The following is a 72,089-nucleotide window of genomic DNA, read 5'->3' as shown; positions in this document are numbered from 1 at the left end:
AGGACACCACTGCCAGTCTGCTACCAAATGACCCCAAAGCTGAACACATTACTACAACAAAGATCTCACTTTTTCTCCAAGCAACCGTACCCATGATTGCAACATCAAATAACATGACTGCATACACAAAAACAAACAAAAAAACAACTTCCTTCTATGCTAAATTTCTTAAATTCTTAATGTAATTGTTACGTGGTCAGACGTTCTACTGGCACTTTTACGTAACAGAATTTATTGCCTGCTAGGGAAGGATAATTCCTTCCCAAAATACACTCAGCAATAGCCATACTTACAGAGAACAGGACACAGAAACCCTATTATATGCAAAACAACTTAAAGGTTGGTAAGCATCTATTTACTGCCTAAAGCTGAGAGGTGGTAATTGTTGAGTATTTCAGCATTTCTCTGGCTTAAATACAGGCTAAAAAATTCGTGAGTGCTGAAATATTTTTTTCTTATAAAAGAATTCACACTCTCATTAAATAATGAATCATATTATAATGAAAACATGTTTTCTGCAAATAACTACTGCGCCAGCAAAGTGTAATATTCTCTTTACCTTTCTCTATATTTTGATCATCCTTGGTCTTCTTCACTCAACTTATGCCTTTACTAACACATACCAGGTTTTTCTAGAAAATCAAACTCCTTCTTAAAGACATTAAAGTGTAGGCATTTAAGAGTAGACACTAAGTTCCCCCACTGAAGACAACATACTAAACTTTTAAAATTAAACGTTCACTGATGAAAATCATAAACCTCATCACTGCACTAAAGCACTGTCAGATTTTTTAAGCAATAATATTTGCTTAAAGAAAATGACAATGATCTTACTGTTTACACTTGCTTCAAAAGCTACCCAAGACACCACTTCTATACTCATATTCATTTAAGGCTATGACATTTATTCTAGATCTGTTCATATGTAAATGCAGACCAGTCTGAACAGCTACTGTATAATAAATGCTTCATTCTCAGTTTCTATATGTTTAGTATATCACAGCTCAAATAAAAAACAAACCTTAGTGGTCTCATTACTTTTAGTATTAGCTTTCCTAAGCTAAAAAAGAAAAAGAAACACAGAACAACAAAACTCTCTCCTTTCCCCAAATCTGTTTTTAGGCCTTAGAATGCTTTTTAAACAACAAGCTATCCTACATCAAAAGTTGACTGCAGTTACTCTAAAAATTAGCACCTTCTCTCTTCACAAGGATTAAATGAAAAAGGATACTGTAATAACTAATGGGAATACTACAGCATTCTTAATCCATATATTAAAATAATGAAAATAAATTCTAACTGCATTTAGCTTTAGCACTTAACTACACAAAAATAAAATCATACCACGACAACAACAAAAACACATCATCTGAGGAAAGAGTATTACAAATCTCTGGTTATTTATGGTAATAACCAGAGATCTACAAATAAAAAGAAGGGAGTGAAGCACAACTTACTTGTATTTTGGCTAAGAACAAATCGCTTTTGATCCTATTCTTCACTTCTTCAGGTAATGATGTTTATTTTCCATTTTCAGCACACAATAAACAGTAGGCTCCTCGCTGGACATTTATGTTAACATGAGAAAATTTGAGACTCACCTGGTTATTTTGTGTTCCAAATGCACAAGAAAAGGAAACAAACATTGACTATAAAACAGGGTTGCCCACTTGTCAACTACTAAATGTATGAAACATACATGTATGGTTCTACTCTGAATTTTAAAATAAATACATACATACATACATATTCTGCATTTGGAGTTGGTGTCCCATACTGCACTTGGAAATCTATATACTGCCACATACCTTAACAAGTTGAAGCTAAGATCTAGCCTTTTTGCCATATGTCCATATTTTCTTCCTAGAAATTCTGGAATTTCTTCACAGTCTTGACTAATATAGGACACCTGAGAATTGAAAGCAAAAAGAAAACACAAGTGGATTATTTAGTTCCTTGTCCAGATTCTGTCTCATTGAGACAATGATAACACACAATATTGTAAATATTCATTACAACTTTAAGCCACACCAGTTTTACTGCTATAGAACCTATCACAATTTCCCTTTGATACAATCAGCTGTGCTACACCTAAAACACTAAACTTGTTCTATTCTCTCTGCTGTGTTGTCATAGAAGTCTTTGGCGTGATTTCTTCAAAGAATGTCCACAAAGCCGAATTCAATACATCTATATCGCCTCATCCTCCCAATGTTCAAAATCTCAGCACAAACACTGACATTTCAGATTTTGTGCTAAAGAATTCTTAGTTGCCCTTACATGGCACCTTGCTAGTTAAGTAGATTTCAACACTGTGTTAGACCACTATCTGCAAGATATTGTTACTATCTAAATATTCAATAGACAGTCAATTTCAAGACCACATCCCATTGGTCTAAAAGATGTCAGTTGAAAAATATACAAAAAAAAAAAAAGTCAAATATATTTTTTATAGTATTTAAATTTCTGTTAAAATAGAGACTCCTCTGCACAACAGGCTGACAATACGTACTTTTGCAAGTCATCCCACCCTTACACTCTAAAACTTATTGCAATCTGATAATACTATATTGCATCCCATTTAATTCATTTTGTTCAATAACTTCAACAGATAAAGCTGACAACAGTGAAATAATTTTTACGAGCGGAAAACAGGTAGCTTGAAGCTCAGTTTAACAACTTCTTCCCCTTGTTAATAAATTCTTGCAATAAATTCTGCTACAAAACATACACATGACTTTAACAAATAAGGACAAAGGGGAGAAAGGGAGTAGTCTGGGCAGTTGACATCCTAATGGTTTGGACATAACAAACTGTTTTGCAGAATTTATTGAAATAAGTATGAGGGGAGGGTTCCTCCAGTTTTCATCCAAGACACCTACGATGCACTTCACGACACACATGCAGGTATGCATGCAAGAATAGCTTCATTCTCCACTGAATGACAGGTTTCTTTAATGCTTGCAAATCCTTGGAAAGACACCGCATAAACAGAATAATACTTTGGATTAAGCTTTTAATTCAATGTAACACATTGAAATACAAATTACTATAATGTGATGACTATTAACACCATGAGTGCAAGACCATCTTGAGCAACTAGAAACTCAGCAAGAGAACAGGTCACTACCTAGCTTTTCACACAGGCAGGAGTGATGGAGAAGGAGCAAGAGACTCTGACTTGCAGTCTCAGTGTTTCAGAAACTTACCTGGCCGTAAATATTCTAGCTCCACAAGAAGAGAGGTTGAAGGAAAAAAAAACTCATATGTGTTTTAGAGCACACAGAGGCAAAATAAAGAAAACGTTCAAAAGCCTTTGAACTGCTACAATGTATAAATATATTTGCACATCTGATACAAACACATTATTCACAGGCATATTTGCAGACGAAATATCATTGACATGACCTTTTAATGCTGAGGCCTTGTAAAAGGAATTTTACTTCCACAAAGTCCACTGCAGCACACTAACAGTACAAGCACCTTTTTAATTTAAAACAAAGAGATTCATTTTTCCACAAAATACACCAAGTGCATTCAACTTCAGATCTCTACAATCCACATACATGAAATTGCCTCAGATACACAATAACTCTCTTTACTGGCAGCAACTGACAGCAATGCAATACACAATTAGCCTTTTTGAACAAGTTTTTAAGAGCCATTTCCCCACTCTTCTATTTAATCCTTGATCAATCTGATATAAAACAAGACTTCAATGGTATAGAAGAATAACATTTCTTCATTTTTATTCTTTCAGTTCAAAATAACTTACCCAGAACACAATAAAATGTACATAATTCAGTATTCCTCCTTTTGCATCCATCTCAAATAACCTCAGAATAAGTATGAGCTTTCAAGTACGTATCCAGAGATGTCATCATTGAGAAATGAGAGCAAGCATGCTTTTCCCAAGACTCCTTGGCTCTTTGGGTGCCAGGCACATCAGTAACAGTGATTTCTTAGATTTTTCTATACCAGTCACAGAACATCACATGGGATTAAAAAATGGATGTAGGTGCTTCCATTACCTAATTCAACTCTAATCTGTGACAGGTTGGTCACAGTCAATCATTCTCATTACTGACGCCCTGCTCCCACCAAAATGTTCAGAGAGTTTCCCACAAAACCCAGCATCAGGCTATGGACATCTCAGACATTCTTGCAGACTCTTGAACACACTGTATGTAATTCAGGGAAAAAATAAGTTTCTACAAAGTATTTAAAACATAAAGTTAACCAGTCAATAGCAGCTGCACCTCTCTTCTGCTTTAATTTCAGAGGATATTACTATGTAATCTGTGCAATCATTTTATAATGATATTGTAATTTTAGTAACCCATAAAGTAACATCTTTATTAAAGAGCATCACCAAAAAGGCCATGTATGAACTCTCAATATTGCATAATCCCCTCCACTGAAGGGAATTACATCTGGAGAATATTTCCAGTCAGTTGAGCATTACATTTTTACTATATGCTGTTAGAAGATTGTATTTTAGTCACAAAGCCAAATTAAGAGTTCAAGGCACACTGGTGGGAAGAAGGCAGCATGCTATGCAGTGCCAGTTTCCTGCAGCAACTGCAAAATTAGCCAATCCCCTCCATATCACACACACATTTACCTGAATTGCACACAGAAATAGTGACCAGATTAAATAAGCAGTAAGATAAGCAGCACCCTGCTTTAATAGCAAATCGTTTTCAAAAAGAAAACAAGATTAATTTATTATTGGGGGGTGGGGGGGGAGGAGGGGGAAGGATGAGGGAATATTTTGCTAGTTGTAGCCACAGCTTCAGCAGTAATTACATCAAATTTTAGCCAGATTTTTTTTTCAGTAGCTAAATAAGGATCTGGGTAAAGGCCACCAGGATTTGTTTTGCTTCTCAACTTCTCTCTTTAGTCAAAACGAAACGGACAGTGTTTACTTTCAGCAGAAACAACACACAACATATTTCAGTCTTTCTTCAGTCGATTCCTCCAGCCTACTCAAGCCTGCGAGCGGCAGAGCCCAAGATCAACCGGAGCACGACAGGCTCCTCAGCCCACCCACCCCTACGTCGAACTCCGCCGGTAGCTGAGATGTCGCACGGCAGTGAGCTGCTACAGCAGCCTCAGGAACACGCCTGTCGCACCTGAGCTAGCCACAGGAGTAGAAGCGGCAGAGCAATAACACCGTCGACAAGCACCCGGCTGCTCCTCTACCTCCCCGTTACGACAGGGCACGGCCATGCACATGCACACACACACCCCCACCCGTGCTGCTCTGAGCACACCCCCGGTGAGGGGGCCGCCCCGCCCTCTCCCCCCTCCGCACCGCCCCCCGGCGCTGTGGGGGGCAGGGACGGCTCCGCATGTCGTTCCCTTCGGCGGCCTCGGGACAGCGTGCTCGCGAGAGAGGCGATACCTGAGCAGCGCGCGGGAAACTAAAACTTCCCTGCCCCGTGCGAACCCGCTGCCCCCCCACAGCGCAGAAGCCTCCTCCGGCACCGGCCGAGCGGCGGGAAACCGGCGGGAAGTTGGGCCAGCCGGTACCCGTGCCGGTGCCGGGCCGCCGAGGCAAGGCGGGCTGCTCCGGGCAGGTGGGGCCGCCGTGGCCCGGGCCCTGCGCTCCGCGGCACGCAGACACTTACTTGGGCTCCGCTCACCACGACCCCTGCCATGGCTGCGGGGGGGACGCGCCGGGGCTTCCGCGGGCTCGAGGCTGGGCCGGGGACGGGACTGCCGCCGCTTCCTCACAGCAGTCAGCTGACGCGGGCGGAAGCGCGGCCGGGCCGCGGGCGGGGTGGCGGCAGCGCGGGGCTCCCGCCGCCACCTGCGGCTGGGCTGAGCGCGCCTCCACTGGACCCGGACCCAGCAGCCCCTCAGGGGTCCGGCGGCCGCCTTGGCCCCCCCACCGGTGGTCGGGCCGAGGCCCTGCCGGCTGCGGCTGGACCGATGCGCTCCACTTGTTGGAGGCGACAAGCGGGGGCACGGGGCTGGCGTGCGGAGAGGGTCAGCGGCTCCAGGCCCCGGGCATCCCCGTCCTGCGGCCGCTCCCGGACTCCTGCGACGCCTTACCCGAAGTGGAGTTCCAACCGCCACATACCCGTCTGCCGCCTGTCAGCACTGGGCTGGGACCCAGCCTTGGGTTGCGATGGTGGTGGCATAGGCACCGAGAAGAAGGGACAGAAACAGGAGATAGATGTGACAGAGGCATTGGGGCTTGAATTTCTTTCCCCATAAGGAGCTGCATGACTTGGAGGGTCACCTACACTGGCTTTCACCTACTGCCCCTTAATTCATGGCATAAACCATAGCTTACTGTTGAAGAGATAGATGTATGTCACAGGTAAAGCAACACTCGCAGAAATAATCCCATACTAGCTACAGAAGAGGTCCATATCCCCAGAGCGTTATTTTTTTTGTCTATAGATGGTAGAGTAATTTCTGTGGAAAACAAATACCTTTGGAATTATTAGAAATACCTGCCAAACAAGTCCTTCCGGAGCATAAGAATTTACTAATTAAAATAACAGCGTGATGGTAGGTTATCGCTGGTTAAGCACAGTGGGAAAATTAAAGATTTTCAGCAAGAATTTTATGTGAGACTTTTAAAGATACTTAGGTTTCCCAAGCTTGGATCCTAAATCCTATTAGTCATCTACCTACCTCTTCAGCTGCCTAAGCACCTTTAAAATCCGACAACTCTTTCCCCTTTATTGCTAATATAGCATAACTCACTTTTGCTGAAAGCAGAGGCACATGCTGTGAGGGGAAATAAGTTTCAGGAGGATATGTATTCTACACTGCACACCACTTTCTACAGTTTATTCAGCAACACAGCAGAAACTAATACCGTACTTGCCACTCTGCCTCTTAATATCAGCAGAATAAATTCTTGATGTGTGTGGCACTGCACCTCTAGAGCCATTGCTCCTCTGACTGCTGGACAGGAAACAGCAAATAGCCAAGGAGAAAAAGTGCCACTTTTTCCTCCCTGTTATTTTAATGTATTGTGTTAGAAATAGAAATGGGCCCATGTGTAGAAAAATCCAAACTCAGTCAATGATCAAATCACTGCATTACTTTGCATGGATCCAATTTTCTGTGTATCATGGAAGAGCGAAGAATCAAAACCTTCATCCACAGCAAATGAACTGATCCTACACTGATGAATGAAAGTTCTATTTCTCTAAGTAAGAGTTTTCCATCAAGGCATATTTGCTAGTTCAGGTCATCATTCAGCACGCTTTAAACAATCAGTACCTTTACTTATTTATTAGATTATATAGCAAATGACGTATGCCAAGGAAAACAAGTAGAATGCAAGCTGTAAATTTAAACAAAGCAATGCATTCTCCTCATTCTGTATCTATCTCTTTTTATCTTTCCTTTGGTTACAAGCATGAGGTTCCCATAAGAATGAGTGTATACAGCTTAAGGCACAAAGTGGCCCACTGCTCTAGTTAGCTGTATTTGTCTTGATGGAGCAAACTCAGTTCAATACTCCACTCCTGTGAAATTGGAATAACTATATTGAAAACAATTTAGCACATCATTATCTACATTATCAGTATTAATTTAGTAGAGTGTTAGCTGCCACTTTAGAGATATCTACGAAGAAAAAATCCGTGCCTGAACAGTTTACAAAATAGCATGCACAAATAATAACAAGTCTGGGGTTTTTTTTCCAGCTTCTTACATTGCCAATTGCATTAACCTGCCATTGATCCTCCTACTTACAAGGCAAGACCTTGTCTAGAGGGAAAAGCTGCAGGTGCAGCTCCCTAAACTGTGTGACTTAAATTGACTTTATCATCTCTTCAATCAGTTGAGCTGATTTTTGTAAATTACAAAAACAACTTAAGGAGGTGGCAAACTGTTTTAAGTGCATCTGGCTTATAATCATTCTTTTGAAACCCGTTCAACGTTTTCTTGTACAGACATGGCCTAGATGATTATCTGCCATGGATAAAATAATAGATCCAAATTCCATGGTGTGTAACAAACAGGGAGTGCTACCGACCACAGTGACAAAATGGGCCTATTATACCATACAGGAAGTGAAAAACAAAACGGAGGAGTGGAGAAGAGCAATGACTGTCTTCTTATGATGCTTCTCTAGACTTTGAAAACTTACATCTTGAAAGTCCTCATGCTGCTGCCAGTTTCCTACAGCATGACTGGCAAATTTCTCAGACTTTGTTTTTTTTCCGAGCCTCTTTCATTCCTTAATTTCTAAGCACCCATCACCTGCACATAATATTCAAAAGGAATGAAAACCCACAGCTGCAACTGTCTACCACAAAGGAGTATTTTGTAACATCTAATCTGACACTGTAACAAAGTTATAACATTGTCTCAGATTTCAAACCTATGAGTCAAGGTGCTCATTAGTTTGTTATTATGAAGCCAAAATACATTACAGTGCTATATAAATGTAGGAGGGCTTTTTTAGCTTTTGAGCCTGCTAATCATCAGTGTCACTTTATAGCACAGATTCACAATGACTGTGAGGCTGCCTCTGGTTTTAGAATGTTTTGTACCTCACCATATATACTTACTCTTCTGAGCATCCCAAAACACTACCTCCTTGAGTCCTCTCCCCGCATAACCTCAGTCATGTGAATGCTTTCTTTAGCTTTGACAGAACAGCCTATATGAGTAAAGGTTCGGAGGAATAAGTTTGTACTTGTAGAATATATTTTTATTGTTGGCTCCTTAGAAGCTGAAAATGTTGTGAGGATTTTCTGTAGACTTCAAAATAATTAATATGACAGTGGGGCTTAGCTGGCCTTTGATTGTGTATAGTGTATGTGTACAGAAAATACAAAAAATTCACTTGTTTATTTAAATTATCAGCTTCACTGAACATGTAGAAGCAGGAAGGTGAAATTCAAATATGAATTCCTGAGAAATTTTGACAAAGTCTTGCCAAAACTGCTCCATGTATGGGTAACATACATTATTAAAAAAAAAAAAAAACAAAAAAACAACCTAGACTTCAAAAAAAAAATTCTTTTGTAAAACTACAATGACTTACACCAATATGCTCAGTATATTTTTATATGCATGCATATATGCATTACAAATTGAGCAGACCTATTCCTTGAATACAGCACTGTACGTTCAATTAAGATAATATCTGTAAACCAGCCTCCAAAACACTGGGAAGCAAAGTATTAGAACCATTTTAGATAGCCATCAGATTTACCACTTATTTCCAAGTTCTTCACATAATAACACAGCTTTAAGTCATTTTAGCAGTCATTAGCCTAAAGTGTATACACCACTACAATTATGAAATCTCATTGACCAGCTGATTAAAATAATTAGCTAATACATACCAGTAAATCTGGCAAAGCACCAAGCACCAAATGAATTATATAATTTGATATAAAACCTACGTATACTAGTGCTGTCTTATCTTAAAAGAACCTGGAAGGTTTATAAGAGGAAAAAGTAGCAATCATAAATGTTTTATTAACTGAAAACTGTATTTTTAGATTTCAGACTGAGTTAATCAAAATGGTTTGTTTTCCAGCTCACAGCACACTATGCATGTTTCTGCATGTGCATGAATACAGTTATCTTACATTTCAGAGTACAGAGTAAGTCAAACAAAAAACTATTGTCTCTTAAAAAAACAGGGACTTTTTCTCCTGAGAAAATACTGTGCTTGAACAGAGTTTTTTGGAGGAAAAAATGTCCCAGCAAACCACAGAATTCTTCCAACTTGACCATCAGAAAATTTGGCTCAGAGTTTACCCATATAACTTTTTTTTTTTTAATGCTCACAATAAAAATGCTGTCTAAAAATATTTGTTGATAACTACCCACAGCAATATGATGTTTAATACAAACTGAATCAAGTTAGCTGAAAGCAACTGACTGTAGTATGGACATTTTTGTGCATATTACCACAGGAACATTTTATTCATACACAGCCTCATTTGTATGTGGTTTTAATTGCAAAGTTAAAGATGGTGTTTAATGTCCAAACTAATAACTGCAGACATCTCCCAGGAAATAGCATCACTAGCACTCTCTGCTGTGAAACACACAGGAAAAAAATAAACATGATGGAAAGAAGATAAAACACAATAACGTAGTTTAATCTTATTGACAAAGACAGAAAGAAATACAGTAACAATGACATCATTTGCCATTCCTAAGCTTTACTGCTGGAAATTAGGTTTCTGTTTTCCTATCTCCAACCTATTTCTTATATTCCCACTTAGAAAGACATTTAACAGCCAGTGATAAATAAAGGGATCTGAAAAGCAAGTTATGCATGTACACTCGTTATATTTAGTATACCTTTTCTTGAACTGTATTAGTATGACAGTGTGATGCAGTGCTATAGAACTTGAAGTAACAACATCCAGATGACAGCAAAGTAGGTTGTTCTGGGTGTTTTTTCCCAGAAATATATGCTGATACTTGTGTGTCTGAAATTCTGAGAGAATACAGCCGCTCACCACTCGCCAACCAATACCCAGCCCAACCCAAGCAGTGATCTAACCCTTCTGGTAACTCCCCCAGTTTATATAGTGGGCATGATATGCTGTGGTATGGAATACTTCTTTGGTTAGTTTGGGTCAGGTGTCCTGTCTCTGCTTCCTCCCGGCTTCCCCTCCTCCCTGGCAGAGCATGAGGCTCACAAAGTCCTTGGTCAGACTAAATATTACTGAGCAGTAACTAAAAACATGGGTGTTATCAGCACTGTTCCCAGGCTGAAAGTCAAAAACACAGCACTGCACCAGCTATTAAGAAGGAGAAAAATGACTGCTACTGCTGAACCCAGGACACCCATACTACCATGGCCCGTATCATACCTGTGAGCTTACTTTGCATTTCCTATGCTTAACTAATGGCCTTAATTTTCATATTTCCATTCTTGTGGAGACTCCTACAAGAAAAAGAAAGAAAAAAAAAAGAGGGTTAATATTTTTACTTTCATCTAGAGTTTTGGTGTTTTTTTATCCTTTCCTTCAACACAGAAGCAGAGTATCCAATCTGATGTATTGATGTATTTCCTAAGAAAGCCCCTTGCATTTTGGCTCTTTGATTCCTCCCCTGTCCCCAACCAAAGAAGAATTCTGTCTAAAATCACCCCTGGGATATATTTAATTATTATTTTCCCATTATATGGCAGCAGTGTGGTATGAGCGCAGTGATTGTGAATGAATGCAGCTCCAACATAAGCTCACTCACTGTTTTATTGCAAGGGCACCTTGAAGCTTAGCATTTTCTGATGTCCTGGAAAGCTTCATTTTGTAAAATCTTGTTAGCATTCCTTCAAGGTAAGTTTTTGTATAGGCTTTATAATGCAATATACTATAAGCTAAGAGGTTTTGAAAGCCAAGGGGAAAAAAAAAAAAAAAAAAAAAACAACCCAAAAAACAACCAACACATCCCCAGTTAAAAAGAAAGAAAGCAAAACCAAGCCTTCCTGATTTTTTTTATCCAGTAACCTCATCTGGCTCCCACTAAAGTTAATGATAGCTTTGTTGACCATGGTATAGCTCAAATACAATTAGAAAACAAAAAAAAAAAATTCCCTTATGTTACATTATGTAGCACACTATAGCTATTAGGCTTGAATCACATTTAATAAGCCATGTGCTTGACAACTAAGGCATAGCAACAGTTAATTGTGCAATTCAATTCTGCCTTCTCATAATAAATGTTATTTTAGAGGGGTTTTACAGGTACAGCATTGGTTTTCTTGCTTGTTTTTTGTGTTTGTTTGTTGGGTTTGGTGTTTTCGTCAGACACAGGAGTCTGTTACCATTAGACTACAGAATGAACAGAGCTAAGCAAATTTAACTCAGCCAGGTAAATATCAGACTTCTTCAATGCACTGCATTACCAGAGCACACAGCTTTTTTTAATACATTTATTCTCACTCCATGCCTAAAAAATAGAAAATTTTTCTATTTTTCTTCTACCTATCCTACAGAAAAGGAGCTGAGGCACAGAAAGGCTAAATTATTCGCATAAAAACTTACATTCATTATCTGTAGTCAGCTAGGGAACTGAACCTACTCCTCCCAAGACCTAGGCTGATACCCTAACTGCAGACAATACTCTGTCTTGGGTTTTCCTATTTGGTGTAAATGCACAATAGGTATTATATAATAAAAAAATTATTTCCAGTCAGGAAAAGAAGTAAGCGTAGAACCACCATTTCTTTGCTCCCAGTGGACAATATTTTCAGGCAAAAGGATATTCCCACCTGAAGGGTGTGTCCCACATAGAGTATATAGCACACAGAAGAAAGATGCTGACACTGGGCATCCACAAGCTCTGTAGATTATTGCAGGACTTTGACATGCTGCCAAACCTAAATGTATAGCACAAACCAAAGACAAAAAAGTGGTATTTTTCAATAACTTATAATTCATGCGATCTATATGTTGGTGTTTTTTTCCATAAAGCCAACTAAAAGGATAATCCTCCTGACAAGTTTCAAAGGCCTGCTGCTAAACATGGAGATACAAAACACTTAATAAAAGATCATAAGAATTTTTTAATTTAAAGGAATTCAGTAATCTTTGTGTGAAGGCTGTTGCTACTGCCTCTCCTATAATTATATGTTGCACACATACACAAAGATTGGGTTTTTTCAAAGCCTAAAATGACTGACTCACAACAACCTTGAGGAGCTGTACTTCCCTACCATCCATTACAGATAGGTGAACTTCAGGTTGGCTGCCTGGATTATCGTGGGAAAATTGAAATACAGAAGCAACTGTACATCTTTTTGCATTGATGCTTGCTAGCTCATAGGAATGCAACAATCAGATGGGGGAAAGAAAGTATTAAAGGATGAAGTGTAATTTGAGGCCATTCAACATTGCAGTTCTATTCCAAATAACAGGCTTGAGGTTTCAGAAGTTCAGTGAGGTATTTTCTTGCTCCATGCCTCTGTCACAATATGTGGGGCAGCGACTGTCTGTCGCACAAAGACAAAACAAATTATTGCAGGAAATGCTTGAATACGAAGATCAAACAACAAAGGAAGTGGCTGCAGAGGCCAGAGAAGCTTGTAGCTGACCTGATCTCTCTTGTTCTAGCTTTCTTGGCAGTTCACTGTCGAAAGGAAATACTGGACCAGACAGAAGTCGGTTTGGGTGTTTTGGTTTGGGATTTTTCCAGAAGGAACTATATTCGCCTGGTTAATCCAAGGAGGCACAATCTGCATCTTATTTTGCCAACAACACTGCATAATAAGAAAGACCTATCTACAAGCAGGTGTGTAATATCAAAAATACATGTTGGAAGGGGTCCTATGCTCCTAAACTCCTACACCCCCAAACACACATCTTTACTCTAGCAGAAGATAGTATGATCAGGAAGGAGCTCAGGACAAGGTGTGGGAATACCTGACATTACCAAACAGGTTCCTTCCCTGCTTCTCATGGCCCCAGTTTTTAATCTTACATCTTTGAGCTGGTTATACCAGCAAAGGGTAAAACCACAGCCTTCCACACAGATAACAGATATATGATACTGCTACTGAAAAGAAAGCAGTAAGCAGGTATACAGCCTAATCACAAGTCAACAGTACAATATAAAATAACTTTTGTATTTTAAGGAACAAAAGTTTTAGTTCCCTACTGTTCAGTTCTAAAGCCAGTTGCTATTTTTCATTATACCTTTTAAGTACCAAAGATTCCCACAGAAATGTATGGAAGTTGCTAACAATTTGGATGCCTATGAAAGAACAGAACTCAAACAAAAGCCACCATCCTCTGCAGTTTGTTAAACAGCAACTTTTCCCATTACTCAGTACTTTCATCCACCCATCCTTCTGGGCAAGGAGGGATAAATATAGCTCAGCTAGCATTAATTCTGCATCATCTGGAGACACTGCTAGTAAAAGAACATGCACACACATGATGCAAGACAGAAGAGCCGAAAGCTGAAAGTTACAGAGGTACGGTCTCCACAAGCAATATATTGTCAATAGACGGAAAGATACATAAACCTCACAACTACAGGAAACAGATTTTACACTTCTTGAAAATGGGAGAAAATGCATGAGCTATCAAGGTGGTTTAGTTAAATTTGAATCTTCCTGCTGGTGACTTTAGTATTTTACTCCTCCCTTCCACTCTCCTTTCATGTAAATATATTAATTTAAAAATCATTCAAACAGAGTAACTCATGTAATACCATTTCCTATGAAAGATGAAGCAGTAAGAGTACCTAACTGTAGACTCTAGATTTTATAGTACCTGCTGGTTCTCTTTTGTCCTGCATCTAGCACAATTCAGTCACACAATGTTCAGTTCTTCAAGAACTAAAACAAGAAAATCACACATATGCTAATGGAAGATCAAAGGAGCCCAGTGCAGTTGGCAAGGTATTTTCTGAAGAAACTGCTCTTTAACAAGAAAAAAGGCATTACTGTGAATAGGAAATACAGAGAAAAAACTCCAACTTCTGGGTCAAGCAGTCCTGTGATATTAGGATTAAATTAATTACAACTTTCCAAATACTAGTCCGCTCCTTTCCAAAAAAAATGTTCTTGTAAATGCTTCTCACTATCAAGCAGGAAAGCGAAATGAAGGAAAGAGGCTGAGCCAATGTAATGCTTCTTTCACTGAGAACAGAGTGGTGCTCCATAAGCTGTACGTTGTTTTAGTCTCCAAGCCATCTGTCCAAATAACAAAAAAAAAAAATATTTTGATAAGCTTTCTTTTGGTGAGAAACACAAAAGGAAAAGCAGACTGAAAACAAAGAGACTTCCTGTTTATACTGCAGAGATTATTAGACACAGACCAATGCTAAAATAAGGAAATTCTTGTCTTAATTTTGTAGTCCAACTTTGACTCTATATATCTGGAAATGTGCTGATATTTGGCCATCGTACTTGGGACCTTCTCCATAATCACAAGAGAACAGAGCTTCAGATTAGCATTTGTTGCTCTCAAGTAAAACTGTTAACATTATATAAAAATTTCCTTGTGTGTGTTTCTTGCTGGAATCCCAATCAGAGAAGTAGAGCTACCTATCTGCTATCACTATCAGCTGATGGTGTTGGATAACATATATGATTCATTAGGAACAAAATATTTCAGTTCCAGCAGAGAGAGATGCCCACATTACAAAACAGCACAGGAACAGATAGCACTGTTGGACACACAGAATGAAACCACTTCAAACTCTTGCAAGCTTTGTCTCCAGATCAGAACTGATATAGCATGAGTCATACTGCAGTGGTTTAAGGTCTTCAATTTTGAAGTTGACAGTGTAGCGTATTTCAATACCATTAACTTGCCAAAACAAAAAAAAATACCTAACACTACAGGGTTCTGGTTTGGGATATTTTTTCTAGCAAGGATCATACCAGTTTATCTGAGTGACATAATAGTTCACATAATTATGTAGTGAGTTAGACTACCATACTACATTTAGGTCACGAATTGAAGATCCTGTACCATGTTAAGACAAGGCTGGGTGAATCCTGTAATAAGAAGTGAAGGCTAAAAGAGACCTAGTCACTGATTATGCTCTGCATTTAAAATTCAGTCACAGCAATATTACAAATTAATTCATACCAAGCCAAAGAAAAATGTTCAGGAAGTTTAAAATATTATTCATAAAACTTTTGCAAATTAACTGTTTTCCTCTCTCTGAGAAAAAATTGCCTTTGTTTATTTTTGGTGGAGTAACTGAATTTATGTGACAGAACCCAGCAAAAAGGAAGCTGTCATAACAAATATCACCATGGATATGGGCTACAGGACAGAGGAATAAAACACAGCTTTGCAAATTGAGCTCTTAGAGAACTGGCACTAACCAACAAAAATTACTTTATTCTCAGCTAAAACTCTTAAGAAATAGGCACAGTTAGTTCTCACGATGAAGGGATATGAATATCCAGATAAGCCAGCCAAGTTTCTAGCATTTTTTTCAAGTTTGTCTACTGTCTTAGTTTTTCCTACTAAATCAAGAAAAGAAAAAGAAAGAAACAACCACAGGGCTTTACTTTATAAGAGGGCTCTGTTTGTAAATAGTTTTCAAAGCACTACTAACCAGTAAGAGAATCTGCAAGCTTTTACAGCCCGGGAACCATGTGTTGAAGATGAGATTATGCAGTAGCAGTCACGGGTGGCTACAAAGCAGTATCGGATAGCCTGTTTAATCTTACTTTAATTCATTAACACCCCAGAAAATATTTACTGATAATTTACTAAGCTTTTTAGGAATTAAAACTTTATTTTCTTCTCTTGAGAACATGCACTGTGGTTCACATGCTGCTGACGATACACAGCCAGGAAAGATTTCACCTAACCTTCTGGCTTTCTGGCACCCCAACATTCCAATTGCAAAATGGAGTTTCACACGCAGATTAGGTACAGCAGCCTGGATACAGCTAGTGGAGTCTCTTGTGGAGAATCGTAGCTACCTGGGGCCTAATAGCTAACTTGGATACTTTTCTCCTCTTTCTTTGATCTTACGTTCAGTGAAAGTCCCACTTCAAAAAAATATGTTGGAAAAAGACTAAACTTTTCATGAAGTGAAGAAAAAAACCTCTGGCGAAACAGTCTCAAGATGCAACAGCATGAAGAGTATTTCTGCTTATTTCATATGTTAAATCATATGAAAGAATAGCAAGATACTTAGTTCAGCTCTTTCCTACTGTTCATTTTTCATGAAGAAACAATGTGTGTTTTCATGAAGCTACAGAACTGTCCACACTGTCGCAAACAGAAAGTTCTAATTATAAGATAATCACAGGTGTGAAAAACTTCTGTTACCTGAAAAAAGTTTGAGGGTGTCTTTTTTTATAGCACTAATTAAAAATTGTTCTGCTTAAGCAGAAAAGCAAAACCCAAAACATTCAGCAACAACTAAACAGGCAAGTGTGCAGAAAGCTTTGACAAGTCCACTGAAATATTTCAGAGCTTCTGTTTTAACCTTAAAGACTGCTTACATGAAGATATATATTTTTTTCATCATGTGGGCCCTTAAACTGACATACTGAAAATAATATTTTCAAAGTTTTATCTACAAGGAAATTTTATTAGCGTTCATCTTCTCATTCTAGTGAATGGAAATGCATGTTAATTCCCTTCTACTTTTACTGTTTCAAATCGTATTCACTGTATTGTATTGTAATATGTCCTTCAGTAGAAAGATTATAAGTAAATGTGTTTGCAAAAATTGTTCATAATGATCACTTTTTAGTGCTATTTATACTGGTTATTTTAAAATATAAAGAAAGTCATACCTAACATTTCTAAAGTGTCATTCACCTGCAAATTTCATGACATTTTACATATATTAATCAATTAAGTGCTACTATACCCATCTCAATTAGATATTAATATCCCAATTTTACAGTTAGTTACACTGAAGATAGCTTGAAAGGTTAGCTGTCTTGCTAATACCACTCAGGAATGGGAATAAAACCCAAGAATGACAATTGCTTCTCTATGTGTAATGAAAAATGAAAAGCTTTTTCCTGGTTGTAGAATGGAAAATATAAAAATAAAAGGCAAAATTAATGGACAAAAATTTGGGCTCTTACAGAATTTTTACCTTTTCTTGTCAAACAAACCATTGCTTTACAAACTTCTTGGAGAGAAGTGAATACGTATGATCAAGATTTCTACAAATTCCAGAAGCTGTGGTCCTGTAGACAAAGGAAAATCAGTGGCACAGAAGTATGGTCCATACTAACCTTACTTCTCCCCACCCATACCAGACTGAACATCTTGAACTGAAGAGAACTTCAGCTTTGTACCACTCAGAGATGGGTTTTTTTCAGATGGCTCCCTTAGAGCAGGTCCACACCACTTTATGCTAGTTCGAACAGTAAAAATTAAGTTATCCAACTAACATAACCATATAGTGTTTTATCACATTATTTCTAGTGCCACTAAAAAATAATTTATTTCAATTTTCTATCCTGATTTTAATATGCAGAACTGAGAAAGGTCATCCTGTTTATCCTGTTTCTGAGAGCTATAGTCTGTCACTGATTATAAAATGGTAAACCAATCTGTTTCCAGGTACACATCCTAAATGTAACACATATTGATAACATAACTGCAAAATTTTTCTGTATGCTTGTAGTACTAATATCTAGCATTCAAAATGTACTGTTTTAGAAGGGCATTCTTATTACCTTAAATTATAATTCTTTATTACTTTTAGTCTTCTAACTTTATACAGAAGCCATTACAGATTTCCCATTTTGTATCAGATTTACATGTGTTTTGCGTGGGTGAATTAAAAATAGGCTACCTGGCTATATTGTGCTACCTTAGTTTTATAGTACTACTCCTCTCAGAGGGGTCAGTGACAAATTATGGTCTCTTGGCATTGCTTCTGTTGCAGATTTTGCACCAAGTGAAGCAGGGATTACACAGAGGTGGTAGCATTTGATCTTCATGTTCCATCATTTTTGGGACTGTCATCATGTCCATGAACTAAACAGCAGAACCTAAGGCTGTAGAGGCAACCTCTGTTCTGGCACTCATTTCTTTCTATGCCTGACCTAGCATGCTTAATGTTCTTTTAATTTGGAGTCACTGTGAGCATCACTGAGGTTCTGAGCCAGATACTTAGAGTACATCTGTAATGCCCCTGCATCAGGGAGAAAGACCTAGCTCAAAGTCCTGTTTATGTAGATGGGCTGATCTCCAGACTGGCTCCACAACTGTCCCTTACCAGCTCCAGCCACAGGCCATTATAGTACTCTGCATATATTGTAATCACTTAATCAATGCTTCGTGTTTAACATGACCTCTCAGGTATGCTCTGTAAAAGCAATGTGACCCAATGTACCAGTTAATTAATTAGTGACAGCTCCCAGTGCTTCAGAAAGCTGTTAGAGGACACCTAGAGGGTGACCATAACACTGTGGTATCTGGCAGCTCCAGCTCTTTTGAGTGGGAAAATCAGTATGGCATAGAGGAAGTCTGTAAAATCAGCTTTCTACCCCTGCATAGTCTGTATCAGCTAGAGGTTCCTAAGGTCATGCAGACTGTCATCCAATACGATGCGCCCACCTGACTTTCAATTGCATGAATGAACAGACAACAACCTATGGTCTTGCTGGCCTACAATGATTACTATAGAAGTGGTGAAGAACATGTCCAGTTATATTCAGTTTTACCTTGGGATAGGTGAGTACCCTCTTTTCCCAAGTGAATTTCAACCAAGGAATTCCAATTCTACTGCATCCAGAAAGCTAGAAATGAGGCTGTATTTCATCCAGAAACCACACACCAGGAAAAAGCAATCAGTGTTCTCCTCACATGAGTGAATGGACCATCCATGTTCCTGAAGAGGCTGCAGGAACGTGCTGAGACTTATTCTTTCCAAGTTAGGGTGGCAGCATAAGAAAAGAAACACAATCTTATGCCTTAGTGAGCCAGCAATACGACTGATAACAAAGCTAAGGAGAAAGTATGAAATAGATGTTAGAGAGCTTAATAAACCTGAATCTTTGTGGTTGTCATGTCCAAGAATACATACGAGGAATAGACAACATTTATCTTCCCAGCCTGTAAGGCACCACTTTGAAATGGTTCCATGAAATTTGATACAGATAGGGAAGGTGACAGTGAAACACAAATGTGAACAGCAGCATGCACATAGAGTGAGTTCAAGCTGTGAGCATACTGTGCACTGGTGATGACAGGTGTACCATACTGGTCACTGAGATTGTATGCCCTGCTCTTGGCTGCTAGTGAGCTAAGATGTGTCTCAGTTGGTCTACAGGCATATACAGTAGTCCATACTATGTAAGCAATGAGGCTGGAAAACAGTTAAGGGGGACATTTTTTTCTTACAACTATGGGTAATACAGGATGGGTTCTGGAAGCCATTTCTGGCCTTTGAGCACAAGGTTTCTGCAATGGGGACCTCCTCTTTTTTTGACCACTGCATATAGCATACATTCTCTACAAGTTGTCCATGTTCTTTTTCCTTCCTGAACTTCAAAGAGGTATAATAAAATCAGGGTACCTACCCAAGCTAGTCTCCTGTCTCATCTCACAGGAATTTCTGTGCCACTGATACCCTGGAGATGCAAGATGGGCAGAAAATGACACCTTCTCCTTTTCTCCCTAGAGGACTGTGGAGGCTCAGCTTCTACATTCACCCAGCGTAACACAGAGATCAGGCCCTAAACTGCAAAGTCAAGGAATCCAGATGGCTCTGCATTCGTCTTCAGGTCAGAAATCCAGTGCAACTCAGCATAACACAGATATTTATGCAGAGCTACCCAAGTGGTCTCCTGACATCCTTATCTTTTAACTAGGTAGATTTCAGGGCTTCTCCTTCAAGTTGCTTTTCTCTGTGGTCAGAACCAGCCACGTCAAGATGCCACCAATTCACCTCTTCTTCTGTGCTGCTGAGAAACTTTTTCTCAGCACAGACCTGGGCTACCTCCCGCAGGCCCAATCTCCTCAGGTCCCATTTCTTACCTGTGTGCCCTTACAACATCATAGGTTTGTTTATTCATTGGTTGAAAGAAGTCAGAAGGCTAAAAAAAATAAAGGCTGCATTGCAGTCAAACTGGCATGAGACATAAAATATGTTGTGCATGTCTGATGGCACTAAGGGGACATATGAATCTCCAAGGCCTTCTGGATATAATTGGTATACTTCACAATTAAGTAGAGGAAATTAAACTCAGGGTGGATCTATACTGTCCCAATGCAGTAGCTGATGAAACAAACTGCCTGCTAAGTTGACCCCAAACTTTCTCTTAGCAGGAAGGAAAATATTTGTTCCAGGTGGAAGCCTAAAAGCAAACAGCGTACACAACTTGGACACCAAAGCCTGAGCATATTTTAAACTGACATGGTATGTACAGCCTTTGATAGGCTTGGCACACCTCAAAGTTGTGGTAGAAACTAAAGAAATGCTTTTTACCCACTCCCAGCATGACAGTTCGCCCTCCACTAGAGCAGTCACATGAAGTTCAGCATCACTGCAGCCCACAATGTGCCTGAGCCACGTTCCCTCCTTCACTTAATGTATTTGTTCTCTCCATAAATCTCTGACATTTAAGGATTCCCCATTGTTAGAGGAAACTGTTTAGGGAAGCCAGTTATCAAGGTTCCTTTCCAACTCCTTGGCACCTTACAAGTCACACACAGGGGTGAGGGAAGGGCTTCTTTACTTTGTAACCAAGAAAGATTGTGAACTGTCCTACTATTTGACTTGAAGCAGGCAAAAGAGCTAAACTGGTTTTATACATGTTTCTATAATGCAAGGCACATTCAGTGTTTCAGGTAGAATAAAAGCACTCAAGCTAGTTCACCAATTTGTGTAAGTAAAGTCATTTAAGTTATGCTAAAAAGGTATTATGACCAAAATGTTGTTATTGGAAACCAACACCCTGAAAACACTAACTACTGAAAAATGGTTTTGTCTACTTTTAAATTATCCAAAATGTTGTTCCTCATCCATTACTGACAATAATACTTGAGTGACATGCATTATGCATTAAATATTTTTATAATCATTCAGAACTATGAGTATTAAACAGTGGTAGCAGATATTCAGTTAAGATTTTAAAATGTTAAACTACAGTACATATCAGAATATCATAGATTAGATTATGGTGGATATCTTCAGACAATTTTATTTTATATGGAATGGAAGGGTGGAAGACTAAACATTTTTAATAAAAAAAACTCTGCTCATGATTTGATCTACACTGATAAAAGCTGAGAAGTTCATATCTGAACTTGTCACTTAAATACAAACTAAAAATCTTTATCAGTAAAAAGGGCAAAGAATCTTGAACAGCCACACAGTATGTGCAGAGGTAAAAAAATCAAATAAATTTAGAAAATGAAACATGGAGTCAGTAGCCACTAGCTACTGTATCAAAGTCTGTAGCAAAGATGTTCCCACACACTATCTGTTAGGTAATCCGTGAGATGATTTAGTGGGCATCTCTATCAAAAGTCCAGCCACACAACTGGTATTTTTTTGCAGAATCAACACATGAATGAACTGATCTCTAATTATTCTGGCAAGGCAGAGGACATTCTGCACTTAATTCTCTGGTGTCATCAATTTGATATCTCTATAACTGCTAAATTAATTTTTCTGTGCTTCAGGAGGCTGTTTCATTCTTAATCTGATAAGGATGAAATTCACCCTGCCTTACAAGGTCCTAGACAGTTCCAGTGCAACAGATCCATTGATACTCTAGTGCCCATGCTGAGGACAGATAACTGGAGAAATCTGTGGGTGCTGCAGATCAGTTTGGTTTGTTTGTTTGTTTTTCCTGGCACATTTCATTATATTCCACAAGAAAGCATACCTAGGCCTTCTGGGAAGACATAAGGGCACTACTGATAAACATCTGATCTACCCAGAGACATGCAGCTAAGACTGTATAAAAGATACTGAACCATCTTAAGCCCAACGCTTCTCCAAGAGGTAATGCTTTTTGTGCATGTGTATATACTAGAAACATAAATATACCCTACCCTGGGCTGGGTATTTTTGTATCCCAGGATTATTTACTGTTCACTGTGAAAATGTTACTGCATTCATTACTCCAGAATAAATATACAAATAGAATTACAATCTTGTCACAAGAAAGAACCCTATTTCCTTTCAACTTTCTTCTCTGTTACACCAGGTTGCTCACCCAGAACTTGACTGAACCAAACATGTCCTTCGCTACTGCATATAACAGGGATTTTCATGCCATTCAAGCCACAGAAATTCAAGCCCCAAAAAAATCAAGGTCAACTTATCTCTATATCCACAACTATGCCCCATGGAAACTCTTTCTCATTGTCTTTATTGCACAAATGATTTTAAGAGGCATACTGAGATAAGCAGGCAGTTCTGTCACTTCCACTGTAAAGGGCCTGTTACAGATCCATGGCTACTTATATGAGTGCTATAATTAGGAATATAACTTTAAAAAAAATCCTAGCTACTTTATGTAGTTCTCATGATGAATAATGAAAAATAACATCAGATTCCTATTTTTCTCCTTATGCTTATTAATATTTATTATTATTAATAATAACAGATGTAAATGGATACCAACAATCCAGAGAAGGTGAAGCACCTTTTTCAGCTGGGTTGTAAAGTTTATTGTTTTTCTTAGATGTTAGAATTTGGGTTCAACCATTCCTCTTTCTTAATAACATACTTTGATACTAAATACCCATAATACATATGAAGGCATCCGACTTAAATTTGGTTTTTCCCACTGAAATAATGATAAAAACATGGGAATGAGACAATAAGTGATTATTGAACCAAAACAGCTGCTTACGACAGTCCAATTATGTCCATATAGAAGTAAATGAGAAAATTTTGCCTTTCAGTCCATGGAGAAAAGAGCTGCCCTAACTGAAGTAGCCACAACGCTATTATATTATCTCTGTCTTAGAGCTATTCAACTGAAAAATACTCTTACACAGTGTTAATAAATTACATTTCAAAAAATGGTGGTTTGCTAATTGATTTTACAGTTGTATATTAATAACATCTAAACAAGACTACCAAAGCTATATAATAATACTGTTTGTACCTTTGCCATATTAGCATGGAGGGTATTCATGATTTCAAGGTCACATGTAAAACCACCATATCGTATAAATCTGAGAAAACAAGAACACTAACTTCAAATACAGAAACATCTAGCAACTACTAATTCAAAAAAACAAATATATGTCATTATTACACACGTATGTTGCATTACATCACTTCATGAATTTGAAAAATCAGTGGAGGACTGAGAAACCTTGAAACATGTTTGCTTCTGGTATCTGAGTAATGCAGAACATAGAACTTACAGCAGTACTGGCATATTTAATTCTGGTAAGAGATCATGGCACCCTGAACAGGAAAGAGGTGATCCTCTAGATTTGACTATGCTAATATACAGCAAAATACACTGCATAATGTTGGAGCTTTTCTGTAGAGAATGTGAGGTTAAGTTTTTGTATTTTTATGCCATGGTAATACATTAAAGCATTTACTCTCTTATCCTCATTAAAACTTCCTGTAATTGATAACTAAATACCAGGACCCCGTTCACAGACACAGAGCCACACAATAAAGTTGCACACTGCTAATGGTAAATCTGGAAATGCAACTTAAGAGTTGCTAATTCTGCCTAGTTTCTGTTCTTCTGTGGCCACAATTGCATAAGTTTACCTGAACAGGCTGTTTATTTACTGTAAGGACTTGTAACCTTGGCCAAGCCCCTGTTGTCTTTAATCTCCACTCCCGACACTAAAGTTAGTATGTTTATCAGAGTTCGGAGTACCTGAATGAAGATGGTCAGGAAAAAAAACCCAACCTCTTCACACTCAGATGCTTCTGCATACTTTATCATCCATTGAGGATATGAACTTTCTGTGAATGAAACAGAAAAAGAAAAAATAAATACATCATTTATAGGAAAGAAACTACACAAACTCAGTTACTGAAAACTAAAATTACAATTAGATGGAACAGCACATGTGCATGTTTCTTAGTCTGTTCTAAATCCTTTAACATTTTGGGGAACAGGAAGCCTTTGCAAGATGATGGAGTTTAGTTCCCTTGACAATGTATCTTCATTGAGACAGTTAATTCTCATAGGGAAACTTTTACAATGCAATTTTTTTTAATTTCCATACAACTCATATTCCAAAAATTTGCTGGAGAAAACAGAAAATAAGCAAAAACCACACAAGAAAGTACATCAGATTCTGAAGAACACGTTTTCATTGTTCAGCCCTTCTTTAGGTAATGAGAGTAGTCACCAAGAAGAAATGCTGCTACAGGCACTTGTTTGACTAATGCCTCTGACTTTTTTGTGTTTCTTAACACAGAGAAATTTGTAAGCAAAGTTTTTATCATCACATCATAAGTAACTCTCTTCCACTTGACAGCTTGAAGGATTTTAAACTTATCATATGCTTCCTCCCCCACCCCCACCCCCTTACCCAGCGTCCTGGTGGCTCACACGTTTTGTCTCACTTGACCACAGGAGGGAAGTGGCTATGTGCATACTTTTAAGCTAAACTTGTATTTCCTATTATTTGGCACGTGATTTTCCTCTTCTTCTTTCTTTACCTCCAGGTAAGCCACATAGCACAGCAGTGAGCAAAGAGGTGAGATTCCTGTTGAAATGATGTAATGCTGAAAATTAAATTTACACACAAGTGTTCAGAGTTCGGGTCACAGCAAGGTCACTCCTCTGAGTGGGAGGCAATCCAGCAAGGAGCACGGGATAATGATTTCTCTATGCTGAGGCCCCTTTCATGAAATATAGCACAAAGCTCTACCTTGATATCTGGATCTAATCTGATTCAATGTGTATAATTATTGGGATTTGCTCTGTGGTAGTAAGGGGTGATATTATTTTGTTACATGCTGTATTGTGTCTCCTGCTCCTTTCAAACTAGTAGCATCCAGAAATAACCTTTCCAGTATCTGAACTCTTACCCAGAGATAGTGGTTTAGATAACAGCTGGCTGAGGCTTTTTACAGAATGCAGCATTTTTTTATAATTGGAGGGGATTACTTTTATTCTTGTTGAACAAAGAAAGGAGTTTGCTTTGGTTATTTCTGCAGTTACTCTGGCTCTGGATGCTTCTTAGCTATATTTATCCACTGTGCTTATTTACATCCAGGTATAGCTATCACACAGCCCTTTGTAACCTTGAGATGAGCCTACTTTAATGGCTTCCAAGTGGATTCCATGTTGAGATAATAGGAAGTGCCTGCAGAGCACCTCTGCCCACATACAAGTAACCAGGCCTTGACAGGAGGCAGAGGCTCATTTAAGTGATTCAGGCTTGTGGGATAAGCTTTGCAAAACACCTGTGAGCCTTAAAAACACAATCAAATCAAAAGGTAAACCAACCTGTACCACTTCCTTCCACAGTGCCAGTTCTCAGTTTCTTGTATATTGCACTGCCAACGATTTTGCACTCTACCTGCAAGGTTTCCCACTGACACATAACAGTCTTGCAGTCAGCCACAGGCTGACGACCACAGCACCAAGAGAGCGGCTGTCAGGGCCATTTTGCATGAAGCACATGCAGCTCCTACCCAGCAAAGCCCTAATGTGTTGATTTACAGAGTCTTCTTGGCTGACATGGGAAAATGAATCTGGTCACAGTTGATTTAACATTTTATGGGCAAAGAGTCAGCCTCCTATAGTAAGTCTAGATTAGTGCAAACATTTTACGCATTTACACACAAGTCCACTGGAAAAAAAATAATATTCAAGACACTAAGTGGTTTTGATGCTCCTATAGTTTGAGCTCTGTTAAAAATAAAATCAATCAAACACAAAGGTGTGCATTACGAGCTAGACCCTAAAGCTGAGCTAGCGGCTCCCGGCCCGCCAAGCATAGCCGCCAAGGCAGGAGGAACCCAGCCAAAGCGCGGGCTAGGCTGTAGCGGGACCCAAGGCTTACCGCATGCCGCGAAGAGGTACAGGACCACACCGGCGAGTCCCACCCACCAGGTGCAAGCCCCACCGCGAGCACGGATCCACTACAGTGCCTTCCCGCGGTACTTACTAGGAGCTGGGCCCGTCTCCCCTTCCCACCCGGCTATCGCGGCTCCCCCCACCCCGCGGCAGGGGCGGGCGTAGCCGCCGGGCGGAGCAGAGACAGGCGGCTCCGCCCTCCCCGGCGGAAGTGTTGGCGGCCCCGAGGTTGTCCGGAGGCTCTGGGCGGCGGCACCGGCAGCGCGCTGGGTCCTTTTGCAGGCGTCGCTGCTTGGGCCTCCCCCCTGTACAGGGTGGGGTGGTTTTCCCCGTAATTAACCCAAACAAACCAGAAGTGGGGCGGCCGCTTATCCCGCGCTGCCGCCGGTCGGTGTGCCTGAACCGAGCCCGCCGCCTAAGCCGGCAGGTAACGTCGCGCCATGCCTGGCAGAGAGGGCAGCTCCGCCGCTGGGACGGCGACCGCCACCACCTGCCCCACGCTGCCGGTGGAGGCCGGGCAGCGGGTGGGGGCACGGTGCCGGTAGAGAGAGGCGGTGGGTTTCTCTGCCCGTGGCGGCTTCCCGGGAGCGGCTCGGGGCAAACGCCGCGAGAGACAGGCTCGTCTCCGGCAGCCGCGAAGGGGAGAGAGGGGCCGGTCACCGCGGCGGCACCACGCCCGGAAAGCAGTGACCCGGGGGGCTCCTGCCTGGCCCGGTCCCGGAGCGGCCGATGCCCCCCTCAGCAGCCCCTCTCCGCTCGGCGACCGGCGCTCCTGAGCGGAAAATAAATACATGGGGGGGGGGCCCCCCCCCAAATAACGCCTGTCACATTTACCTCCGGGTAGTTCATCGCCCGAAAGAGAGGGGAGAAAGCGCGTGTGCCTGCGAGGGGTGCCAGCAGAAAGATGAGTGTTTCTTTCATTAACCTAATGGTAATTGCAAAAAGACTCCCTTTTTGTCAGCTTCACCTAATCAAAACCGAATATCTGTATGTGGCACTGACAAAATCAGTAAAACTTCACCTTCGACTTTATTGATCTGAAAAGACAGGCAGAGTTTTCTATGGTGTTCAATTTAGGGAATTAAAAAAAATCACTCCACTAACAGCATTTGGTACATTTCTAACCCATATGTCACCTCAGTGCTTTAAATAATTATATTTGCATGCAGGGAGTGATTCATAAATATGTCAGGATTGTGAAATATAGGCAGGCATTTCAAACTTTCTATTTAAAAAACATGAATTATGGCCACGAAAAATGTGTTCCCATTTAAGGGTGATACGAAGTATTTGGTGTCTAGTACGGAGGCCCATCCATCATATAGACAATAAAGAGAGTTTTTGCCTGACGTTGGAAATTTATGGTTGCCCTTCTCTGCCCTAATAACTCAAGCATTGTGTCAGCCTGTGACAGCCTTTGCAGAAAAACAGCAACCCTGTTATCAATCAAAAAGCCCTTTTACATTTTTAGCAAAACTCTGATCATCCAGACACCCTTTTAATGTATATATTACATCATTATAGATCATTCTGCACTTTTACTGCAACTCAACAAAATGATCCATCACTTCAGGACAGTCCTGATGAACGCTGATGTAAATTATTTGCACGTCGCTAGTACAGTACAAAATGAAAAATGTACTTTAGGTGGAATTAATTTTAGGGTGTAAAAAGCTAAAGATGAAAGCAGTGCGGATTAGAGGAGACCTAAATGCATCATTAGGGATGACTGAAAACAAGCTAATAGTTATTAAGATTAAGATTGTTTTAACCTTTTCGGATCGCGGACCTAGAGTCTTTCAAGAAGATAGCTAAGATGTATTACATGCTTCTCCCTGCCCCTGCCCCCTGCCCAGACGTAGCCGTCTTGTAATTGCGTCAAGGATTATTGTTCATTTGTCATTCGGGTGTTTAGATAAGGTTAATTATTTGGGTTCCAATGCCTTTTCCAGCCATATCCTTGAAACTTATCCTCGCATCTCAAAAGACGCTATTCCTCACGCTGTTGAAGACGCATCTGCTTGATCCGCAGTTTCCATAACAAAGTTGTCAATAAACACTCGACATTTGGAATCCAAGTGACGAAGCTAAAGATCGCCTCCATTTGTGTGCCACGGTTAATTTCTGAGGGATTACTGTAACCAAATATGTGCTTAGTTGGTATAATACTCCCCCGTAGCCTCCAGGCTTTCGCAGAAGATAAACATAGCCTTTATGATTGCTGAGATTCAGTGATCAGACCAAGGTGTTACAGATGCTGAAAGACTTTTTTTTTCTCTCTTAAAGCCTAGGCAGCAAATGCCATTTAGAGTACATACATACGAATTGGGAAACGTGTTCACTTGCATTGGGCTCGGTCATTTTAATCGTAGTACGTTTAATAACATGAAATGGCACTAAAAATCTCCAGGTACTTAAGAGGAAACACACTCAGCCTTTCCAGTGTCATCACACTCGTTTGACTTGCTCTCTCCCTCGCCCTCTAGAAAGTTACCTTAAGGCTTATTTAAAATAAAAGCTGTTTGCATAAGAAACACCTCAAACATAAAAGAGGACAGATTTGGAAAATAGGTGTTGGTAAAAGGGTTTCAACACGAAAGTAAAAATTTTCGCACTCTTATAGGGAAACAGTGTCAATAGGGAAATCTATCAAAGGGCTTAACAGAGAGAGGTTTGGGGGGGGTTATTATGTGCATTAATCTCTTCCTTATCTCAGCTTAACAAAAGGAACAAAATCAGACAAACTCATTTGAAAACATTCTCGGAAAAGGTATATTTCCGAAAGCAGTAAGCAAACAAATAAACAGAATAGTGATTTTCTGCTCGTTTAGTAAAAATTCCACTAGTGACCAAAATACACGTTCACTTAAATGCGGCTATTATTTTGAAGATGGCTCTCAAATTATCCACGCTTATAAAACCATTACCTATATCTCATGCAGAGTAAAATATATATTGCTTATTTATATTAGGAAAGTAATTACAATCACAAGGGTAAATATTTTAAAGTACTATGCAAACAGGGGAGAGGTTTGCAAATCTTTCTTTCTGTTGGCAAGCATTCAAAGTATTTACTTTAATGACATTCTGGAAGAAATATCCTACACCTCCGCCGGATACCTGGGCAGATGCACCAGCTACTCTCTGAGCACATACAGCCTTGTCTTAGAGAAAAAGAAAAGGAAAAAAAAAAAAAATAGTGCCTCTGCCCAAAAATACGAATTGGTGGTACGGTATTTCTGATAACCCTTCACATTTCTTATCCGAAGTATTATCATTCCTGGGAGAAAGGAAGGGAAAAAAAAAAAAAAGAAATAAATGAGATGCACCGATTACAAAAATCTATTGCAATGCATATCTTCATAAAAGCCTTGGGGTGGATAGTGAAACGCAAGCACTACCAGAACAAATAAATCTGACGCTTAGGACGGACAGACAGGTAGCTGAATTGCGTTACACATGGAAATATAGCCCAGACACAACTCAGCAAGTACATTTCTGTTAATTAAAAGCTTAACCTTGTTCTAAACGGTAGACGAGAGAGGGGGGTGGAAAGAACAAGGGAAAAAAAAATCTAAGGGGCCTGTAGGGTTGTTGCCGTTCAGTTTAAAAAGACTAAACGCCCTCTTCCAACATGATCTACAAAAGCTGACACGTAAATGACAGGAGAGAGGGCTCGCAGAGCTGGCACGCTGGTGCCAATATTCCTGCAGTTCCCTCTCCCGAGGGAAAAACAGTCAGTCCGGGTTTTTCGGTTGATCCTGACCAGGGTTTACAGCTCGCCAGCCTGACCTGTCAAGCGGATTATTTTAGAGGGAGATTAATAGGGGAGGCGGGCTGCAATAATAATCGTTTTGTTTGATGTGACAACTTTGATAGGCGTTGATTTACTTACAAACTGATAGGCTTTTAATTGAGCGCCTCCATCCAGCTTGAGATGAAAGGAAAACCGCATTGAAAAGCTGCCCGAGTGCCCTCGAGCCTCAATACTGATTAGCCATCTCGACAGTGAATAGTTCAAGGCATTTTCAAACTTTTTTTCCTCTCTCGCTCTCCTCTCCTCAAATATCTGCCAGCCCACTCCTTTTTAAGAGAAAATAAATCATTTCCATTGTGTGCAAATAAAATCGACTTGACATGCTTGCCAATAGCTGGTAGGTAAAGGAAAGTGTGGACTGGCACTTGTTAATTAATTCCTCCTTTGCTCTCCCTTTTTTTAAGTTACAATTTTCCTTTGTAAGAGGAGGAAGACGGGTTCCAACCCTTCAGTTTTCCTGTGTTGGTGGTTTGCTGCCTTTTTTTTTTTTTTTTCTTTTTTTTAAGGAGGATAAAAACGACAGCTACCAAAACTTCAACAAGATGACACAAGTAACTGCAGAACAACAAACTGCCTGCACGGACTCAGTAAGCAAAGGTCCCTCTCAACCAGGACGGAATCCCTCTTCTTCGGCTCTAGAGAGGAAAGGAGCCCGCAGCAGCCAAAGCAAAAACTCCGCACCGCTTCCAAGCTGCAGCCCCGCCGCTCGCCCCTACGAGTGTGCATCCCAACTCTGAAACACTCACTGGGAGTCGGTTCCTGTGTGTGCTGAGCGCAGTGAATAAGCTCTCATAGCTCAGAAACGCTCCGAAGGGGGGCAAAGGGAAGGGGATGTCTTGGGGCTGTTTTTTTTTACAAGCTTCTACATAAAAAGTTTACAGTACTGAGCGTGATTTCAATCTCATTTCAAAGGCTGAGTGGAGAGGGGAAAAAAAAAAAGAACAAAAAAAGCTGTTCTCTGAAGTTACTAATTAAATTACCTCTGATGCTTCTACTTCAGCCAGAAAGATCGGGGTTAGTGCTGTTCCCCCTTTTCTTCCCTCCGCTCTTACCGTCGGTGAGCTGCCTGTTTTACACATGTACTGGTTATCGCCTTTGCTTCCTTGGCTCACAAGTAAAACAACCCTTTCCAGAAATCACCCTCACCTCCACAAGAAAAGACAGAGGGAAGGGAAAATGGGGAGGGGGGAGCCTTCCTACAGCTGACTCTACCTTAAGACAATTAATCTTTAGTCTTTCACCCTGGGAGGCAGGATAAATACAACGAGAAAACAGATAGGAGTCTCCCTGGTCCTGTAAGGAAAACAGCTGTTCCAAGCACTTTAATGCAAATGAACACAAATGAAGGTTTCAGCTTTTTTTTTTTTTTTTTCCCCTTCCTTCTTTCCCTTCCAGAGTTTTACTGCACTCCATTTATCAATTGGACTTGACAACAAAAGAAAGAACTGGGGGAAAACCTGGGGCAGATTCAAGTCACTTCCACTCTATATAAAGGTGGTGGTGAGGGGGAGTTCCTTAAAGGCAAGTTGTGGGTCCTGTCAGTCCTATTGCGATATCGGATTTTATGAGAGATTTCTTTCACCACCACCACTCCCCTTTCAATTTTCACGGTCTTGTAAGATGACCGAGATTGCAAAATGAAAGTACGTTTATGACTTCCCACTGGGAAGTTGTGGCAGTAAGCCTTATGCTTTCAGAGAAAATGCAGAAATTAAAAAGTTTGTTAAAATTAATCGTATCTTTCTTAAGCCAGAGGAGTTCCGCATATTTACCATGCCCTATACACTTCGTTTAAAAAGTAAAGAGGTTTTAATAAAAGGCAGCATGCATACTTACTTAGCTGCAGGATTTAAAGGGTACCACTTTACCGGGGGGGGGGTGGGATGGGTGGGGAGGAACACACACCACATATCTAGGAAAACCTGCCTTATGTCTACCTCGTAAGAAGAGCTTATCATTAAAGGCTGTCTGACACATCTGTTTAGGGACTGGGGGAGATCGGTGTTTCAAGGGAAGAAAAAGGACTTAGTTCAGCAGATATAAACGCGAGAAAGGGAAAGTCCTTCCTCTTACCCACCCCTTCCAGGATCAGCGCCTGTTCTGGTCGGAGTCCAGGTCAGGAATTGGACGCGACCCCTAAAGCACTTGCCTTGTTCTTCACTTGTCAAATGTGTTTTATCTCTAAGTGACCTTTTTGTTAATGTTGTAGATTGTGTGGGCCACCATGTCAGATCCGGAAACAAAAGTAAAAGATTGATTAACACATTCTGCCTGTGAAAAAATGTTATGGGATGAGGAGGTGGGGGGACAGTGGGATGCAAAGTACAAAGAGAAAGAAAAAGGCAATCCTGGGAGCGACAGAAAGGCTGTGGACTCCGATCGGGGCGTCCGCCTGCACAGTAAAAGCCGGGGTTGGGGGCAGAAGACTTGGTACGCTTCGAGAGTGTACAAACACAAAGCAGGATGTATATAACGCTCGGGTGGATTGTGTGTGCACACCCACGAGGTTCTCAATACAGCCTAGCCGAAAGCAAACAAATGGCGAACCGGTACGCTACTCTCGCTAAGGCGAAGGGCCGCCTCCCCAGGCCCCCAGTGCCTGCGATCGGGCCAGACCGGCGGGTGCAGGAACGAAGGGCTCTTCTTCAAAGACGACGAGGAGGGCAGGGGAAGAAGAGCCAGGCAGTCCTCCCCGGCCCCACACCGCGGACTCCGCGCAGGGCAGCGTTGTGCGGGGAAGGCTGCCGGGTGCTGGCACACAAATCGAGTTTACTCAAAGGATTTATTCCGTAAGCGGAATGGCTTTTTCTCCCGAGAAACCCGTCGCTCCCTCTATTTTCCTTCCTCTCTCTCTCTCTTTCCCCCTTCAAGTCACACCAGGCTTGTAATCAGCAACAAAAGCTGACATAAATCAAGGGCGGATTGACAGGGGCTGACAAATAACTGATTGATTGCGGTTGGGGAGCACTGACAATTGACGGCGGGGCGGAGAGACCCGAAAGGCGGCGGCGAGCGGTGCGTGACAGCCCCGCGTGTGACGACCGGCCTCCCCCAATCCCGCCGCTCTCCCCGCGCCGCCGCAAGCCGCGCCGCAGTTCCCCATCTCCCGCCCGCCGGCGGCGGCGACGTGGAGGCTGCCGCTCTGCAGGTTCTCGTCCGAGCCTACCCCCGCGTTGTCAGGCGGGAGGGGCGGGAAAAGCGCTCGCGCCCTTCTTCGGGGCCTGGAGAGGACGCGGCGCGGCGGAGGCCACGGAGCTGTCCCGACGGGCTTGCCCCGGGAAGAAGCGGAGGGCGCGGGCTGGGCCCGTAAGCGCCGTGCGTGGCGGACGGGGCGGCGGCAGGCCGCGCTCGGGGCGCTGTGCGTGCGGCGGGGCTACACTCGATAATGGGGGGCTGCGGGGACCCCGAGCCGCCCCCCCTGCAGACGCGATGCCCCCAGCTCCACGGCCGCGCCACTGCTGCCGGGCGATCCGCACCGGCTGCGGAGGAAGAAAAACGTTCCCAGCGTGTGATGTGAAACACAGAATTAACGCCCAGCCCGTCCTAGGACCGAAAACAAGGAAGGAGGGGAGGGGAGAGGGAAGGCGGACAAGAAAGAGAAGGGGGGGGGGGGAAGAGCGAGAGACCATTAAAAACAGAGAAAAAAAAAAAAAGCCCCAGAAAAGGGAACGTCACATCCCCTTGACCCTCCAATCACCTCGGGGTCCCATTTGATTGGAAGGCGGCAAAGGCTTTAATCTCAGACTAATTCAGCTGCTTTTGAAGTGAGTTTCTCTGCCAGATCCCGGGCTGGATGGGCAGCGGCTCGCAGCACAGCTGAGCGGCGGAAGCGAGCGCTCCGTTCCGCGCCGCACCGCGCCAGCCGGCGGAGCCGGGAGCGGCCGAGGGGGACCGCGGCACACGCTCGCAGCCCCCACCCCGCCCCCAGCACAGCCCAAGGATTACTCGGCTTTTTTTTTCTCCTCTTTCTCTCCGGCCGGCTCCCCCTTTCCCTCCCCCTCCGCACCCACGCCCTCCCCGCCAGAGAGAGACACGGGACATTTTATGTTTGTTTTCCTGCTCAGGGGGCGTGCGGCTTTTTTCCCTCCTCGCCTGCAGAAAGCGAGCGAACGTTTCCGAGTGCGAGCGGCACCACTTGCCCCAGTTTTCATGAGAGGTTTTGGGTCATGATCACATCGCCCTCGCTTTCTGCTATAAGAAGTAGTAAGCGCAGCAGCAGCCTTAGCGAGCCGGGAGGCAGCCCCCGCCGGAGCCGCAGCGCCGCCGACCTCGCCGGGCCGAACGGGCACGCTGGGAGTAACGGCAGCAGCGCCGCCGCCAAGCCCTGCTTCCACGCCGTCCCCCCCTCGGACCCGCTACGCCAAGCCAACCGCCTTCCCATCAAAGTCTTGAAAATGCTCACGGCGCGGACTGGACACATTTTACACCCCGAGTACCTGCAGCCTCTACCTTCCACGCCCGTCAGCCCCATAGAGGTAAGGACCTCTCGGAGCCGGCCCTGGTTCCTTCTCCCCTCCCCGCTCAGCTCTCGCTGTACATGGCGGCCCCGCCAGCCTCCCTCGGCACCGTCCTGCGCCTTAAAACGCGCCTGCAGCGGGAAACGGACTGCTTTGATCTAGAGTTAGTGCGAGGAACCGCTCCTGTTGTTTTCATGTTTACTGGGATAATTTCTCGTTCCTGTGTAAATTAACTTTTTTTTTTAAGCTTTTTTAATTTTTTTTGGGGGGGTTGTGTTTTTGGTTTTTTTTTTCCGAGAGGAGGGTGAGTGTAGGGAAACCACTCGTTTAGGGGTCACGATCAGGCCACACAACGAAACAGTGCTCCGAGTGCCAAACAATCTTGCTTTTGCAGGGAGCTGTTAGGGGAGTGGGGGGGGGGGGGGGAGCAGAGGAACAGGCTCACGCCTGGGTGCGGCAGGAGGATAACTATTTCAGCTCCCCCACCGTTGCCTTTCAAGTACCGACACGCGCTTGTACTTCAAGGGCCCTATTCGTCCCTTTTCTCCTCTTGTAGAGGTTGTCGGTCCCCCTGCGCATAACTCGCTCTTTGCGGGACCAAAACTCGAAGGGAGCGGGTGGTGGGAAGGGTGTGTCCGTGGGGATGAATGATTTCATTACGGTCTCTGCGGAGCGAGGATGCCCCTCTCCCCTGGAGCCGGCTAACTCGGGCTCTGTTTATAAATAGTGTCAGCAGTAAGGGTGCAGAAATGCCGCAGCTGCTCCAGTCTACGGGCGGTTTGTCCTCCCACAGGGCCGGAGTGGCGGGGAGGTGAATGGCGAGAACCCGAGCGCCGCGCTGCCCGGGCTGCCACCGCTGCCGGGGGAAGCAGCGGACCCTGAAGGCGGCCGCGTTAGGCTCGCGGGGATACTAAAAGCACCAGCTTTTTCTAAAGGCTTTGTGGAAAATGGTGCATGCAGGGGACGGAGATGTCAGGGGGATGAATGCGCTCAAAATCGTTCACTACTTCCAAGATATTCTCGGCAAAACCGTATGGGACAAGCGTCCTAGGTACGTCCCGGGCTTTTTCTCGGCACCTGATTAAACCTCTGTCTTTGTACTTCTCATTTCCGCAGCTGGATGCGAAGAAGAGTCCCCTGGCACTTCTGGCACAAACTTGCTCGCAGATAGGGAAGCCGGACCCGTCGCCTTCCTCCAAACTCTCATCGGTCACTTCCAATGGCTCCGGAGGTGACAAGGACTCCAAGTCGGGGCCCCTGAAGCTCAGCGACATCGGCGTGGAGGACAAATCGAGCTTCAAGCCGTACTCGAAACCAGGCGCAGAGAAGAAGGAGCCGGGGGCGGCGGGTTGCGCGGGCGCCCCCGCCGCGGGGGTCGCGGCCGGGGAGAAGTCGGGATTCCGGGTGCCGAGCGCCACCTGCCAGCCGTTCACCCCAAGGACAGGCAGTCCCAACTCCAGCGCCTCCGCCTGTTCGCCGGGGCTGCTGCCGACCGAGGGCAAAGGCGGAGAGGACAAGAAGGACTCGGAGGGCTGCGGAAAGAGCGGCAGCTCCGGTTCGGAGGGAGGCCCGAGCACCACCAGCATCAGCCACAGCCGGATTAGCGTGAGTTGTGCCGGGATTAACGTGGAGGTCAACCAGCACCAGGAGAGCACGCCGGGCTCCAAGCCCATCGCTTCGGACTCCGCCTCCTCCTGTAGCAGTACCACCGCCACCTCTTCCACCTCCGTCCTGGGCTCCGGTCTCGTGGCCCCCGTCTCCCCATACAAGCCGGGCCAGACCGTCTTCCCCCTGCCCCCCGCGGGCATGAGCTACCCGGGGACGCTGGCTGGAGCATACGCCGGCTACCCGCCCCAGTTCCTGCCGCACGGAGTGGCTCTGGACCCCACCAAATCCTCCAGCCTGGTGGGGGCCCAGCTGGCTGCCGCCAGCAGCCTGGGCTGCAGCAAGCCGGCGGGGTCGAGCCCGCTGGCGGGCGCGTCGCCGCCGTCGGTGATGACGGCGAGCCTGTGCCGAGACCCCTACTGCCTGAGCTACCACTGTGCCAGCCACCTGGCTGGAGCCGCCGGTGCCTCCTGCGCCCACGACCAGGCCCTCAAGTCCGGATACCCCCTTGTCTACCCCACCCACCCTTTGCACAGCGTGCACTCCTCGCTGACTGGCGCCACGCCGCCCTCTCTGGCCGGCCACCCTTTGTACCCCTACGGCTTCATGCTCCCCAACGACCCCCAGCCACACATCTGCAACTGGGTGTCAGCCAACGGACCCTGCGACAAGCGCTTCGCCACCTCGGAGGAGCTGCTTAGCCACTTGCGGACCCATACTGCCTTCCCGGGCACCGATAAACTCCTCTCCAGCTACCCCAGCTCCTCGTCGCTGGCCAGCGCAGCGGCAGCGGCCATGGCATGTCACATGCACATCCCTACGACGGGCGCCCCGGGCAGCCCGGGCACGCTGGCTCTGCGCAGCCCACACCATGCACTGGGACTCGGCAGCCGCTACCACCCGTACTCCAAGAGCCCCCTGCCCACCCCCGGGGCCCCTGTGCCCGTGCCCGCCGCCACCGGACCCTACTATTCCCCTTATGCACTCTACGGGCAGAGACTCACCACAGCCTCGGCCCTGGGGTACCAGTGAGCACAGGCAGCGGGGCTTTCACACACAACACAGAGTCTAGCAGTGAGGGAAGGAAGCCCTGCAAAACTTTATAAAAGTTGCAAAGAAAAACAAAAACAAAAATCAGACTTTTTATAAAATAGTGTTCATTTGAGGACTGGATCCGTGAGCACTGTATTTATTTATGTTAGCTTCAAGCGGGACAACGAATCATAAAGTGCATTACTTAACTGAGCTCAATAGGTAAAAGTGGAACACCCATTGTAGAATATAAATAAAAAGATAGAGGTCTTCTCTTTAATGTTACTTTAAAATTGCTATGATTGTATTGTACGTTCTTATTTAATGTCTCACTGAAACAAAAAAATTTACATGCATGTTTGTTACTAAAAAACAACTCGCAATTTGTCAGTTATAATTTCAAATTGCAATTATTTTTAAGGTGTATACCCTTGAAAGAGAATTGGTATTTTTTTGTATGTATTCTGGAAGAAAAACAAAAACAATTCTATTCCAAAAACCTCATTTGCCTTATTTTGTTCTTTAAAAGGAACACTTAACTATTTTTAATTTTTAAGTCCACCCTGTAAAAAGGGTTAAGTAAGGTTTACGTCATGTACTAAAATAGACAATGTATCTCTTTAAAGATTAAAATTCCGTATATTTGATGTATTAAGAGGTTTTACTTTTTTTTTTTTAAATACTCTTTGATTCTGTTCTAAAACCCAAGTAAGGTCTTCGATGGAGGCAACTGCTAATTTCTCCTTAATCTTTTATTCACTTTTAATTAAAATTTAAAATAAAAACCAAAGGGTTTTTTATTTTTATTTAATTTTTTTATTATAACCCCAGGGCTCTCTTAAAAAAAAAAAAAATCAGACAGGAGTATTTTTTTTTCTCTCTTCAGTAGAATTCACAGGGATGAAATAGGAAAACTGAGAATCAGTTAAATCTCTTTCACTTTCCTAAGGAAGATTAACATTTTTTTAACGTTTTTACTGTGAAAACCTGTTTTCTAAATCTGGGTTTCAATTAAAAGACTTTGTTCTTTCTTTAGAAAGAAACGGGGAAGGCAGGATGTATTTGTAAAAGAGTAAGGAGATTATCTGAAAGCCTTTTTTTTACAGTGTAATGCATAACTATTCGTCTCTTTTTCTAAATGAGAAGTTCAGAAGCAATTAGGGAAGCGCTGTTTGATCTCATCCAGTTATTTTCAATTTCTTTTTCCAGTTCCTACTGCAGCACAAACGATCATCACATTAAAAAAAAAAAATTAAAAATCGGACCCCTCTGAAAACTCATTTTATTTTAAAAAGGAAGGGGCAAACCACGAAGTCCATCCGTTATTTGTTTCGAGTTTGCTCTTTGCTCAAGTGCGGTGCCAAACTCGACGTGATGCCGAGAAGGGCTGCCCCTGCCTGCGCCGCTCCTCTGCCTCCCCAGCCCGGGCTTCCCAGCACCCGGGGCCGCCGCCCGACTCCGGCTCTTCGTCCTGCACGCAGGTAGGAGCGGGGGCTGCGACGGGAAAGCCAGAGCAGCTACGGCGACTGCGGAACTAACCGCTGCCGCCGAGATAGTCGGAAAAGCGATACCCAAGCCCTTGAAGGCAATGCCAGCCAAGGGATTCGCTCCCACGGCGTGGCAGACGCTCGCAGGGCGGCCCAGGCAGGGTGAGTACCTGCTGCCCCTCGGCCGGCCCCTCTCCCCGCTGCGGGCTGCCCTCTCCCCGGCCCCAGCGCGACGCTCCAGCAGGGGGAAAAGTTGCAAGCGGGAACTTTACAAATCGCTGGGTTTTCTCCCGCCTTCTGTATCCCCCACAATATAATTACTGTTCAAAGTTTCCCGTGGTGCTCAGATGCTAATTAGCCTAATGCATTTACTCCAGATAATTAGTGGAAGTTAGCGTTAATGTGCAAAAGGAGAGAAAATCAGCAGGCTAATGAAGCTCCAGCGCTTGCCCAGCTGTCCCGGCACCCGGTGCGGCGCGCCTACCGGGGCCGCACCGGGCTTGGGACAGAAGCTGGGGCCGGGACGCGCATGGGGACGCCGGGTGCTGGGCCCCGCTGCGGCTCTTTTGGGACGCTGATCAGACAGCGGGAAATGCTCTGTGTTTAAAATAAATTTATTTTCCCCCCACTTAACCGTGAAAGGGACCGTTGCGTATCTCCACTTTAGGGAATGTAAATCGAGCACTCGTTATGAACCGCTGAGCTGCAGAAAGGGAGATGAAGGCAGCACTGCTAACTGCACCAAGTAAACTTAATAATAAAACAGAAAGCAGATACAAACGCAGTAAGTAGGCGAAAGACGGGCTTTGCGGGTCGGGGTGGGGGCGATAGTGGCAGAGGATTTAACCAGCGAGCCCGGGAAAGGCCGATTAAGCAAGCAGCCCCCGGCCGGCCTGCCCACCCCGCTTCGCTGTTTCAACTACACCTAGTTCGAAGAAAATTACATTTCAGACTCCATCTGCTTTTGCGAGCAACTATTACAGATTTGCCACGATTGAAAACCACCACCGCCGCACACGCGCCTCTTCTGCTCGCGTATTTTACACTTTATACAGATCCCTAACAGCTGCAGCCCAGCCCTCGCTGGTGTTATCCACCAGGTGTGCAGGAGCTACTTTAAAAAGAGCCGAGAGGGTTTTCTGTGTCCTGGAGCACTAATAGCAGTCTTGTGCATATCAGCTCTGAAAAGTTACACACGTGAAGATTTCTGATGCGAATGATGAACTGAACGCTTAACGTTAACGTTACTGTTTTGCTCGGATACTGTCCCTGAGATTAATAAAAATTTAACATAGCTTATTTTATATGTAGACTGGTGGTAAGGAGGTCTCTCTTCCAGGCTTGTTAAGTATTTGACCTGGCAAGTGTCACCTAGGATTTTGATATTAATCTAGGAAATTTGCTTTTTTGTCCTAATACAGATTGATTTATGGACATTAATGTTTTTAGGTAAAAGGGACGCATTGTTATTTCCCCCCACCCCCACCCCCTCCCTGTTCTTACTAACTGGATGGGTCGTGGAGTTGACAGCAGCCGCTGGTCCATGCCACCGAACTAAAATAATTTCACAGTGAAAAACCAGCTCGAGAGGACAAGCAACAGAAGGGCAAAACCCATCAAAACCTGAAACTCTGATCAATCTGACCAGAGTCAGGCATACATTAGTTTAAATTAAACTGTTTCTTCTTTCTCACAGATCTTTTTTGAACATTAAACGCATGTAATATTTAAATCAACTCTTGTCAGATGCTAAGTGGAACTAAAGAACTAAAATAAAAATGCGTTTCCATCCCTTCTCAAAGGCTTATGCTGGATGCCACTTCGACAAAATACTTCTGATAAGCAACGCTTAGAAAAGAAAGGTTCTGTTTATCTTATCTACGGGGAAATGTAATGATGCTCGTTTCATGAAACAATAAAACACCGAACTCCACAGACAGCAAAGGAGTTTCTGTAATATATCTGAGCTTATATGGGCATATGTATCTTGGTTTATTCGTACATGTCCACTCCAAACACATACGTATAATTTTGCTTGCCTGATTTTAGAATGCAAAACGTAAGCTAGAGCTAAAATACCGGGATGCCGTAAAGACGGGAAAATTTTCCGCAGTGATAAGAGGCTCCATTTTCTAAGAGCGGGAAGTCACCCGCTGCCCATCGCTGTCTCTGAAGGTACCCTCCTAGCAGCCAGCAAGGTACGCGCAGCACGGTGGCTGGGCTGAGCCTCCGCTCTCTGATCCCAGCTTTGCAATGGTCTGATCACACCTACAATCGAAATCATACAGGCAAGTGGGTCCCTGAAAGGCCCAGGCTTCCCGAAACAACCCCACATGTGCTTTCCTAGTCTGTAAAAACATGGGTCAAACTTCATTCTTTCAGATTTAGAAAAGACGGAGAGCAATGTTGAAATGCTGCCTTGCTGTAATACTGTTGGCTCGTGCTACAGGTTTTCAGTAGAGCGCGGTTGGGGGGGGTGGGTGTTTGGGGTTTTTTTTTGTGCTCCTTTCTCTGGGTGGTGGTGGCGGCTTATGGTTGTGCGTTTTTTTTTTTAGAGGGGGGGTTGTTGTTTTGTTGGATTTTTTTTTTCTTAAAGGATCTAATATAAAGTTGGAAAATCGCTAATGTTACCAGCATCAAGTCTCCTTCCCAATCAGATTCCGGGGATAGTTTTTTGATATTTCGAATCCCAACATGTGCTTCCCCACACCCCGATTCTCCCTGCACAGCGAAGCACAGCCCACACTGCTTCACGAACAGTCCTGCGGCAGGCAAGTGATCAGTCCTGATCGGAGGTGTCTAATCCCTGCTGAATCTCTCTTTCAGCTCAGTCCTAGGAAATTAGGGGCAGATTGCCTTTTTTTTTTTTTTTTTTGTAAGGTAAGATTTTGTTGCAGTAAAAACCAGTGTCAACAGAAAAGAGACGGGCCCTGGGTCCGTATCTCCAACGTCTTTTGAGGTGGAATGCTTTGGCAGCAGTCACGAGGTTGAAATTTGAGCAGATTATACACTTGGACTTGTGCATAAACGCGACAAGACTGTTCTAATACTGGGTATTTCTCCATCAAGATCAACCAGGTGCTGCTGCTGCAAAAATCCCACCTCTGGCCGCTTGTTCTGTGCGTGTGTGCGTGCAGAGCAATGCACAGACTTTGTTCTCTCTACATGTCTGAAATTCATCATCCGCTCCCCCCTTGCCTCCACCCCATCCCCTATGTGAAAGTAAATCCGTTCAGGCTTTGAATATTGTAAGAAACCTTGTGTGTATTTTTTTTAAATCTTCAAATGAATTAAAGACAACCTGACAATGCTGTCATCTGTCTTCAACGTCACATCAAGGCATGAAATAATGATAACAGAGCAGCAGAAAGACGCCCACTGAAACCTGGAGGATATATATACACATATACAGACACACATATATGTCTTGAAACAGCTTGAAAGAGAACAAAATTAGATTACGGTTCTTAGGCTATCACAGTAAGAACGTGGGAGGTTTTTTCTGGGGTTGTTTTTTGTTGGGTTTGTTGTTGTTGTTGTTAGTTTGTTTCTTTTAGCCAAGTGCTTCATCTTTCCTGCTTGACTTCGTGAAGCGTGTGCTCCTTGATCCAAACCACTTCTGTGGGATGGGGTAAGACAACGAGCAGGCACATTCTTTGCTCCTAAACTACTACGACCGAAACACAAAATCTCCCCTCCCCCTCCATCGTTTTAGGTTCTCGTTGCAGTTAAAGATTACTGCTCTGCTGAAGCACAGGCCAGAGCATGGCACATTTTACATGGAGATTCACGCGGGCTCGTAGAGCCGCGCAGCTCAACTGCCCGGGGAAAACAGAAGTCTCCTTCTCTTTGTCTTTGCGGCCCTGCGAGGTTTGGCTCGGGCTCCCTCCTCCCGCCAGGCGGCGCTGCCGGGTCCGTGGAAGAGGCAAGGGGCAGCGCTGGGAGCAGCCGCCTTCCACGGGGCACGGAGGGCGCCGGACAAGGCTTTGGCTCCTGCCCCGGAGCTCGAGGCCAGGCCTCGGCGGCCGCTTGCTCACCGCTATCACCTCCGCCGGCATCCGACGTGCAGGTCCTTAGCACGATAAAAATCGCTTGTTTGGGACAGAGGGAATCGCCGATCTAATCCTAGGGAAAGTATTGCAGCGTAAATGGATCTAGCCAGATGAAAACAGATAGGCCGGACGAAACAGAAAAACAACCGTTGTGTTGTGGGTTGATGTACTTTTTTTTTTTTTTAATCACACTTGTAATCTCATTCTCTCTGAAGGGTAAATAAATTGCAGTTGTATGAAAAACAATTGGTGCTACATGTGTTCATAACAGATGGGATCTTATCACAGTTTAACTGTAATAAATTCTGACTTCTGGAAATTGTAATATTTACTCCATGTTAGACATCTCTTTGCTGCTGTAATAAGAGGGCTACAAACTTCTGAGAGCAAGCAGAAAAGTTTTCGGTGCCAGTTCTGCTCCAGAGTCAGGGCATGCTTCTGCCGCCACTACACAACCCCGGTGCTTCAAAGCATCCATGAAAACACGTCCAAAAATCAAAAGGGAGAGAAATCCCTGGTGCACAGGGAGGCAAAGAGTCATCAGCTGGATCAAACTATTTTTTAAGGCCAATGATAATAGTCCTTAAAATACATGCAGAAAAACTAAGAATGAGCTGTGTGGAGAAGCCCTGGCAAATGACAGATCATTCCTTGCTTTGCAAAGAGAGAAAGTGTCAGGAGAGGAAACCCAGCCCCCGAAGAAGCCAAGCCCAAACTTTAGATTAATCCCCCTGTGCTTCAGATCACAAAATTAAAAAATAAATTTGAATAACCACTGAAAGGATAAAATTATAATAATAAATTGTCCATATTCACTGAGGCTGCGGGACTAATTATTTTCACCATCTCGGCTTCCCATTGCTGTTTATCAAGTCACAGGGTAAATGCCTATAAATCCATTACATTTCCATAAATCCTTTCACCACTTTCTTTTTGGCCAATGCTTTTGCAACATTAATTGATTTTATTGCACTTTCTGAAGTCACTGTATATTACATTCTAGCAAGTTTGCTCCAAAAGCGGTTTTTTTTTTTTATCCATCTGCACATGAAACCTGTGAACAGGAATTACTGAAGCTAGTTTAGACTCCAGTCTCTTTTTCCCCTGCTGTGATCTTGATGGCAAATGCGAACTGCAAATCACAAGTCTCTAATAATCTACTCTGTTACAGAAAAGAGCCCGTTTATCGCTGGTGAAAAATTAGTCCAAATCCAAAAGCCACATTTTCCCATCGTTTCAAAAGGCGGGGGGGGGGGGGGGGGGGGAAGAGGAGGGGGAAGGAAGAGGCATGAAATGCTACTAGGAGATCGAGACCGAGCAGACTAAGAAACACTTTGCGAGTCATTAAGTTACTGGATGGACAGCAGTTATTTTTAGGAAAGGATTTTCGATATATAACTAGAAGTTCAATGCAATTTAGAAGTAAGTACACGGGCTCCAACTTCCCCAAACTCTTCTCCCTTTTTCCTCAATCACCTTAAGAAAACTGGACACAACCAGCATTAAACAGATGAATGATTTCTCACTTCATATCAGCTAATTCCCAGTTCTTTCACCTGTCACGCCAACCCCGTGATCATTATTTAAAAGCTTTAAAGGCAGAGTGTTTGGGGCGCTCTCCCACCGCCCCACGCCGCTCCCGGGCTGCGCAGCCGAAGCCCTCGGCCACAGATCCCTCAGCGGGGCGCACCCTCACGTTGCCATTTGCAAGTCGTTAGCGGAACCTAACGGAAGCGTCTTCTCTGCCCGCGGGTCCTACGGATTCACCTGAAGGTACTTCAGTGACGCGAGAGTCTTGTAAAATAAATAGGGATCATTGCTGCAGCTCACAGAAGACATGTAGAGTTGACCGGTTTGGGTAGGACAGCAGAATGCTGGTAATTAGGAACCCATCCTTCAGATTACAATAGGTTCGGGGTTTCTACCCAATCCTTGGCTGCCCAGCCTTTTACACACGTAAGCTGCTACTCACTAAGAGGTTTTGCAAAGGTAAACGCATCAGTTGCTAGTGAATACCATCGTTATTTATACCGGTAGGAGGAGGGGAAGGACAGAAGAAGGCCGGGACCTACGCCCTGCCTGCTCCCAACTCCTGCGGGCGGCAGGCGGGCACCCGGACGCGGCGCGGCCCAGGGCTCACCCCCGCTGCGCTGGGGTCGGCCCCCGGGACTCTGAGCAGGCGCCTCAGAAAGGGGTCCCGTCCCTTCCCCCTAGCGCTCTGCCTCTCGGCTGAGACGGGGTCCAGAGACAGGCCAGAGCACCTCCCTGCTCCCCATATTCCTTCTCGAGGTGATGCGACGGGGAAGCGCTGCCCCCCTGCCCCAGCAGCAGCCACCTCGGGGCTCTGCCGACAGGACCAGGCAAGGAAATGCCTGACCCTCGTGGAGAAGGGCTGTTTTCAGCCACTCGGCTTTTTCGAGACCAGGTACCCTGCTCGGGAAATGCCGCCTCTGCAGTTCAGCTGCTGCCATGGGTGTAGAGGGGTCGGTTGAGCTGGAACTGGGACATATAGCCACAGTCTGAGCAAGGGAAGTGATCCCATTCTTAAACCCTTTCAGGCATCACAAGACCTAAACCTGCAGCTGCAATATAATATTTCAGTTTAACTGAAGTTTGTAAAGCGCAGCCCAAATTCTCAAACACAGCTAATCTACCTTCGGGGAGCCAAGTGTCGCCCCTCTTGTGCAATTTCACAGTCCTTAATAGTCTCTTGGTGGAGATGAGTTTTCTCCTATGGGGAAAGTTCAGCTGCTGCCATCATCTACTGCACTTTTTGCTTGAAGTTCTTGTCTTGAGGCAGAGGAATAAATATCAATTCCCAGATCTAAAAGGCTTCAAATTCATAGGGTTCCTGATTACTGGGCTGTTCTTATGTGGGGGAAAATCTCCACTCCCTCCTTTAAAGGCATTTCACTTTTCATAAGAATGCACCATGCCAGAGGGAGGGAGAAGGAAGGAACCAGATTTAGCCTACTGGTTAGGGTGCTTGCCAATGCCTGGAGCCCAGCTCTCCTAGTCAGAGCTCAGATTTAATCACGTGCTCACCTACTCTCTTTGCCCCAGAAAAGGTTTTAGAACATTCTATAATAAAAAAAAAAAAAAAGGGGGGGGGGCCCGACTCTTTCAACATCACTTTCCCATTCTAAATGGTAAATAGAGAAGAGAGTACTCAGAGCAGGAGAGACTACAGATCTGCCACTGCTGAGTTATTAAATAAATAACTATCTGAATAGGGACCTTTGAGTCACCATTTTTTCCAAGAAAGGAGAAACCACCATGGCATGTTAGGTGACAGCATGCTGTGCCTGAGGATGCCTTAGAAAAAAGGCAAAAGTTTCCCCACTGCATGCATTGATAATAGAGCAGAAAAAAAAAAACCCGCTGTCCTTGTAATATAGCTCCTGGCTGTGCAAGTAAGAACTTCTCTCCTCTTCCATCTGTACTTCGCCCCACCCTACAGGGAGCCGCTGGTGACCATTCCTCTAATGACACACACATGCAGTCCCACCACTGCTCACACCTTCTTGTATCAGTCTACCACAGAAATTCACTGATGGAAAGTGAAACAAACCCAGTCAAAAATCTTACTTGCCCCTACATGCATTTTTTTTTACAACAAGTTCATAGTGTCATTTTTTTTCAAAATAAGATAACTGTATGGCCAGTTTCCATCACAAAATACTTGGGTCTGAGAACATTCACGATTTTATTTTTTTCTGTCCTACATGTTCCTCCACTCCCTCCAATTCCTCTCCCTTTGCAAGATTACAATTTCCCTAAATATATATTGCACCAGCACGCCCAGGGAATGTGTTTCAGATAAAACAGGTAAGTAGAAATAAGATGTTTTTCCTGTTTTTTTTTTTTTAAAGGATCAGCTGTTAAATACATTCTAGTAGAGGTGTCAAACATTTTATGAAGAGACCTAATCACATTTCTAATTATGGTCTTCAGGCTGACTTTGTGGAGTTTGGGTAAAATGTTATGTTTGATCAAAAGCAGATACCCTACATACATCAATAGGTTTAGAGAAAGATTGAGAAAGGAATTTAGACCAGATGGAGTAGTTAATTTTTCTAGTTTAACTGTACCATTTGGTTGAGAAACAAATGGTTGTTGATTATCTACAAATCAGGTACTGAAATTCTCTGAGAAAACTGGCTACTCGAAGTGCCACAATCTTGTTTTAGAGTTAAATAAGTTGGAAAAGTGAAATAACAGGTTTTACCTCCTCAATGGATAGTCAACATTTTTTAAACTATTTTAGCTCACCTATTTCTAAAGTGACCAAGTTAGAATTGCACATTTTCCTTCATGTAGACATTAGTAAAGTAAGCAAAAATACTGGTAAACTCTACCACTACTGATAGATGATACCAGCATTTTATCCCTATTAGGTAGTTTACCCCTATTAGAAAAGGTATTGTGAATCATCATATCTGCATCACAAAACCCCCTAATTCTGTAACAGAGAAAATACTTATTCTAGCTGGAACACTTAAACTTGTATAAACTCGGTGTTACACATGGTTAATTGCATTTGCTGGTTAATGGGATCATGTTAATTCACATTTGTACTTTTAAGCTATTAAAACTTGCACACATCCTAAATTCACAATCTAATGTGAAATTCTAGTCAGCTAGAAATCAGCAGAAGTTTTCTAGCAATCCTAAGGATTGTAGGATTTTTCCTGGGACAGAAGAGGTCCTAAAGCTTACAAATTCTAATTCCATATAAGTATCAGCTAAATACATGCAATGCAGTTGTACAATCCAAAACCAGCTGGGAAGGGGCTTGGAAGTAACTCGGAGCAAGTAATGGCAATTCCGGTTTTCTGTTTGTGATGAAAAGGTTCAGATGACAAAATCTGAAGAGACCACACATGGCAGATATGTAGCAAATCAGTAAAAAAAGAAAACATTGAATGTATGTTCTTTTAGATGCTATGCAAAAAAAACCAAACAAACCAAACAAAAAAAAAAATCTAAAGTAGGCTTAGGCCATTGTATCACAGGCATAGTCAGTTTTGAGCTGATGCCTCTCAAGGTAATAAAAGCACAGGGAGTTTAATCAGAACATCTGTCTGATTAATCATATCATGTTTTACTCAAGAAATTGCTGCATTTCAGTGATGGGAGGGACATGCATTTTGCCTTGTATATATTATTTACACAGAAAGGACTTGTCCAGGTCTTTTCCCAAGAAAACAATGCATTAATAATTTTAACTAAAAAAAAAAAAATCCTCCTTAAAAAATCCTTTAAGAAAATAAAATTAAAGATTTTACATGCAAAACAACTTTTTTTTTTTTTAATACAGAGCACCTCTGAAAAGGGGTAATTTGTTCTAATAGTCAACCATCTTGGATGAAGCAAATGCAATAATTTAGTTTTATTGCTCAGTAATTTAGTTCACGTTTTGTATGCATTTATACACAAGCTAGCTTACACACTAACTTGAGTGTTAGAAGAATGAGGTAGTGAGTTTTTCTTCTCTATCTTGAACACAGTTATTGCATAACCATCTTATTTCATCATTATTAATGATAAACTCATTTGTGCAACATTGTCCCAGTCTTTTTGTTGCAGACATGAAAATGAGGACAGGCATATTTCTGTGAAGTCTCTTTTGATGTATTTTGTAATAGTTTAATTCTGAAAAAAAAAAAAAAAGTGTTGAGAGCCTTAGAACAGATAAAAGGAAACTATGCTCCCTGCACCCCTATCACAAGCTGTCCTTAGGAATGTGAGTACATACAATTCTGGAAGTGTGATAATCATCATCTTGCTCATTACCTGGGACCTACAGGGCTCTCACAAACCTTTACACCTCAAGTTAAATACCCTAGCAAGCAGCTGTAGCATACTCATATCCGTTGTTGGCCAGATGTAGACACAGAGTGGGAGGCATTGTGCTGTGAATATTGGGCTACATATGCATAGCTACTCAAAAACAAGTTAAAGATTGGCTAGAGACTAATCCATTTTATAGGCTAAGAAATTGATTTTCAGAGGAACTGAACTACAGGTGCTCAAGGCTTTTAAAAAAAACCCCAACAAAACAACTTAGATCTCTTGGTAATATTAGCAGGGCTCACTACAGCATAGGAAAGCATGGGAAACATTTTCTTAGATTGTCATACCCTAAGTCAGGGTCCATTGTGTGCAGTGTGACACAGGTATTTTTTTCCTGGGGTGGTGGCTAAGGGAATTTGTTAGTAACTACAAAACTTATTTGTTAATAACTACAAAACTAAGGTTGAAATGGGTTATAAATGTTACCTGTAATATCTAGTTATTTTGGTTGCAGCGTAAAATGCATTTAAATTATCACCAGAACAACAAGAGGTGCTAAGATATTATCAATACATACTCTATTGCTGATAAGTAGTAAGAATATTAGAAATAAGCCAGTTACAGAAGTTCGCTCTGGATCAAGTCAGATGTCTGACTTAAAAACTGATTTAAGTTAAACAGAAGAACAAATGAAGTAGGTTTAAAGGTTCCAGTTTCAAAAGGGCAGACTCTGATGTAGTAATGTCAGCTGGACTGTGGAGCTAATAAACTGGCTAGGGAGCAAAATCTTACAAACGCTTGACATCAAGAAAATTAAAATGGTCAAAAATCTATATTTCAAACATTGGAAAAAGAATTCCAGAAGAAGGTACTCCAGGCCTAACCAGATAAACTACCACCTCAAGAAATGTGTTCCATGCAAAAAAAGAAACAGAAGTAACACAGGTGAAAAAACCCTTTTCTCTGGTATTCAGTCCTTATCTGAGACGCACACAGGCAAAGAATTGCCAACAGAGGAGCTATGTTAGGCATTGCAAAAATGCTAATATGGATGAATATGTAGGGATGTTCTTTTTGGTTGTTGTTTTTTTTTTTCCAGTTAAATAAAATTAAAGAAAGGAATGCAGTAGAGACTAAGGATAATGCAAGCACATTCCCAACGTCAAATTTATACATTGCATTAATTTAAGTAAAAATGGCAATATTGAGCATGGGGTGAAAGGGAAATAGCTAATAGGAATGATTTTTAGAGAATGAAAATCAGGTGAAGTAGAAATAAAATAAAATCTGGTATAGCTCTCAATTCTAGGAATCTAGTTAATCTCCGCTCCAGCTCAGACCCTTAGAATATGAGACTACAACAGCAGCAAGGACTTTCTACCAACTATAACCAAAACAAAATTGGCACAAAATGAAGGCTATTTTAAGAAGCGAAAGAGTATGCCTGACATTGGTATGTTTATCATTCTGATTTAAGTAATTTCAATTAATAGCCAAAACTTTGCATTGACAAGTTGAAGGTAGCACAGAAAAAAAAAACCCACCTTAGAAGATATGTTCTGGGATTATACAAAGTAGAGCACAACACACTAAACTTTCACAGATGGAAACAACAACAAAACCAACAAGAAAACCAAACACCCACCTCCTCCCGCCTCCCCCCCCCCCCCAAAAAAAAAAAGAAAAAGAAACAACTCCCCACAACAACCAAACCAACCATAGCATTCTGGGCTTAAAAAAGCCTAATTGGTGTAATTGCTCAATATTAATAAGGAGGCTCTGTGAACTCTGTGAAAACACAACTACTATGGATTACCAGGGTAAGGCAACTAGGGTAACTTCCAGCAGAGACAAGGAAAAGCAATAGCATTGTGTCAAGCACTGGTGAGTGCCCACCTGAAATACTGCATGCAGTCCTGTCACCTGCACTTGAAACAGTAACTGAAACTAGAACAGGTAGAAAAGAAACAATACTAGGAAGATTAGGGTAATAGAATGCTTACTTTATAAAATGAGATTAAGCAAGCTTGATTTATTTAGTCTACTATAACAAAAGCTGAGAGAGGATAGGATTGCTGTCTGCATTAGTTAAAAAGCCAAGAGAAAAAAGCACTCCTATTTAATTTAAAAGCGAATTTTGGCATAAGAGCAAATAGACTTTAGCTGGCCATGAATAAACTAAAATTGAAATTAGAAGATAGTTCTTAACCAACAGAGCACTGGTGATGAACCCTTATGATAACTGGCTCAAGGCTTTGGTTTGTTTTTTTTTCCTGGTTTGTTTTTTAAGTATATGATGCTAGCTCATTGTTTTTGAATTTAGATCCTAAGTCAGTACCAATGACAAATGGTTCACCAGCAATGCTGTAAAAGCAATCACATTCTGCAACAGCCATCCTCTGGGAATAGTGGAAACAAACTACGCAATTGTTATTAAGATGGAGTAGAATCATGGAGTACAACACACTTAAAAAGAATTACCTGATGTGATAGCTGAGGGAAGAGAGGGGAGATAGAGGGAAGAACTACGTAACCCAGCAAATGCTTTCATGTTCTAAAGCCGTGCAATGGAGAAGTTGGTAGATAGGATTAAAACTACCATGATTAAACAATTAAATAACATTCTTGTAATAGAAAGAACTGCATGACACTAACAGTTAGCCAATAGTTCAAAAACTGCATTTTCCATCTAACACTTAAGAAGCCCAGTTTGTTTTTTTAACAACAGATGTAAATCACAAATCAACCAGTTAGAGCCAACCACACTGTATATAAAGAACAACTACAAAGCTCCCATCTGAAGGGGAAAGCCACCCTGACAAGCTATTACTTTTTCCTGTAGAAAATGAATTATTAGCAAACCCATACAATTTTAAGTCAAACAAATCAACATTTTTATTTTTGAAGAAAACAATCCTGCCAAAACCAATTCCTTCTTAAAATGATATAATATAGTGCAAGATACATAAGTAGCAAAGAACCTAAAGGCTACTTTGATATCAAATGCAAAATCCTTTAAAGGACAATAGCACTTTACAAAGAAAGTTTTCCTTCAGTAGCAAAGGGGGTAATGTTTGAACCAAAGACAACTTAAGGGGACAACAATTTCTGAAAGGATTTTTCTAGACTCATATTTTAAAAAGGTTTAGAAATAAGTTAATGTGACAACAAAAATTCCTCAGAGGAAACAAGCAATCTAATTTCTGCTTAGTCACTGACCTGCTTGCAGCTCTCACATGCACTCCCTGCCGCTCATCGTGCGAGGTCCTTCCTCCATGGCCATACAACCCCTGGCCGAGGCTCCAGGAAGAGCAGAGAGCCAGACCCGGAGCAACCCAGCCACAGCTCAGCACCTGCTTGTTACTATATGTATTTCTAGTAACAGAAAATAGCTCCTGCTTCTCATTTCCCATGCAGCCAAACACAGCTACCCACAATGATACCTCTTGGCAGCCATTTTACCCCTTTTAAAGGGAAGAAAGTGTGACAAAGGTTGATTTTTCTCAGGTGAGCGAGTTGAATCACACAGTTCCTCTCAATTTGCCCAGTTAGTGTTACTCAGCACCCCATGCTGGGGATGGACACTGGTAACCTGTGTGATTTCATTAGGGAGCACAACTCCCCCTGAGGGGAGGCTGGGGATCCTTCTAGAATCCACCTGAGGGGCTGGGAGCGGCTGCTGCTGGGACAAGGAGCTGCAGGCCCTGGTGGAAAAATCCCACCCAGCCCCTCTGGGCCCTAGCTGCCAGCAGTGTCTGTCAGCCCTGTGCAGGCCGCTTCAGACAGCACGTGAGGCTGCAGGAATTGTTTCAGCCTTGCTTTTAAAGCCAGTGTGTGTAGGAGCGGGCATTTTATGTAGTGAATAAAGTGCTGCTGACATAACAGGCCTGAGGAGAACTCCAGGTCTAAACACCCCACGTGCTTGGTAGTTCTCTGGCTCCAGCCAGCTAAGGAACTCTGTGTTTGTTAGGGTGAAGAAAGAGTCCTTTGGATTGCACCCGTGCTGAAAATCCCACATATACAAATGAGAGTCAGCTAGATGTTAGTAATTACTCTTTTCCCAGGCAGTTTTTACCTTGAATACTGTGGGGCTGATGTTCTCTGAATTTAATACTTGTGCAAGAAAAGTGACACAAGTGTGGGTTGCACCATTCCTAAATGTATCTTTATGTTATTGCCAGAATAGTCAGTAATTGCTAAGGCTGACGATACATATTTAAAGAACAAAACCATATCTAAATGGTGGCATTATCTTGTTCACTGATCCTATTTCAGAAATATAAAATGACCTTCCCAGTAAGAAAACCAATTGGTCCTGGGCTTGGATGCTTGTGAAAAATGTTATCACTGAATGTTTGTGTAATGCCTGATATCTATAGTCTGCTGTGATGCTAAACAGGGATGCGGACTCCTGTCCATAGCACATATACTATAAATGTGATAATAGTACTGACCTGTAGCGAGCTAAAAAGTAGTCGTTTGGTAGTAGCAACTTTTAGGTGCAATTAAAAGATAAACTTATTTACTCACAGAAAGATGATAGTAAGGCCACCTGGTCTGTACTTGAATTGTTAAACTCTGTATTAGAGAAGAATATTCAAGGAGAGGTACAAAACCTTCACAAAGTAGAAAATGAATAATTTTAACTAAATATGAAGACTTTCTACTGGTATTTTAGATCATCATCATCATTTCACAACTGTATACACTCGTTAATCTTGTGTCTTCCTTGAAATATATAGCTTGCTATTTTACTTTTCTGAAAGGAAACTGCAGCTAAAAACAGTAACAGAGATAAATGATAGAAATGTAACAGTGGAGTTCTGGGGCTTGGACATTAATGTTTTATTAAGGCTTTGAGACGGCACTCATGACAGAACTAGGCAAACACAGGTGACAGACACAAATACTTAGACCACGTGAGGAAAGGAAAGACTTTATGTTTAGAAGGTTTAAAATGTGGATTTTTTTGTTTGGTTGGTTGGGGCTTTTTTTTTTTTAACTGAATTAGAACAAAGTTTTGATGCTTGTTTGGTTTTCCCCAAAAGAAAAACAACATTGCTTTCTTCTTCTGGACTTTTGTATAAAACTGGTGGAGCATTGTAACAGTCAACAGGGCTCCTTTTTGGCTATTCAGCAAGCAAAGCAAGAAAAAGGTTTTCCTTCTCTCCATAGTATTTAGTTTGCTAATGACACTGAACACAAAATATGAAGGATATGCAGCTCGTAAAATCTCCAAAGGACACAAAAAATGGTAGGTTATTAAGGGTGGGGGATTGTAAGATCTATGCTTATTCTGCAAATAAATGTGACGTTTTCAGATCTGTCAGCTGTCTTTAGTAACAGATAAGTTTCCTGTAAATGCAAGCAGGGGTAGACTGACAATTTATCCACATACAGAGCTGTGCTGATTTGACTAAAAGCTTGACTGCACGTGGAATTATTCAAGAATAAAAGCAGCATTCTTACTGAATAACTCCTTGTGCAGACATGCTTTTTCTAGAATACAAACTAGAATAAGGCAATCATGTTATGTGATAAGCTTCTATATGCAGAATAGTTTTGTAGGGCTGTTACCATTAAATTCACAGCCTGCCTCAGCCTGAAATAATTTTCCAGTACAGTAATAAACTTGAATTTTAAAAACCATTTTCATTCAGGATTTGTGGAATTCCTTCAAGATTTGGGTTTTGTTGTGTGTTGTTTTTTTTTTTTTAAACTGATTTGTCTCAGTTTGATTGAGAACAGATTTTAAATCCATGAAATCACTGTAGATTTCCTGTACTTTCTGCACGAATTTCATGTAATCCAGAGTCTTACCTGTCTGAAATCTGGATTTATGTGTGGCTTGAACTCATGTTCTCTCATTCTTGGGAAATACTGACTTCACAGTCTTTCAGTGTCAGTTCCACAGCTCCCTAACGGTGAGGATTTCTGCCCCTTCTGTTTACTTACTCCCATATTCCTTCTCTGTATAAGGTACTGTATCTTCCAGCTGTCTGTGTGTCAGTAGTCTCTGGCTGGATGTTTCCATGAACTGCTAGGAGGATGGAGAATCAGATGCAAGTTCTGATTGCCCTCTGTTGTGAATAGAGCAGAAAGTGTCATTTCAGGGGGGACATCCACAACTGTGCTCTGTATGAAATCTTGTGCAAGAAATGGCAAAAGAAGTCTTTGGTCTGAGAGAACTAAAAATTTCAGCATCAAATCCTGCATAATAAAGAGACAAAAGCAGTTCTAAAAATTATCTATTTCCTTCCTCTGTTGAAAGGACTAAGAATTTCCTACCTTCTCCTTTGTCACCCCTCAATCAGCTCAGAGCCTGCAGTCTCACAGGCAAATCAAGAATTTTCTAAACATGAAAATCTTTGGACAGCTGGGAATTCTGTGTAGGTCGAGCATAGCCTGTTCGGTAGAGTCCCCTCCTGTAACTAATCTGCTAAGCAGGCAGCAGCAATGGAAAATCCTTTTAGTATAGGTGCTGTCCAGCAACAAAATTGCAAAACCTTAGGTCTAGGGATTAGCATCATTTTAGAAATGATGGAGGGAAGCCTGCATCCAAGGTTTTGCTAATCTGAAAAAGTAGTAATGTGTCAGCCCTTTCTTCTGATCTGCTTGTGCAACTGTCAGGCCTGACAGGTTTTTGGTTTTAAGTATCTTAAATCTACAATAATTACTGGTCTGCCTGTGAGTTAGTAAACTGGCCTGAAAGATCTTTTGAACAAGTGAATGAATAGAGATGAAATAAAGACTTATTAATTATGTAAAATTACTAACTTTTGGCCCTGTAAGCTGCTTAGTGTAGAAAGGCCTTTTTTCTATATTTCCAATGATAAAAAATACTTGTTCTTTCCTTGCTTTGGTAGAACTTTCTACCTTAGACAGGCCTGAGATAAATACTCAGATTACTGGAGAGCAGATGGGGAACCAAGAGGAGAAATTTTTCTTGGATGATCTGTGGCAAGAAGTGCATAAATACTTGTAATACAGATTGAACCAGCACCTTTTATTCAGTGAGGAACTGAAAACCATTAAAGAGGGAAAGAAGTGAGAAAATGGGGATGAAACTGCAGCCCTTTTGTTCTCTGATCCTAAACCAGAGATGAAGGGGCAGAACTGACAGCAGCTGGAGGATTACCCTACTCTCCTACTGATATAAATTGCTGAATCCTGCTTTAAAATACATGGATAACTGTGGATAGTCCTTCACATAGCCATGCAGTGACTGACAGATGAGGAACAAGTCCATAAACTTGTGCAGCCACTCCTGGTTCTCACTAATTACCATGCAGCCACTCAGCTCTCCACTACTGCTACCAGTGGGACTGTGTTGCCCGATATAAATATTTCTTTAACACATACCTATTCAATTTTCTTTTTTATTACTGGTGGAAGGAATTCTTGTAATGGTTTTCATTACAATATTTGGTATTTCAATACTTTTTTATTGTTAATAAATTGGCTTAATTGTGAAATAAGGTATAAGAGCTTGGGTAAAAAGGAAGATCCATGAAGTTATATCAGAAAAGTTTCATAATGTTCAGACTATTTTATAACATTAGAAAAAACAACAGTAAATAAACAGTATGCTACAACAGAACAGATCATTCCTTCATTATTGCTTCACACAGGTTACCATTCATTGCGGAGATCATGTGTACAGCCCCAAAAGGATTACACATCCTTTATTTCAGTGGTGGCAGGTGCTTTATTCTTGTTGGTGCTGGGCCTTGAGCCTTTTCTCAGTAGTAATTTTCACTCTGCATCTAATTTTCAGCTCTACAGATGCAGCACACCAAAATAACATAAAAATCACTGTACATTACAGCATCCTAGAGGCATCATTGGGTGCACCATTTTTCCTTCAAAAACACCCTCTTTTACTTTTCTGCAGCCGTGTAGTTAAGCTTTCCGGTGTATGCTCTCAGTAGACTTGATTCTGCAATGGCAAGAAATACTGTTATTCAGAAAGTCTCATCTTGTCCAGATAAAGTAGTTAGCCTGACACCGCACCTTTATGTTGAATGGTACTCAGTGCCTTTGAGTGAAACAAGACCTGCATACCATTTTCAGTATCAGATATTCAAGTGCTATTGATGAAGATATTTGACTTATCAAAGCTGGCCAGGCTGGTGACTGGGACTCAGGTGGTCTAGCTCAGGCAGTGATTGAGAGAACTCCAGGGCCTGTGGGGAGGAGTCGAGGAGATCATGGGTGAATCTGGTAAGGGCCATTAAGACCTATTAGAGCCCTGAGGACCTTGACAACTACGGAGTAGAATATTATCACAATCTTATTTTGTGTGGACCATTCAAAGCTCATTAGATGTCAAGAACTTTCTTACCTTCTGATGTTTGAAGAATTCATAGAGATGAAAGTCATTCCAGAGTTGTCACATTCCCTGCAAAAAGTGTTAAGACTACAGTTTTGTCACTCCTGTATGTTATTTAATGCTGACATACTACTTCCACTCAAGCCCAAGTCATTTTACCAGTGAAAGAGAGGTGGAAAATGCACAATGCTATTCTGTAGAGATGGATGCGTAATTCTGAGTATGTCCAGAACTCTAAGTTTAAGAAAACCATCCCAGGGGCATCTCTCCAGTAAAGTTGCACTGCAACAAAAAGAATGTCAACTGTTAACTTTTCGCCTGAACCTTTTTATTCTTTTCATATAAAACAAGCTTATTAACTAACATGCATGGGCAATTATCTAAAGATAAAGGAAAAGAGAGTATATAACAAGATTTCTGCTTATAGTGAATTTTTAATGCAGTTAGTATTGGCTTATTTTGTGTAAATAAAAAAGAATTGAGAAATCTAAGGCCAGGTAAAGGTCAAATTTTGTCATTTAGGGATTGTTTCTAAAAGGCCTCTTCGCTCAAATAGTACCTCATAGAGAATGCACAAAAATGAAAGCTTTAGTCATTTAAGTTTGTTTAAATGACATTATGGGGGATCAACCTATATTGTTTCAGAAAGTATTATCCTAGTGTTCAGAGACCTTGTACTTCAGGCAGTCAGCCAGAATGTATCACCATGGATTCACAACAATCAAGGCCTTGACAAGTTTTATGTCTAAAGAAAACCAGTTAGTCAATTAATGGTTAAAGACTTCAAAACATCTTTTTGTTGGTATGACACTGATTCAAAAGATAGAAGTCTAAGCAAACCTTTTCAATAGTTTTCTGTTCTTTTCTCCAAATCTTCTGAGGAGAAAGAATGACAAAAAATCCAACCACAAATCCTGCTAGAACACATAATAGTTAACTAGTAGACAGTCATTTAGTGTAACTCTTCCATTAGCAATTGGAACATTTCCTCTAAAACAGAAAGAAACTTTCAATAGATTTTATGGTTTCAGACTTGAGTATTTAATTGGATGTCACCATTTAATTTTGAATGAAATAGTTTTTCTTTTATTGCACTCTGATACATGCCAGCTTTGACAGAGAAAGCAAGCAACATAATGCTCATATGGCACATTAAGAACCACACTCTGTTGTGGCTTTGCACTTGAGAGACCCTAAATTCTACAAAATTTGTTCATTAAAAGGCTTGACTACAGCAGCCTGTGTTAGAGGTAATGCAATAATTGAAAGAGGTACAATTGCTTTTTGCAAAACCTATTTTTGAGCTGTATGAAGGGATAAAATAACAAATTGTCTGCCCCAATTTCTCTCAGTGTTCTTTAGCTAGCTGAATCAAACATAGTTGCACTTAATGCAGGAGCTCCTCGAAGTTCTATTGCCCTGGTAATACAGAAAATCAGACTGCACCAGCATAGAGATTTTCTCATCCTGAAATCCATCAAGATATCTTTTAGGAACCTGTCTTCAGAAAACACATGGTTCTGATTCCTAAAGCTGCTCAGAACTCACTTATGTAAGTGCCATCAAGCAGTCTCTCTAAACACCATAAAGAAGCTCACAATGGACATAATGCCTGTATAATATGTGCATACATCCTGCCTTGTAGATTTTCTTTGCTTACAACTTTGATCCTCCTCAGCACCCGTTTGGATGCCTTCTAGAACAGCCAAGGATTTAGGGTTTTCTGATTTCTTAAGAACCTCTTAAAGAAAATTTGGTCCCAGTACATGCCTGCCCAACTCTGCTGACATCAGCAAGTTCATGAAAGAACAGAAATTGTTTGCTCAAGGCAAATTCAGTGCTTCCTCTTAGTGGCCTAAATTTGGGAAAATATCCCTGTTAGGATTAGTGTTCAAACAGAAAACAGTGCCAGCACATTGCTAAATTCAACTTTCTATCTGGAATTCTGCAGTCTAGTTATAAGTTCTCACAAGCAGTGCCGTCTTTCAAAATACCGCTTTCCAAGAGCTCCAGCTATGTGGATGACCTGGAATATACAATTTAGAACTTGCCTGAGATTTAAGAATATTCTATGTAGAAGAATAAGATCCAAAGCCAGACATATAGTTTATTCTCCTGAGTTTCAACACCAGTCTGGCAAATTCTTTGGCCTAAAGCTGCCCAGGATCCTTCTACTGTAGGCCTTCTTTTTTCTTTCTTTCTTTTTTCTAATTATTATTATTTTCAGATTAGCTTGCTTCCTTTATCAGTGAACTGACCTGCAACTAAATCAATTCCCCCATTGCAAAATATTGCAAAGGTTTTCCCCTCTTCCACTCAGAGAATCAACTTCTTTAATTACATCCATCCCAATTATTTTAAATCCCTCTTTTACTTCTTTCTGTCCTACTTCAAAAATTGTCATATTCGGAAGTACCTGCAGAGAAGATTAATGAAGAATCTTCCAGCAGCCATCAACTTTCTGAATGCATAAGTTGATTATTCAGGGTTCAGTTATGAAGATAAAATAGTCTCTTCATTCCTATCATGGTAGCACCTTTATCAGTAAGGTAGATACATATGCGTTACACCGTGCCACCATTTTCAGAAAAACAACCTCAAAGCATCAGACAGAATTCATTAGTTGTCTCTAAATACATTCCCCAAACATTATGAGTCTGAGGAATGGTAGAGGGCAGCTTGTAAGGAAACTAAGAAATTCTATGTCCATTATACTTTTGTCCTTGATAATATGAATAGTGGTTACTAAAGTTCATAGAGATGACTTCAGCTATTCAGCTTAAAGGTGGTTCTTTCCAAAAAACCACCATTGCTTCACCAACTCAGCTGATAGCCTCTGCACCTCATAGTGCTAGGAAGGGATTTTCTTCTATGCATAAATTACATTAAATTAACCATCACTGGCAGGTGAATGGTGAAATTATATATTTGTAGTAAAGCCAGCAGTTGGGATTTTCAAGGGCATTCCTTTAGTTCCAACAGGAATATCAGTGAATCTGCACCCTGAAAAATTATTCCTTTGCATTTTCTTTTTGGCCAGAAACCAAATTACTGTCAAAAGTTGCAGATCATCACAAGCGGAAGCCTTTGTTTTATTTAATTTCAAAGTTATAAAACGTAAAACTGTGAAACTGTAGTAAAAACATTTCAGGTAGCTCAAGCAGGGATGCAGTCTATTGCCAAATGTTTTCTGAAGCAATGAAGACTGAAAGTGTGGTTTTCTCTTTTTACTTTTTCTTTTTGCCCCAGCAGTTAATTTTTTTTTTTGGTGAAAAATAAACCTATTCATCCATTTATTTTCAAGGATATATTTTCATTAACTGAGGTCTAGACCTATTTGGAAAACAGGAGAAAATGTTTATCATTGTTTTCATTTGTTTAGTTGAAACGTTGCTGGAAACATCAACATTCTAACATGTGAAACATTTTCATTAACTCTACTAGTGTCAACTGGGACTGTCTCTGCAAAAAGTCAAAGGTGGTAGATCTATGCCCAGCAGCCACAATATATTAGAAAACTAAATCAGGTTGGTAAATCTGTCCCCAAACCACCAAACAGAACTGAGTTGGAAACACTGGAGTTGTCTCCTCTTTCCAAATCCACATCATGAACTCTTCTGAAAGAATCCGCTTTCCAGGATGTTTCATTCATCAGCCATTAAAAACAAACAAGAAAAAAAGCAGTCTTTTCAAAATGTATCTGGTTGGGTGACCAGAATAGCCAAGTCATGAATAATTTGTGAAAAATATTGATCATGGTCGTTGCTGTAACACATTTGGAAATCCTTTGATACTCTAAGCCTGATCTAGAATATCGTTCAAGTACATGTATATGATTACATGAATACAGTTCCTCTTGGTTTTTCACAACTGAAATGTTTGGAGGTGGCGAGTGAGGTTTTGCTAGGTAAAAGCTAAGGAAAAAACGTTCACAAATCCATTATAGAGTTCATATTCACATTTGACCATATGATAAGCCATCAGAATTCATATGCAAAGTAACTCGAGATGCTTCCATGAAATCCACTGGGAACCAGCTTGAAGGGGTGTGTGTGTGTGTGTGTGAAAACAAAGAAGGAAGGAGAAAGAGCTCAAAGAAATTCCATTTTTATTACAATAAAATATGCAATTTAAGGTAATTATTTAAGCATCCTTTTCAAATTTATAAAAAACTTTCATTAAACACATGAACCAAGCTCTGAATGGCCCCTTTTGACTGATAAATATAGCATTTTTTTTCATTTGCACAATAAAAGTAGCAATATCCTATGTGAAATGTCAAAAAATTATTGCAACAAAAAAGCCACCCTTGTTCCCAGTCTGAGAGCTTGGTCCTGGTCCTCCTCTCACTGGGACTGCAAGCATAGTTTCACAGATACTTCTGGTTTACATGGTGTGAGAGCTCAGTGTGCCCTTTTCCACACAAAATTTTAGCATACAGCAACCTCAGATGGCTGATTACCACCCTCCCTCTCCCCTTCTTCCTTTATAACTGGGTTTATAATGAAAACATTGACACAGCCTTAACTACGGCAACATTAGCATTTGCCATTATAATTAATAGATTCTTTTTTCTCTGTGATTTACACGCATAAACTCTTCCTTGTGCAGTAGTTACAGATGGTATAGCTTGTAACATATACTATCCCTAAACAGCAAATACATTCTTTTTAGAGTATGTCTCTGATAAATTTTATTTAAATGTAAAAGGTAATAGGCAGAAAATGTAGTTTGCTTACAAGTTTCCTTTATGGTTGTTTGACTGTCACTTTTCTACAGATTTATGATAATCATTCTTGCAACAAAAACATTTACTTCACTGTCTAAATAATAAGGTAATTTGTTACAGCTAATTACTCAAGTGCTTCCTTAATCTCAATTAAAAGATCCAGGCTGATTTTCTACATTTCTGCAGCAGTATGTTCCAGAATATCTTGTTAATGTATTCCCAATCACATATTTGTTAAGGAATGCACGGTCCATGCAAAACTGAAATGCTAAAATACATAGCTGCAATCTTAAACAATGATTTATTGTGACACGGGATGTGGGACATTTCCACAGCTTTTGTGATTGCAGTAATGAAGCTGTAAACCAAATAGCATGAAATGAAGCAAGGCCTTACAATTTAATCAGCTCGTAAACAGATCTACTGCATCAAGCAAATGACATTATTATCCATCCGAAGTAAATCATGCTAATCTCAGGAGATAAAATCAACATCATTAATGGTCACATGTCATATTCATCAACACTAAACCATCCCTTTTGACAGATTAATCCTAACTACAGCTCCCACGATGTATGGTAATAGGGCTTGTAGCATACATTTCATTCAGCAGTAAGGCTAACCAGCACTCTTAGTCTGCTATTACAAATAATTTTTTTATTGATTTACATATTTTAAAATGCATTTAAGGTGAGGTACCATTAAAAATCCTGTCACTATCACATATTTCTTCCTCACATTCTCATCCTGTATTAATAGAAACTAGAGACTAAACACTGTGTGCCATATAAATACTTTCTTTAACATGCTGTTAGTGGTAATTAAAGATCGCCCTCCATGTTTTTCATTTAGCAATGAAAATGTGTGCCCTTTTTTTATAGGGTTTAAAGAAGTATTGATAGTATTATTCTAATATCTCATTTGTAGTATAGCAGTGCATAGTGTCCATGGTCATGGATCAGGGCTCAATTGAGCCAAATAGGATCCTGAAGACTTTATTATCCATTATGCCCATAATTAATACAACATGAAAAACAAAGTTGCATTTATGATATGCACTCTTCATTGCAGTTCATTGTGTCCTGCAGGCTGGTTGTGATTTCTACTCAGACTCCAGCTCCTGCGCATTGGCTATTTGTTGCAAACAGAAAATATATTTATTTATCATGGAACTGACCCTATATGAATGCTTTTGAAAAGTGTCCACTATTCAAAGTGTCACTTCCCTTGAACAGGCACTGAATTATATTGACAGGCACATTATCAAGGGCTGCTGACTGACAGAATGAATGACTGCGGCTACATGCCACATTGCCAATCATTGATTGAGTGGGTGCAAAAATTATCTACAACCTTTGTAGATCTAAAGGACTCCGAACTAAGGCTAAAAAAGACGATACATGCAAGTGATTTACTAGCGCAGCATTTATTAACTTAGTGAAAACATCTCAACTGTTACCCAAACTACTTCACTAATGTAATAATCCATTAATGGTCTATTCTCTCTCCTGAAACTATTTTTTTAACATTCCTTGTATGCAATTATTAATGTCATGTTATTTAATATGTGTTTATATTTCACCAGGGAAATATTCGTGTAATAATTTAAAAAGCAACCACTGCCTCCACTTGTTTTTAAGCCAGTGTGGGTTAAGATGTCTTAGCAAAATTGTAAGGGCAAGGCAAAAACAATATTAGACACTGCCTGTGGCTGTTGCATAGCAGTCAGTAAGTTTGGTTAAGAGAGAAGGCAGAATACTCCTTGGACTGTTCTGGGACTTTAGGAAAACACTAAAGTAACCACAAAAGCATTTCATTTATTTGCCAAAATAATTTATGAGCTGGATTTAGTTTTGATTGACATAATGGCAGCTTGAAGAAGTAGACCACAAAGCTCTAATTTTTGTAAAAATGACATCTATTGACTAAAATGAAAAATGTTAATAAAATGTTTCAATAAGTGCATTAATTTCAAAACCTCAAAGTACTAATGTCAAATTTACTGGAATCCACTGATCTTTAAAGGGCTTTTAAAGATTTTATAACTTAGATTGTCACATTACTTACCAAGAATCCTTAAATATCTGTTTTTTTCTATCTATGGTGTGTTTTTACTGTTAAGGTTGTAAAGACTTTTTCTGTCACTGTCCTTTTTACTCTCAGTACTCCTGTACTTGAAGCCCTACATAACAAGTTACTTAACCTTTGACAGGCTGCAGACATCTGTAGAGCTCATCAGTGAGAGTGGTTAGAGGACTAAAAGAATCACTGGTGAGGAAGACCAAAAAACCCCATCTTTCTCATAGGAATTTGTGCTACTGCATAATGTCTTAGCGAGGTCATGGTGTCACTGAGCTAGTCCAAATTTGTGTCCCAGTACCTCCTAGACGTGTCTACTCTTACAAAGGCTTACTAGTAAAGCCAAAATGAAAATAATTTGTCCTTGAAATGATATGGTAGGTGGAAGAAACAAAACTGTTTCTCAAGCAATAAAAGCAAAACTGCAACAGGACTTCTGGGTGGTATAAGTGCATATAAAGTAGAAGCTTTGACAGCACAGCTGTGGTGAATGAAGTAAGGGCAAAACATAGACCTTGATGTAGTTGTGACACCAAAATTTTCCCATGTAAATCAAACTCTAGTAAGAAAATGCACTTCTGCAAAAACAGTTATGATCTGTAAAGATGACAGATGGATTGTCTCACTTTTATCTGCAAGAAACAAAGGACCAAAAATGTATGGTGGGCAAAAGACAGCAGGAATGGCTCTGTTAGCTCACTTTTATGCCTGTTAGGGGTATGGATTAGGATTACTATTAAAAGGATAAGGACAGTCCCACATGACTAGTTGATAATTAAGAGTAAAATGATGTATTATTTTAATTCCTATTATTTGGTCCTCCCAGAGAACAAGTTTTAGTAAATATATGACAAAAAAACCTCTTTGAGAATTTTGTATAAGGTATTTAGCAGTGGGACTTGGATAAAAGCTACTACTGTAGTACTAACACATCACATCATCTAACTCTTTTTAGCAGAAGACATTAAAAATATCATTTACTAGTGATATCTTACAAAGAACTTGTTAATCTATTTGTTTCACTTCTGAAATGCAGCTGTAATAGGAAGCTGTGCTTGTTTTTAATAAATACTGATAATCTATCAGTTTAAAGAGCTACACACTGAACTCATACAGATAACTGGTTCAGTCTCAAAATGATAAAACATGTCCTGATATAAAGATCATTTCATTCCTTAAAAATGAAAAGGAGACATGATTTAAAATACTGTGCTTCAGTTGCATGCACAAGATTTTTATAATCAGTCATCTAAAATAAAGTATACTAGTTAGGAGCTATTTGAAAGGAGACAAGCTGAAAACCCACCAAAAAAATACAACCCCAACAAAAAAACGTGAACGAAAATAACCAAACTGAAACCCACAACATAAAAAAAGCTAAAGAATAGAAAACATCTTAATTTTTATGCATATATTTTGTTTGCTGTTTTATGTTTACTGCAACTTAGTAAGTCAATCTACTAAGTAACATACTGCAAAACAAAGTTTTAATTGTAGTAAAATTGCTAGTTACAAGTTAATAGAATTATCCAAGGAAATGCACATGTGATTACTGAGGAAATGAACACTACATACTTAAGTATAACAAAGCCAGCTAGAGGATGTGGGGTACCCAACACTGGTATACAAAGCTGGTTTCTCCTGTGTGTAAATGTATGCTGAAGAATAGTCCAAGCAACGTACAATGGAGTTATTTTACTACCATGATTCACTGGTGAAAATGATGGTGGAATATGCAGCACTGGATGTTCAGGCCCTAAAATTCTCTTCAGTATGTTATTAATTTTCATGTGGCTCAGGTTTGTAATAACTAGTGAAAAAAATGGTTACTTTCTCACTTTCTAACCATTATGGAATAAATTGTTGGTTACTGCATTGTAGTTGTAAGGTTGTATTTGAAATCTAGAATGCTTTTAAAGTCAATGTAGAGAATATGGGTTGAACTAATAATTAGACTACATTAAGAGTTTATATTTTTATAAAAAACCACCAAGAAACCATGGGAATTAACATAAGCTAGGTATGCATATTTCAATCTAACATCAATAATACAGTGAAAGAAAGAGTGTAATGTGCCTCAAACATGTGTTTAGTTATATGGCAGCATTAGTTCAGTAAAGGTACCAGGCAACAAAGACCCTATGAACATAGTTAAAATTTCCTAACAGCTGATTTTCCTTTTGACTATTTGGTATGTAAAGTATAGTAGGTTTATGCACCTATGCAGTAGCAAATTGGTGCCTGCTTATGATCCACATAATTTCTCCAGATCAGCTTTTCCTGATGAGTAATCTACATTGCCACTGTTTGGGTCACATAAAAGAAAACCCTAATGCTGTAGCTGACACCTTCATTTTCATCCCAACTGACTGTAGAGCTTCTAATTTAGGGAGACAAGTGGTTATTATGCATAGCAGCAAGGGGAGCAGTGCCAGATCTGCAAACTCAAATCTAAGGAAATGAGAAAACGTTTTTTTATGCTCACTGTATATAAACATTTAAAGTACATGTAGCTAATCAGCGAGCAAAAGTAGCCTCTCTCATTTTCTCATCTGCAACCTTAATAGTGGCATAAGCATGGACCTCAACATACAATCTTGGAGGTTTAATTTTCTTATGTTGATAAAGAGGAAAACCCAGAGAGAAAATAAAATACACCCTTTGTTAAACTTGTATTATAAAAAAATATAAAACTACATGGAAGCTTGTAATTGCACTCTTGGCTTTAAAATTTCTTTCCAAGGTTTTCTTTCTTCTCCAATATAGACAGAAATACACCCTACAAGCACAGAGATCCATGCAGCTAATTTAAGGCACACTGAAGACAACACAAGCTAGAACAAAACTCGCAGTTTTTGTAGTTTTAACTAACTTTTGTCATAAGATGAATTAGTTAATTTTGAATTCTTATTTCAGAAAAATCACTTATAAAAGGCCCACCTATGCTCCTTTATTCTGGTCATTTTTTTTTCCTTCCTTCTGAATGCCATTTCATATGCCAAAGGAAAAAAAAAAATCAGTTTCTCATTACCTCGTCATACAGACAGAAGATGATCAAAACTCATACATGGTGACCCATTTCTTAGCTATTGACAGTGGAGCTGGAAAACACTGGAAACACTTCTTTATTTTTCATACTGTTTGGATTATAAAAAGAAACACACAAACTTGAAAAGACTGATTAGCTTCAATGGATTAGCTGTAGCTATCTTAAAAATATTTCCAAATTTATATGGACAATTCCCTACGTCTTCATTTTAATGTGAAGTTCTATTCTGAATCACCAAAGCAACACTTTTGTCCTCAAACAAGTTTTATTTGTGTATGTAATGCATGTTCCTTTTAAGTAGCTCAGTTTTGGTTCTGTGTAATAATCAGAGTATTCAGGGTCTGATATCATGACTGCATCCTTAACTGAATCCCAGTGAGAAGAGCAGACAGTATCTGGCCTTTACAAACCACCATACGGTGACTGCTTGGAAGGAACGGGTACTCCTTTGTTTCTATCTACTTTTGCATAGGACCAATGATAGTATACCTAGTGACCTACACTCTGAGCCTCTCCTACAGCAATAATACAGCACCATGGGCTTGTCAGTCAACCAGTCTAGCAAACTAGACAAGCATAAAAGTAATGGCTCATCAAGTGACAGCTGAGCTCCCGGGAGTCTTTAGGAAACAGTGCCTGAGCCACCAGGGTTAATTTGCCCTTAAGTCCCTGAGGTAGCACAATTCCTCTGTATCCCTTCCCATTCCCTGCCAAGGAGGCATTGCACCTCTATGGAAACATTTAGTCTTTGACCCAGCAAGAAGCAGTCCAGTCTGACTTGCAGATGCTAGTGCATTTAACTTCAATTGGGATAAAGAGAAGTCCTTCTCTTGTAAATGGAAAACATTTTGACTAAAAGCTGCCAAATCGCAGCAAGTAGTGAAGTCCACAAGGCTTTTTTTCAGTGTCATTTGGTAGAGGGAAAGAAAAAAACCTTCAAGGAGAGCATATGAGTCATGGGACTGGGTTTCCAGAGGGCTTTTTGGGATTCTTTTAGACCAAGAGTTTTCTAATACTGTCAGAACAGGGGCTGTGTGAAACTCAGCAATTTTGACTGTCATGCTATTTTTCAGTTCCAGCTTTCATCACTTTGTGCCTTTTGGGTCTAACTTTGGCTTCACTTAATTGGCTGTCAATGAAGAATAAATCACATGAGGAATACTTAGGGCCATGCTCTTTGCCCAGCCCACATAACAGAGGAAGGAACCAAATCCTCAGAAATTAAGGCATATACTCTCCTCAGTATGGCTACTGAAATCCTGGAGAATTAACTGATAAGCTGAATATGAGAAAGAGTTATTTTCTTTAGCATTTAATCCATTACTCTGTGAGGACTTGCAGCCCTCTGCTGCTTTTTAAAAAAGCAGGAAGAAAAAAAAGCTCTCTTTTGAGCACAATTCAAAAGATGAAGAGAGTAAAAATGGATGTATTGCACACTGCATGAGTAGCTTTAGTACAAATTAATATACTGTGATGGGTTTAGGGACAGAGGGGTGTCCAGAATTGGACCTGGAACAGTCAAGCCAGTGATTCACGGCTTTCTCTAGTGAGGCCAATGATTCTTTAATTCCAGCCTCTGCAACTATGCCTTGCCATTTATTTTTTTTTTCAGATGCAAAATATTGCAGACATTATTTCTTGAAGGGGCTCATCCTAAAGGACATTGGGACTATCTAACAAACTGGAAATTTAAGCACTGCTTCTTTACATTTTAGGGCAGGAGATAAACTGGGCTCTCAATGTACATTTTTTAAAGAGGAAAAAACTTGTGGCCTGATTCTGACTTAGACTCTTGCCTAGGAAGCTCATGTAAGTCTGAAGACTCTGCAGAGGAGCCAGCTTCACAGTAGGAAAAGCTTATTTTGTTATTAGTAGCAGCCTGAGGTGTGCTGATTATTTTACTCCTGGTATTTTGCCATCTCTTTTAGCAGGCATTGCCACAAAATGACTCATGAGAAGGGTTTTTTGAATGGAGCTCACTCATTTTGGGACAGATTCCAACTCTGATCATAGGGAAACCATTTACTTTTCCAATTACTTGGTCAAGGCACAACCCCAAGTACTGCAGAGTCTTCTCTTCCCATGTTAACCTAGTGGGAATGGCCAACTAATAAGCAGAAGCAAGTAAGTGTTTGGTGAACTTTACAGTCAGAAACTGTACACAAAAGTCTTCAGGCCATCAATTTCCCTTCATTTTTTGCATGCTACTCTTGAAGACTCTTTATGGGACCAGTTTTCAGAAACATATTTCAACAGCAATACTACAAGTATAAAAACTATAATTCCTCTCTTCAGTAAATGTTGGAAATGACATGTAACTGACCTGTCAGCTCCGATCCTTCATCTGGTGGGGGTTTGAATCAACTCTCTGGAGGAAAACAGTCTGATGTAAAGTCAAGCCAGACCTTAGCTAGACAAATCTCATTAAAGCACAAACCTTAAACAAATGCAATGCTTTATTGTCACCTACACACTTGTTCTGCCTATCTAATCCACACAATGGCCTGTTGACCATGAACTTTTCTCCCCTGTGGGAACTGAGGGTGATCTCCTTCACAGTTCTTAACTTCCAAACAATTTTTCTCCTCTCTTTCCCTCTTAATTCCTTTCTTCCACTGATGATAGAAAACCTCTCAGTAACTCTTACTCAACACTGGCAAGCATTCCAGCATTTCACAGATCCTCACATCCATTACTGTTTGCAGGACTGTAATCCACAGTTCAACAGTACTAGGCTGATCTCTGAGCCATTGAAGTCAGAAGGGATTTTGCCACAGACGATAATGAGCACAGGATGAGGCCCATGCAACAAATTTTGTATTGCATCCAGGTGCATTTTTATGTAAAAGGCATATTTCACTTAATATAAATGACAGGGCTTCAGTATCCAATGGATATATTCTTTCTAACTCAGCTCTGTGCAAAAAGCTTTTCATTTACTATACTTTTGGTTCAAGTGCAAAAAATGAAGTGGGATAGTTAAAAACAGTAATGTACCTGATGATTTACCATATTTTATTTACATTATTATATAGCTATTAGATGTAATATTGTCTGCCCCTGTCACTCTCTGCAATGTGTTTGATGATTCAGGGAATAAATAAAACCCGGGGTTAGCAAATAAATGAGAGCAGAATTGGCAGCTGACCAAGTCTGCTTTATTTGACTGAGAAAGAGATGTGTTACATGGCCTGTTTGTTTAAGTTATGCCAAGAGCTGAGATACACCAGGTGTTGCAGACCGTGGAGTACAGCCCTTAGAATGTTTGCAAAAACCAGATTTCTGTTTACTAGTTTGCAAGAAGAATACATAACCAGAAAGTTTACACTAAGAAGTTGAAAGAGTAGAATTCTGTGCTAATATTTTAATATTTTCTTAAAATTACAGAAATGTCACATATGTACTAACAGTGACTCTCCAGTCCCTGTGTGTCTGTCTCTCTGATGGAATCTGTAGTATATGTGTTTACGAAAACTATTTTAATGATTATCCTAGTGATACTGAAATACCATCAGACAGTTCTTTAAAACAGATCAAACCATGCTACCTTTGTTCAACTGAACCTCCCTTAAGTTCAGCAAATGGGAGTTGGGTCTGGAAGATTTAATCTGTCAAGGTTTTTCCCCCCCACTACCTCTTCCATCAGAGGCAACTAGAGAGAGTGAATTAAAACCAAGGAGAACAGCTGTTCTTTCAGGGTGGGTATGGAAGTATACAGCTCCAGTGCACAAAGACACCATAATAAAGAGGATCTAACACAATACTTAGAGTTGTTAAATTTTGCTTATGATCATACTGAGGATGCATTTCCTGCAGAGGTGGCTGGGCAACCTACCCACAGCTATGGCGGCTGTGCTGCTATCCACAGCTTCAAGCAGACCCAACGGAGTGGAGAAGATGTGTGATCATCAACTGCTTCATTGCAAAGTCAGCCAAAGCAGTTTCATCAACCACAGAAGACTGTTTTAACTAATCCACTTAACTTTTCACTGCTGTGGGGCCAATAACCTTTGTCAAGGGAAGCGGTAAAGCCAGCAGGACTTTTGTCGTAAGCTGGTGAAGCAGTTTCTGCAGTGTACGTCAGAGCTCAGCCTAAATCAGGTTCACAACTTGCTGAGAGCATGGTGGGGGAGGAAGAGAGACACGAGGACGCAGAGAGAAAAAAGCCATGGGAGAGAGAAGCAGAGAAAGAGTACTCATTCCCTCTTTAACTCTATGATCTGTTACCAGCCCTCTGAGCAAAACATACCTGTCTACCAACAAAATAAAAGCTAATGCATGTGAAGCTTCTTTAGGTTTCACCCAGTCATTTATTCGTTTTAGTGATTTTCTTCCCTGCCTTGAATAGAAAAAGATTACTTTTTAAAAACCAACTGCAGCAGTAGTGACATGAATTATCTTCCAGCTAAAATACATTGTGTAGGATTCAGTTATCTCAGAGACTGCCTTTTTCTCTGTGTCTTCTAGTGGTTATAACTTACAACTGCCTGGAGTGCTTTTATTGTCTGGTTCAAACATCTTGATGGACAAAACATTCCTACTGACTCTCTTTGGAACTCTAAGTCTGCCAAAGCCTGAGCTTCAGCTTGAACAAAACACACAAGTAAAGTCTGCTTAACCTCACTTTGTATTTAGTGAAAGGATATTGGGATAGTCCCAAAAAAATGTTGAGAGATCTGTGTTGATCTACTGAAGAAGATAAGAATGCCATGCATACGTGGAAGCATGTATTTGTGTACACTGCTTAGTGTGGTTGAGTTGGTATAAATAAAAAAAAGAGATCCCTAGGATAATTTTGAATTTCAGCGAATTCAGAGCTAAAACTGCAAGTGACTGTAGTGGGACCAGCATTTTGTCACTGTTTTTTTTTTTTGGCTCTGTAGTTTATCCATTAGCCTATCTGTATGTGATCAGTTCTGTGTCTGTATAAGACACATGGAGATTAGTTCAAGCCCAGGCTGAATGAAGCCTTGGGTGGTATGATTTAGTGTGAGGTGTCCCTGCCCAGGGCAGGGGAGTTGGAACTAGATGATCTTAAGGTCCCTTCCAACCCTAACTATTCTACGATTCTATGATTCTACTGTCATACAAAGAAGTACACACATCTTTTTAATGTAACTTTCCTCAAAAGTTTCTTTACAAGAAAGTCGAGAAGCTGCTCAGTCTCCATTAATATGGACACAAGTATTAGAACACAGAATGGATTATATGTACGAAAATAAGCTA

General features: G+C 41.2%; 2 protein-coding genes and 3 long non-coding RNA genes across 5 annotated transcripts in view; 3 read left to right on the top strand and 2 right to left on the bottom strand.

Annotated features, from left to right (window-relative positions):
* Positions 1–5,768, bottom strand: part of LRMDA (leucine rich melanocyte differentiation associated) — a 673,598-nt gene extending 667,830 nt beyond the window's left edge. The window contains exons 1-2 of the mRNA XM_061344254.1: positions 5,634–5,768; positions 1,809–1,909 (exon numbers count right to left, since the gene is read on the bottom strand). Of these exons, the coding sequence (XP_061200238.1) occupies positions 1,809–1,909; positions 5,634–5,663 (131 nt within the window). The 5' untranslated portion in view covers positions 5,664–5,768. The remainder of the gene's footprint in view (positions 1–1,808; positions 1,910–5,633) is intronic.
* Positions 5,769–26,751: 20,983 nt separating this feature from the next.
* Positions 26,752–28,510, top strand: LOC133207386 (uncharacterized). The gene is made up of 2 exons (XR_009724027.1): positions 26,752–26,855; positions 28,381–28,510. It is a non-coding gene; the product is annotated as an uncharacterized LOC133207386 (long non-coding RNA).
* A 5,332-nt stretch (positions 28,511–33,842) lies between these two features.
* ZNF503 (zinc finger protein 503) lies at positions 33,843–37,994 on the top strand. The gene is made up of 2 exons (XM_061344251.1): positions 33,843–34,720; positions 35,819–37,994. The coding sequence occupies exons 1-2, from the start codon at positions 34,412–34,414 to the stop codon at positions 37,337–37,339; spliced, it is 1,830 nt and encodes a 609-aa protein (XP_061200235.1). The 5' UTR covers positions 33,843–34,411; the 3' UTR covers positions 37,340–37,994.
* A 1,399-nt stretch (positions 37,995–39,393) lies between these two features.
* Positions 39,394–42,498, top strand: LOC133207385 (uncharacterized). Its single transcript, XR_009724026.1, has 3 exons — positions 39,394–41,024; positions 41,896–42,348; positions 42,384–42,498. It is a non-coding gene; the product is annotated as an uncharacterized LOC133207385 (long non-coding RNA).
* Positions 42,499–54,374: 11,876 nt separating this feature from the next.
* On the bottom strand, positions 54,375–57,267 carry LOC133207383 (uncharacterized). The gene is made up of 2 exons (XR_009724025.1): positions 57,019–57,267; positions 54,375–56,613 (listed from the first exon to the last, which is right to left on the bottom strand). It is a non-coding gene; the product is annotated as an uncharacterized LOC133207383 (long non-coding RNA).
* Positions 57,268–72,089: the final 14,822 nt, after the last annotated feature.

The sequence above is a fragment of the Neopsephotus bourkii genome, unplaced genomic scaffold (assembly GCF_033783945.1).
Source record: "Neopsephotus bourkii isolate Nb327-2 ecotype Australia unplaced genomic scaffold, CSIRO-AGI_Nbou_v1 NB_196, whole genome shotgun sequence".
In the NCBI taxonomy this organism is placed as follows: domain Eukaryota; kingdom Metazoa; phylum Chordata; class Aves; order Psittaciformes; family Psittacidae; genus Neopsephotus; species Neopsephotus bourkii.
Note: the sequence above shows the minus strand (reverse complement) of the source record. Positions and strands in the feature narration are given on the sequence as shown.

Bases quoted from the DNA above. Each gene is read 5' to 3' on its own strand.
- ZNF503 (XM_061344251.1), top strand. From the start codon at position 34,412: ATGATCACATCGCCCTCGCTTTCTGCTATAAGAAGTAGTAAGCGCAGC. The intron at 34,721-35,818 runs GTAAGGACCTCT...TCATTTCCGCAG, and splicing joins CGCCCGTCAGCCCCATAGAG to CTGGATGCGAAGAAGAGTCC.